This window comes from Macaca nemestrina, chromosome 15 (genome assembly GCF_043159975.1).
Source record: "Macaca nemestrina isolate mMacNem1 chromosome 15, mMacNem.hap1, whole genome shotgun sequence".
Lineage (NCBI taxonomy): Eukaryota > Metazoa > Chordata > Mammalia > Primates > Cercopithecidae > Macaca > Macaca nemestrina.
In genome coordinates, this window is record NC_092139.1 from 115,048,777 (window position 1) to 115,120,865 (window position 72,089).

General features: G+C 44.4%; 1 long non-coding RNA gene across 2 annotated transcripts; it reads left to right on the forward strand.

The window, feature by feature from the left end:
- The first annotated feature begins 780 nt into the window (after positions 1 to 780).
- On the forward strand, positions 781 to 32,211 carry LOC105489791 (uncharacterized). Of its 2 annotated transcripts, none has more exons than XR_011614463.1 (3): positions 781 to 852; positions 1,222 to 1,350; positions 31,020 to 32,211. It is a non-coding gene; the product is annotated as an uncharacterized lncRNA (long non-coding RNA). The 2 variants fall into 2 exon arrangements; XR_011614462.1 differs by lacking the exon at positions 31,020 to 32,211 and adding an exon at positions 16,989 to 17,217.
- The last annotated feature ends 39,878 nt before the right edge of the window (positions 32,212 to 72,089 follow it).

Genomic DNA, 72,089 nt, shown 5'->3' on the forward strand with positions numbered 1-72,089 from the left:
AGAATTCGCCTGTGTAATGTTAACTAAACCCTCTTAGGTTATTTGTCCTATTTTGCACATGAGGAAACTGAGGCTTGGAGTGGCTGGGTCACTTGCCCGACAGCCTCTGGGTGAAGAATGGGGTTTTACATCCAGGCTCTCTGTGGCCAGGGCCCACCTTCCTAACCCTTGGCCTGAAACTCAAAAGCTTCTGAGCCTTGCTTATGTCCTGGCAGACACGGAATGTGGCCGGGGCTGTGCACTGCACCAGGACAAACTGCAGGGGACTCGGGCCCCTAAACACGGGGCTTGGTGAAAATGTCCACAGGTTTTCATATTAGATAATGTTAAGAAAAAAATGCTAAGGAGTAGGGAAGGTATTGAATATTGAATTTATGTAAAGCTTCCAAATAAAACCCTTTCACAAATTTAAAATCAGAGACTGAGCCTACACTTGAGTTTTCTTTACATCGGCTTATACGTGAAAGGCCTGGGATAATTTCTGGGTTGATCTCCCCAAATTGAGGATAAGAAACTCTAGCAAGGGCTGAGAACAAATGGCTGGAGAGTATGGTGGCTGCTTTTCAGCCTGGTAAAACCTCTTTTCTCTCCGTAAACCAGAATTCAAATAATCCAGTTGCTCTGAATTGAACTCATTCTTCTAATCTAACAACCGTCTTTCTCTTTCGTTGACAAATATAATGTGAGAATTTTTTTGTGATAATGCAAATGGATTTTGAATCTAATTGAACTTTTTATATCAACTATTTCAAAATAATGATGACTTTTTCCTCACATCCACAGATGTTGCTCCCAGAACCTTAATGATCCTTCTTTAGGATTCAGATGATAACCCCCTGCTAAACACCATTGGTGAGTGGTTTCTGATTTAACTTTTCTAAAGGTGATGTTTTTGCTTCGAATCCACTAACTTTATCATTAAATGTCGCCGTATTTTCATGTGGTTCTTGCAATTTTCAAATAAGTTCATTTCAGTGCTCCAAAATGTCCCTGAAGTAAGCTGTTTTTGAAGTCGGTGACTATGCTTCAATAAATCTGCAAAGTGAGGCTTCTCCTGCATTTCAGGGCTTATACTCCAGCCTGGGCCCTCCCCTGGGTGGCTGCCACTCTGCAGGGGGGAGCAGTACTGGGGTTTTGACCCCATTTTCTTCTCAGAAAGCTGAAAATAGCTGGGAGTGCAGCAGCTGGTATTTACCAAGTTCCCTGATTTTATCATTTCAGCTCTACAGGCACATTTTGCATAGAACTTGAACTTGAGGCTTTCAGAATGCGTTTTCTCCTCCTCCCTGTCCTCACAGATGTGAGGTACTCAACGTTTCCATGATGCTTTCAGCGTGAGCATGGGCCACTGTGAGTATTTAATTCCCAAGAGTTTGCTTGGGTACTTTTTTGGCAACACAGATGATGTTTTTCATGCATTTCTCTCCAGGGATTTATTTCTGCAGGTTTGGGTGATCGCCCCTACCCCCTTGATCCTGGTGTTAGACATCTTGGCTTCCTTGTGGTCTTTTGTGTGGACCCCTCCAGTTCCCAGAGATGCTGTGGCCACTGGCATTTCAGCAGGCCTGGGTAGGCCTGGTCGACCTGGTCTCAGGACCTGCCCAGTGATGTTGAGAAACCCAGGCGGTTCCATAAGCCTTGGCATGGTGGGGACACTGACCTAGTGATATGGTTTGGATTTGTGTCCCCACCCAAATCTCGTGTAGAATTGGACGAGGGGCCTGATAGGAGGTGATCGGATCACGAGGGAATTTCCCTGTTGCTGTTCTCTTGAGAGTCGGTGAGTTCTCATGAGCTCTGGTTGTTTAAAAGTATATGGCACTTCCTCCTTCACTCTCTCTCCTGCTCTGCTATGTAAGACATGCCTGCGTCCCCTTTGCCTTCCGCCGTGATTGTAAGTTTCCTGAGGCCTCCCAGCCATGCTTCCTATTAAGCCTGCGGAACCGCAAGTCAATTAAACCTCTTTTCTTCATAAATTACCCAGTCTCAGGTAGTTCTTTATAGCAGCGTGAGAATGGACTGATACACCTAGTTTCTTGTTTCTCTGAAAAAGAAGGGACCAGCTAGGAAATTGCCCTCATCTCCTTTCCCCTGTATCTGTCAGCCTCTGTCATGAACCTATGTTCTGTTGGATGAACTGCCCAGGTACCTAAGGTCCACCTAAGGTCACCCGAGGTCAGCTAAGGTCCACTTGTGCCTGGACTTCCACACCTCTTGTCCCCTGCAGGGCATCTCTCCGGCTTCCTTCCCTTCTTACTGAGTCACCATCTTCGTTTCCTGCTGGGTCACGATCATCAGCCACAGATGGGCTATGCCAGCTCCCATTTTAGAAAGGGAACCTTCCTTGACCCTAAGGCACCTCCAGCCAATGCCTATTTTCCCACTTCCAGGCAGACACCAGACCCTGCGCCAAGTCACTCTTCTTCATCCCAGCCCCCCATACCCTGACCTTTATGCAATCGCTTCCTTCCTTATACAGCTTATTTTATTTTACAACATTTTATAGCTTTGCCACCTGGGTAGGTGTCCTTAAATAACGGCTTAGTTTTACATGTTCTAAATATTTATGTAAATGAAATGATACAGTACTGATGTTTGTGTTTGGCTTGTTTGACTCCACATGGCATTTTAAAGATTAAGCCATTCTATTGTGTGCAGCTGCAGTGCATCCGTTTTCATCGCTGTGTACCAAGATTTATTTATCGGTTTTGCTGCTAAAGAATGTTTGGTTGCTGGAGCTCTTGTGCAAATCTTTCTGCTGAATGTGTACCTCAGAGTGAAACTGTTGATCATAGCGTATGTGCGTCTTTCAGTGTCTCAATCGGAGCTCTTTGCTGTGGATTCAGTGTGTACGGTATTGGATGAGGGAGTCCCTTGCTCTGCCCTCCCATCAGTCCTTGTTATTTTAGCTCATTTGGTGGGTGTGCAGTGATTTCTCGTTGGGATTGTAATGTGCATTTCCCAGATGACTCTCAGGCACCACCGTCTACATTTACTGGCCAGTTGGAGACTTTCATTTGTGCTGTGCTTATTCAACTGCCGGATCCATTTTCCTACTGAATTTGCAGGAGTTTGTTATATGTTTAGATACGAGGCTGTTGTCAGTTATACGTGTTGCAAATATTTTCTGTCACTGCTGATCTCGCCTTTGGACTCTTTTAATGGTGTTTTGGATGAGCAGAAATACTTAATTTTTATGTGGCCAAATTCATCCACCTTTTCCTTTATGGTTATTGCATTCTGAATCTTGTTCAAAAATCTTTTCTCAACTGAAGGTCATGGAGAAGTTCTCTCATATCCCTTTAAAAGCTTTATGAAGTGTTTTGACTTTCACTTTTGGATCTCAGTCTGTCTGGAATTAATTTTTGTGTCCTATGAGAGGTAAGAGGTCAAGTTTCTTTTTTTTGCCGTATGGATAACCAACAGTCCCCAAACCATTTCCCCTTTCTGTTATTCTGCAGAGCCAGGCACTTCTAAATCCAGTGTCCGCACATAAATGGCCATTTCTGGCTCTTTATTCTCTCTCATTGCACCAAAAACCCACCTTTTTCTTTTCTTTTCTTTTTTGAGACAGGGTCTGTCTCGCTCTGTTGCATAGGCTGGAGTGCAGTGGCATGATCTTGGCTCACTGCAGGCTTAACCTCCTGGGCTTAAGTAATCCTCCTATCTCAGCCTCCTGAGAGTAGCTGGACCAGAGACATGTGCCACCATGCCTGTTTAGGTTTTTTATTTTATTTTTTATTTTGGAGAGACAGGGTCTCGCTATGTTGCCCAGGCTGGTCTCAAACTCTTGGGCTCAAGCAATCCTCCCTCTTCAGCCTCTCAAAGTGCTGGGATTACAGGTGGGTGTCATGGCACCTGGCCAGCCTTGTCTTAGCTACAGAAGCTTTGTAAGAAGTCTTGGTGTCTGGTGGAGCGAATTCTCTCAGGTTTTTCTGGCTTCTCAACAGTGTCTTTTCTATTCTTGCCTTTTGGATTTCTGCATAAATTTTAGAACTACCATGCCCAGTTCCACAGAAGTTCTTTCTGGGATTTTGATTGGTATTTTATAGAATCTATAAATGGAGCGAGCACTAACATCTGGGTAATATTGAGTCCTCCAATGAATGCAGATTTTCTCCCCATTTTTTAAGGGTTTCTTTAAAATTCCTCAATAATGTTTTATAGTTTTCTGAATAAAGACCTTTTACAGTTTGTTGGATGTACTTCTTCTTCAACTTTTCAGATGCTATTGTAACTTTGTTTCTGAGCTTTTCTCATTGAGGTACCATTTGTATACAATAAGTTACACAGAATTTGGAGTGCTGTTCAACGAGTTTTGATGTGCGTGTCCACGTCGGTAACAAGATCTCAATCAAGAAAATTCCCTGATTTCTCTTTCTGGGCAATTGTCCCATTTCTCATGTTGACACACTGCTGTTGGGATATTTGTCACTGTAGATTAGGTTTCCCTGTTTGAGAACTCTGTATAAATGAAATTATCTAGCATTTGTCCTTTGGTACCTGGCTTCTGTCGTTCCACATCATGTTTGTGAGGGATTCATCAGTGTCATTCTGTGCCTCTGTAGACATTCCTTTTTTATCACAGAATGGTATTTCATTGCATAAATTGGTTTTCTATCTATCCACCTGTTGATGGTTATTTGGGATACTTTTAGCTTTTGGCAAGTATGGGTGAAGCTGCTGTGAACATTCTGGGCAAATTCTTTGTGTGGATATGTATTTTCATCTTCTTGAGTAACTTTGAACCAAGTGGAATGTCTGGTTCAAAGAAGGGAGAAATGTTTTACTTTGTAAGGAAATGTAAAAGCGTTTTCCAAGTGGGTGACCATTGTATATCCCCCCAGAAGCCAGTGTCTGGAAGTCCTCATCGTCCACACCCCTCACATTTGCTGCTGTCAGCTATCTGAATTTTGGCCTTTCCAAGTGGGTATGAAGTAATGGTCACCGTGATTTTAGTAGGCATCTAAGGTAGCAAAGGATGCTGAGGGCCTCTCACATGCTTACTGGCCACATGTATACCTTCTTGTGTGATGTGTCTGGTCAGGTCTACTATTCCTTTTGAAGGCCACTTTATGAAGATACATTACACATACAATAATGCAGTCACTTTAAGTGTACAGTTTGATGAATTCTGACAAATGAGTGTAACCAGCACCACAGTCAAGATATAGAATATTTCTATCACCCCAGATTCTACCATGACCCTTTTCAGCCAGTCCCCAACCTTCTCCCCCAGCCCTATGCAACCAATGGTCTGCTTCCTGTCACTAGAGATTAGTTTGGTTTGTTCTAGACTTTTCTATAAATGGAGTCATAGTAGACATTCTGTGGGTCTGGATTTCTTCATTCAGTGTGGTGATTTCAGATTCATCATGTTGTTGTATGTTGTACATTTACTCATTTTGTAGTGAGTAGTATTCCATTGGACATTTATACCACAGTTTTATACATTCACCTGCTGGTGTCATTTGGATCGTATTCAGTATTTGGCTCTTATAAATACAGCTATAAATGTTTATGTATGACTTTAAAAAAGTCATCATTTATGTTAGATGAATACTAGGAGTAAAGTGCCTGAGTCATAGGGTAGGTGTATGACTAAGATTTAAGGAGTTTCAAGGTGACTGTAGCATTTTATGCTACTTTAAGTCCCATCGACTCCACATTCTCTCCATTTGGTATGACATTTTTGCCATTTTAGTGAGTGCAGAGTGGTATCTGAGTGTGGTTTCAGGACTGGAATGTTCTGTTTTCTAATAAGACCAGACAGCTTAAGGAACTAAAATTGACTTTGAAGAGCCTGGAAAGACACCTTGGAAAATTGTTTCAAACCTTACCAATGAGAAAGGAATGTCACTTCCTGATAAGCCCAGAAATCTCAGATATTTGGGGGACCTCAAGAAAAGAGGAATTTGCCAAATCTATAAGCATTACAGATGAAGCCTGTTGGCAAGTCCACGGCCTGGCTTCCTCACCGTCAGAGGCTTCTACCAGTTCAGTCTGAGATTCCTTATCAAAAGATCCAGCAAAGCAAACCTTGAAAGAGCCTGTATAATCAATCACTATTCTTGCTGCACATGTGTAGATATCCAGGCAAAGTTTAATGAAAATAAACTTATTTTGCAAACAGCCCAGTCTAACTGATTATCTTTGGTATAAATGGGTGTGACTTTAAAGAGAAAAACTATGTTTCAGAAGAAAACTTTAGCTGAAGCTCCAGCTGAGTTTGGATGAGGTTGGATGACTTGAAATAAACTTCAGAGAAAATGACATGACAGGTCATCAATGGACAACCTTCATGACATCCAAACTGCAAACTAGGAAAATCTGCCATCTCCTCGGAGCCTGCCTCACTCCAATTGAAGATGCTTCAAGTCCAGCATCTGGAAATCTTTTTGACTGGCTGGCCTCTGGATTTGGAAATGGAGTGTCCAAATATTATTCTTTGTTTTTATTTTATTTCCATAGAATCTAAACTCCCCTCATTAAAGGCCTGATGGCTCACACCCTCCAGCAGATCTCCTCTCAGCAGATGATTCAGCTGATCCTTAATTAACCAAAGACCAAGTGAGAAAATGGACTGCTAATGCTCACAGAAAAGAAGAGTGCCTCTTCTTTCCTTAAACAAAGGGTAGAAAGATTCTCTACCTCCTCAAAGTTTAGTCAGTCTTCTGAACCTTCTCCTAGGCCCATCTGTGTGCTTTCTTTGTAAAATAGTTTTAGCAGCCCCGGCGCAGAGACTCACGCCTGTAATCTCAGCACTTTGGGAGGCCAAGGTGGATGGATCATGAGGTCAGGAGATCGAGACCATCCTAGCTAACATGGTGAAACCCCGTCCCTACTAAAAATACAAAAAATTAGCTGGGCCTGGTGGCACACACCTATAGTCCCAGCTACTCGGGAGGCTGAGGCAGGAGAATCGCTTGAACCGGGAGGCAGAGGTTGCAGTGAGCCAAGACCGCACCATTGCACTCCGGCCCGGGCGACTGAGCGAGACTCCGTCTCAAAAAAATTAGCAAGAATCTAAGTCAGTTTAGCCAGAACCCTGCACCCTTGATATCTGGCCCACCTCACTGTCTGACTGGGTTCCTCATCCTCCACCATCCCCCAGGTGATGTCGGTCACCCTAGCCTGCGTTCAGCAAGGCAGAATCCCCCTGGGCCCCTGATGTTTTCTCTTAGTAACTTTCCATACACTGACCCCCCTGATCTTTGGTTAGGAATCTCCACATGCCTGTGCTGTATTTGGAGTGGAGCCCAATCTCTCCCCCTGCAAAATCCTATTGCCGTTGTCCCTAAATCCATCTCAATGGCCCTGAAAATGAAAAGTCTTTTATTATCATGCTTTCACAAGTATTCGTGCATAATTTTTTCTTTAACAGTCATTTTATCGTTTTTTTTTCTTTTTTTGAGACAAAATCTCATTCTGTCACTCAGGCTGGAGTACAGTGGTGTGATCTCAGCTCACTGCAATCTCCACCCCCCAAGTTCAAGCGATGCTCATGCCTCAGCCTCCTGAGTAGCTGGGATTACAGGCACCCACCACCACACCCAGTTTATTTTTGTATTTTTAGTAGAGATGGGGTTTCATCATGTTGGTCAGGCTGGTTTCAAATTCCTGACCTCAAGTGATCTGCCTGTCTCGGCCCCCCAAAGTGCTGGGATTACAGGCATGAGCCACCGCACCTAGTCAACAATCACTTTAGATATTATATATTACATTATTTAAAAGATGTGGCATGATTTTAATCACCAGAATTAAATATATTTTACCTAATAATGCTTAAAGTTACTGTATTTGTTCGCTTCTGCCACACACAGCAGAATTTAACTCATTTTACACATTGAACACCCTCCTCAACTCTCCTTTACTCTATTCTTGTTATCGTTGGCTGCTGTTTTACTTTCACCATTTTTAAGCACAAAATTATGGTAATTATACTGTCAATAGTTAAATTTATTGACTTACTTTTAACCATTTGTTTTGTTTTTATTTTTGCATGTGACCTCAGGTACATAGAATTGAGTTAATTATTATCCTTGGTTCCTGGCTGCTGCAGATTTCAGTTTGCTAAAATGGCCATGTCAATGTATACCCCACCCCAGGGGCTCCTCCACCCACACGTGGGGCCTATGTTCATTTCCCTTGCACCTGAGCACACCTGGTAATAACTGCCTCCACTGATGGTAAAATTAACATAACATTCATATATTTCTTTCTTTTTTTTTTTTTTTTTTTTTTGAGATGGAGTCTTGCTGTGTCACCCAGGCTGGAGTGCAGTGGTGCAATCTTGACTCACTGCAAGCTCCACCTCCCGGGTTCACACCATTCTCCTGCCTCAGCCTCCCGAGTAGCTGGGACTACAAGCTCCTGCCACCACGCCCAGCTAATGTTTTGTATTTTTAGTAGAGAAAGAGTTTCGCCGTGTTAGCCAGGATGGTCTCAATCTCCTGACCTCGTGATCTGCCCGCCTCGGCCTCCCAAAGTGCTGGGATTACAGGTGTGAGCCACTGTGCCCAGCGTAACATTCATCTATTTCTACATGAAATATTTTAGGACTATTTTCATTCAAGTAATGGCAGAAGTGTGCTGTGTATCCTCTGAGGCTGGGTCTTCAAAGGCACAGCAGCCCCTGTCTGTCTCACTCATGCTCTCAGTGCTCCTTGGGGGCAGCAGAGTCAACATGTGAGACTCCGCCACCCTACAGACACCATGCTGAAGAGCCACCTGGGGGAGGACACCTTGACACTGTCTGAGGAATCCTTGCTTTTCTAGATGAGGTCCCATACATTGAGGACTAGAGACAAACCATCCCCACTGTGTTCTGTCTGAATTATTGGACCGCAGAGTCCATGTGCGTTGCAAATCATTGTTTTCACCACTAAGTTGTGGGCTAAGTTGTTAGACAGCCACCAGCCCTGTGACAGTACCTGGAATGTTCTCATTAGTGGCCCATTCACAGCCCTTTGCTACTTAGTTATGTAATTAGTTATCTGTAAAGATGTAATACTCATCTGCATACCCACCTTTCAGAACCAAATCTAGGACCTTGATGTAACTGGCATCTGTGTGGTGCACACACCAATGACCCATCGTTCTCTGTCTCCCCATCCAAGGGAGCCATCATCCTGAGTCCATCCTCACCTGCTCACCTTTTTAGATGACTGCATTGCGTCGAAAGCTATTCATAATGGGTATATGCTTTTCTTTCAGTTGTGCTTAAATATATAAAAATGGTAATATGCTATATAAAATATTGTAGGACTTTTTCATTTTCATTTTCATTAAGATTCATCTATATTTCCATGTATCGTAGTTCATTTGTTTTGGCTGCTGTACAAGATCCCATGTCTGAATAGATCATAATTTAGGAATCGACTTTCCTATGGATAGGAATTTGAGTTGTTTCCAGTGTTTCCTATCCTGAACCTAGGAGTAGCCTCAGGCATTTCACCTATCACGCTATAACAAACTTTTTCTTGCATAGTACCCAGAAGTTGAATTTCTAGGTTCTGGGTTATAAACTATGTGAATATTCATTCCATATGTATACTTTCTTCATATGCATAGACTTGGTATTGCTTTTTTAAATAAATTTTATATATTGGAAATATCTCCCAATTTGTAAATCACCTTTTCACCTCTTTAATGGGTCTTTTGACGGACAGAGCCTTAGTCTTAATATAGTCAAATTTATCTTTCCTTTTATAAGCAAAGGTTTTTAAATTGTATAAGAAAGTATTCTTTACCCCTAGTTCTAAAAAAAAAAAATCACTTAACGTTTTTTGCTAAGAGTTTTAAGGATTTATTTTTGACATTTAAGCACTTAATCCATCTGGATTTGACTTTTGCATAATGTAGAATGCAGGGCTATGATTTGGCCTTTTTCTGAATGGGTAACCGTGTTTAAATAAGTCTATTTAAAGTTCCTTCCTGTTATTGATCTTACACGTCTTGTCTCTTATATTGTCAAAGTTCCATACTGGGGTGGGTCTGCTTCTAAGCTCTCTATTCTATTCAGTTGGTAAATGTGTGTATCTCTTGCACAGTATGAAAATGGCTGAATTACTATTGCTTTACATGATGCCTGATTTCTCTATGAGGGCAGGTCCTCCCAGTGCTTTTTCAAGAGTGTCCTGCTCATTCTTGGCCATTGACTCTTCCATGTAATGTTCAGAATCATCTTTAAAGTAATTACAAATACCCATGGGGAATATGATTGGAAGAGCATTTAATCTTTAAATCAAACTAGGAAGAGTTTACATCTTCACTGTAGTATGTTTCCTATCCATTCATTTTCCTTCCACTTATTTACTCCTCTTTAATAGCTCTTAATGAAGTGTATAACTTTCTCTGAAAAGCTCTGGAACATACCCTGTTATATCTACTAGTGAACACTTGATAGTTGGATACTCTTGTAAGTGACACCTCTTGACCTTGGGCATTTTGTATATTAATCTTATATTAGGCCATTTTGCTAACTATTTATTATTTTTGATAATTAGTGCATGGATTATTTTAGCATCTCTAACCATGCTATCTGTGAATGATGGCAGCTCTGTTTCCTCTTTCTAGTCCTTTGCATAATATATTTTTCCCATGTTAATGCATTAGCTAAGCATTCCATACAATGTTAAAGAAAACTATCAGTACCAGATATCCCTCCCTTTATTGATTCTAAATCATGTTTCCAACATTTCCCACTTTTACAATGTTGTTTATCCCAGATTTGTTATATTCTTTTGCAGGTTAAGAAAATTCTCTATTTCTAATTTACTAAGAGTCTTTACAATTTTATCGAATGAATTTTCTGTATCTATTGAGAAGATACACGTTTTATTTAATCTGTTAATTTAATGAATTAAATTTATAAATCCCTTATTAAACCATCTTTACTCATCTAGCATAAACCCAACTTGGTGGTAGTGTATTATATGTTTTATACGCTGGTGGGTTTGCTTTTCTAATATTTTATTTGGGGTTTAAAAAATATTATTCATCAGCAGACTAACTGTTCATTTTATTTTCTTGTAGTGTCCTCGTCTGGTTTTAGTATCACAGTTATGTTGACCTCATAGACTAGGTTAAAGAATGTTACCCCTTTTACTCAATTTTAATATAATTTGGGCCTATTTGTTTCATTTTTGTTCCTGTGGGAAGACTTTTTAATGCATCAATTTATTTAACAGTATAGGACTATTTATTTCCATTTATTATTTATTAAGCTTTCTATTCATTATTGAGTCAGTTCTGGTAAGTTACCATTTTTTAAGAATTGTACGGTGGCTTAAGCCTGTAATCCCAGCACTTTGGGAGGCCGAGGCGGGTGGATCACGAGGTCAGGAGATCGAGACTATCCTGGCTAACATGGTGAAACCCCGTCTCTACTAAAAATACAAAAAACTAGCCGGGCGTGGTGGCGGGCGCCTGTAGTCCCAGCTACTTGGGAGGCTGAGGCGGGAGAATGGCGTGAACCCGGGAGGCGGAGCTTGCAGTGAGCCGAGGTCACGCCACTGCACCCCAGCCTGGGAGACACAGTGAGACTCTGTCTCAAAAAAAAAAAAAAAAAAAAAAAAAAGAATTGTATATCCTCAAACGTATCAAAGCTATTGGCATATAGATACCGAGGGTACTCTTTTATCTTTTAAATCTCAATTTATCTGCATTTAATTCTCTCTTTTTATCATAATATAGTTTATTTGTGTCTTTTCTCTTGGGAAGTCATGTTGATGGTTTATTTTATTTCTCAAGAAGTGGCTGTGTGGGTGGATTTTCTCTATTGTATCTTCATGGTTTTAAATTTTATTTTATTGATTTACACTCTTAATTTTTTTCTTCTTTTTTAAATCTATTGTTATTTTTCTTACTTTAATATGACAACACAGTTCACTTTTGAAACTTTCCTCTTCTCCAGTATAAATATGGCTATAAAGTTGGCTGAAAGAATCATGCAATGATTGGTTATCATTCAATTATAGATATATTTAATCCTACTGTGGCTTCATCTTATATCCACGAGTTATTTGGCAGTGTATGTGGGTATTTTGTTAGCATCTATAAGAAAAAGTGTACAAAATAAATGGTTTACAGCTCAATAAATGATTACAAAGTGAACATATTCAAGTTACCACTAGGCAAGTGAAAATACAAAACATCAGCTGGGTGCGGTGGCTCACTCCTGTAATCCCAATCTTGGGAGGCCAAGGCAGGTGGATCACGAGGTCAGGAGATCGAGACCATCCTGGCTAACACAGTGAAACCCCGTCTCTACTAAAAATACAAAAAAATTAGCCAGGCGTGGTGGCGGGTGCCTGTAGTCCCAGCTACTCAAGAGGCTGAGGCAGGAATGGCATGAACCCGGGAGGTGGAGCTTACAGTGAACTGAGATCGCACCACTGCACTCCAGCCTGGGTGACAGAGTGAGACTCCATCTCAACAAAAAAAGAAAAGAAAATACAAAACATCAAGGCTAGCTATTACATCACCCTTACCTTCCCCCACAGGTACTTAATCTCTTTTCAAAAGGTAACAATTACCTGACTCTTAATCCCATACATTCGTCGTGACCAATTTTGAGCATTATAGAATGGAATCATGCAACACACATTCTCATAGATCTGGATTTTTGTATGTGTTGTCATGTATGTGAGATTCATCCTTGTGGCTGACTGGGACAAGAGTTTGTAAATTTTCACTCTGCGTCATTTTCTATCATAAGTGCACACCACAATGTTTTTCCTTCCATTCTACAGTCTATAGTCGATGAATATTTGGATTGCTCACATATATTTTGGTACACACATATATGTATTTTTATAGACTATATATTTAAAAACAGGAATTCTGGGGCATAGATCATAAATCAAGTGCCAACAAATGTGTGGACTGTTTCTACACACTCTATTCTGTTCCACTGATTTATTTATCTACCCTTACACTGGTATCCGGTTATCCTAATCACTATTGCTTACTGAGCATACTGGTAGTGTATGCACTACCAGTTTTCCAAAATAAGTCATTCTAAGTACACTCCCAGAAGCAATGGATAACAGTTCCAGTTCCTCCAAATCCTTGCAAACATTAATATGTTTTATCTTTTACAATTTTAACCATTGTGGTTGGTCTGGGATGTTATTGTAGTTTTCATGTGTATTTCTTTGATAAGTAATGGCATTGAATATTTTTTCTTAAGGTTTTTTTCCATATTTCCATTGGGTTATTTTCTTATTTGTCTGAAATAGCTTGTTTTTTGTTTTTTTTTGAGACACAGTTACTCTGTCACCCAGGCTGAAGTGCAGTGATGTAATCTCGGCTCACTGCAATCTCTGCCTCCAGGGTTCAAGCAATTCTCATGCCTCAGCCTCCAGAGTAGCTGGGATTACAGGCATGCACCACCACACCTGGCTAATTTTTTTTTTGTATTTTCAGTAGAGACGGCATTTCACCATGTTGCCCAGGCTGGTCTTAAACTCCTGGCCTCAAGTGATTCGTCCACCTTGGCCTCCCATAATGCTGGGTTCACTGGCGTGAGCCACCATGCCCAGCCTCAAAATAGTTCTTTATATAATACAGATATGGGCACTTTGTTGGGTATATGTACTGTAAATGCTGGCTTGTCCTTTCACTTTCTGAATTATATCTTTTGATGGCCAGAGCTTCCTAATTTTAATGTAGTTCAGTTATCTGGTGTTTTCCTTTTGTGATTGGTACTTTCTGTGTCTAGTTTAAGAAGACTTTGCCTGTCCCAAGGTCATGATGCTATTCTTCTACATTTTCCACTATAGACATTATTGCTTACCACTCAAATTTGGATTTACAGTAGACTTGCATGTGCAATAGACTTGCATACATGGCAAGATTTTTTCTATGTGACCGTTTAACAGCCTCTCTGCCACTGGTCCACAGGATCATAAATCAAGTGCCAACAAATGTGTGGGCTGTTTCTAGACTCTCTATTCTGTTCCACTGATCTATTTGTCCATCCTTATACTAATATCTAATTATCCTAATTACTACTGCTTTATAAGCAACTTCGATAATCAGTTGTTTAAGGCTGCCACCACTGTTCTTATTCAATATTGCTTTGGTTATTCTTGGTAAATTTTAAAACCTTAAGTCTCCCACCATTGTTCTTATTCAATATCGCCTTGGTTACCCTTGGTAAATTTTAAAACCTTTTATAAATGTCCTCAGAAAACTTGCGGAAACTTTTATAGAAACTGCATTGGAGCTATAGATGAAAGTGCCCAAAATGGATATCTTTATGATATTTAGTTTTTCAATTTATAAATATCGTATTCATGTATTCATGAATGAATATCATATTCCTATCATATGAATATGATATTGACATGCTGGTTAATTGTGAACAATAGTTTCTTCAAGGGAAAACATGTTTTGAAGCAGCTGCCAATTTCTGTGGTGTAAATACTATCACCAATTTTAAGTTAACAGCTTTTAAAGTAAATACTATGTGGTGTAAATACTCTGTGATGTAAATACTATCACCAATTTTAACAGTGTGGCTGTTACGGGACAGAGACTGGGGAAGAAACACACGTGCTTGGCTCTCGTGGGAAATTATGAACACAGAAGTAGATCCAGCCCTTCATTTATTTAGGTCTTTAATCTCTCTCAACAATGTTTCTTAATCTCTCTCAATATGTTTTTAAATCTCTGTCAATGTTTGACATTTAATTTTTTTTAATGTTAATGTTTTTTTAATCTCTCTCAATGTTTGTTTTATCTCTCTCAAAATGGTTTTTAATCTCTCCCAATTTAAAGTTTTTTTTTTTTTTTTAAGACGGAGTCTCGCTCTGTCACTCAGGCTGGAGTGCAGTGGCACAGTCTCGGTTCACCAAGCTCCGCCTCCCGGGTTTACGTCATTCTCCTGCCTCAGCCTCCCGAGTAGCTGGGGCTACAGGCGCCCACCACCACGCCTGGCTAATTTTTTGTATTTTTGGTAGAGACGGGGTTTAACTGTGTTAGGCAGGATGGTCTCAATCTGCTGACCTCGTGATCCACCCGCCTCAGCCTCCCAAAGTGCTGGGATTACAGGTGCGAACCACGGCACCCGGCCAACAATAATGTTTTTTAACCTCTCTCAATAATGTTTTATCCTTTGTCCTCAGTAATGTTTTGTCACTTCCTATGTAGAGAGCTCCATGTTTACCTGAGTTTTGGGATGCTCTTTCAAATGTTATTTTATGTGTTATTTTTAAATTTTATTTTCTAATTTGTGTGATATATACACGAGACCACCAATTACGGAAAGATAGACAAATACTTGATAAATGATTTATTGATATATTACAATACAGGAGAAAATAATATACGTTTCCAGACATTGGGACTATCCCAAAGAAAAATAGTTGATGTTTGTATAATGACTCGTTTCCAAAACCCTGCCAAATTCACTTGTTAATTCTAATACTGTATTTGTATTTTCTTTTGGATTCTTTAAGTATATAATCATTTGAAGTAATGACAGTTTTATTTCTTGCTTTCTAATTCTACATTCAGTTTCTTTTTTGCCCTTTTTTCTGGTTAAAACGTCAAGTAAAATACCGATCGCAAGTGGTAATAGGCATTCTTTTCTCCTTCTAGATCTCAAAAGTTTTTGATAAGTATGAGGCTTTTTGTTGTTTCTTTCCAGTAAATATTCTTTTACATATTAAATAACTGGCTTACTTCTATTTCTAGTCTTCTAAAATTGTTGTATTACTTTGGTGTTGAAATTTATCAAATACTTTGCTTTGTCTGCTGCATCATGTAATTTTTCCCTTTTATTCTGACTTGATAGAATGTTACAAGGAATAATTTTCTAATGTTAAATCCAACTAAACTTCCTGAAAGAACACCAACATGGCTATGATGTATTATCTCTATATACTGCTAGATTCATTTTGCTGATTTTTATTCAGTATATTTATGTTTATATTCATGAAATAAATTGTTCTATTTTTTTTCTTTTAAACATTTGTCAAGCTTGGCTATTAAGGTTATGCTGGCCTTATGAAATAAAGTGGGAAGTATCCCTTGGTCTAGCTTCATCAGTTTTACCATGATGGGCCTGGGATATGCTTTAGTAATTAGTTTCTCCTATGGCTTAATGTCTTTTGCCAATTCTGAAACTTGGTGGGAGTGGTTGTTGTCTTCAAAGATTGCATCTGCCAGCCTCTTTTTCACCTCAGCCTTTGGGACTGCAATTATACATATGGCAGACCTTCCCACTGTGGCCCACATGTGTCTTATAGTCTAATAATATTTTTCATATGTTCTCAATTTATTGGATATTTTATTCTAACCTGTATTCCACTTTATTTTCTTTTTCTTTTTTTTTGAGACAGAGTCTTGCTCTGTGCCCCAGGCTGGAGTGCAGTGGCGCAATCTCGGCTCACTGCAAGCTCCGCCTCCCAGGTTCATGCCATTCTCCTGCCTCAGCCTCCTGAGTAGCTGGGACTACAGGCGCCTGCCACCGCGCCCGGCTAATTTTTTGTATTTTTAATAGAGACGGGGTTTCACCATGGTCTTGATCTCCTAACCTTGTGATCCGCCCGCCTCAGCCTCCCAAAGTGCTGGGATTACAGGCGTGAGCCACCGTGCCCAGACGCTTTATTTTCCTTTAAGCTACGTCTAAATTGCTGACAAAATTTTTGAGTTTTTGAAAGTGTTTTGAAATCTTTATTTTCCTTTGTGTGTTCTAGAATTTTTATTTTAGTTTTTTAAAGTTTCCTGTTTCCTGCTAACATTATCTTTGTATCTTAATTTATTGAACCCAGTAAACAGTTATTTTATTGTTCTGACACATTCAATAATTACATTTCCCATGAGTCTGTTTCCATTGTTTTGTTTAACTAAATATTCAGTCAATGGCTGTTTATCTTTATTGAATGCTGGGCATTGTACTTGGAATATTGTAGAGGTCATTTGAGCCTCTGGATGATGCAGCCATTCTGCAGAGGCAATATTTTTTAATTTTACAGGCAACTTAGGTAAAGCAGATCTCTGAGATGAAGATGATTGAAAGTTGGCCCTGAGTCTTGGTGAGAGCTTTTCTCTTTTTAATTTTTTATTTATTTATTTTATCATACTTTAAGTCCTGGGTACATGTACACAATGTGCAGGTTTGTTACATATGTATACATGAGTCATGTTGGTGTGCTGCACCCATTAACTTGCCCTTTACATTAGGTATATCTCCTAATGCTATGCCTCCCCTTTCCCCCCTCTCCACAATAGGACCCGGTGTGTGTTCCCCTTCCTGTGTCCAAGTGACCTCATTGTTCAATTCCCACCTATGAGTGAGACCATGCGGTATTTGATTTTCTGTTCTTGCGATAGTTTGCTGAGAATGATGGTTTCCAGCTACGTCCATGTCCCTACAAAGGACATGAACTCATCCTTTTTAATGGCTGCATAGTATTCCATGGCCACATTATCTTAATCCAGTCTGTCACTGAGGGACATTTGGGTTGATTCCAAGTCTTTGCTATTGTGAATAGTGCCGCAATAAATGTACATGTGCATGTGTCTTTATAGCAGCATGACTTATAATCCTTTGGGTGTATACCCTGTAATGGGATGGCTGGGTTGAATGGTATTTCTAGTTCTAGATCCTTGAGGAATCGCCACACTGTTTTCCACAATAGTTGAACTAGTTTACAGTCCCACCAACAGTGTAAAAGTGTTCCTATTTCTCCACATCCTCTCCAGCACCTGTTGTTTCCTGAGTTTTTTAATGATTGCCATTCTAACTGATGTGAGATGATATCTCATTGTGGTTTTGATTTGCATTTCTCTGATGGCGAGTGATGATGAGCATTTTTTCATGTGTCTGTTGGCTGTATGAATGTCTTCTTTTGAAAAGTGTCTGTTCATATCCTTTGCCCAATTTTGATGGGGTTGTTTTTTTCTTGTAAATTTGATTGATTTCTTTATAGGTTCTAGGTATTAGCCCTTTGTCAGATGAGTAGATTGCAAAAATTTTCTCCCATTCTGTAGGTTGCCTGTTTACTCTGATGGTAATTTCCTTTGCTGTGCAGAAGCTCTTTAGTTTAATGAGATCCCATTTGTCAATTTTGGCTTTTGTTGCCATTGCTTTTGGTGTTTTAGACATGAAGTCCTTGCCCATGCCTATGTCCTGAATGATATTACCTAGGTTTTCTTCTAGGGTTTTTATGGTATTAGGTCTAACATTTAAGTCTCTAATCCATCTTGAATTAATTTTCATATAAGGGGTAAGGAAAGGATCCAGTTTCAGCTTTCTACTTATGGCTAGCCAATTTTCCCAGCACCATTTATTAAATAGGGAATCCTTTCCCCATTTCTTGTTTTTCTCAGGTTTGCCAAAGATCAGATGGCTGTAGATGTGTGGTATTATTTCTGAGGGCTCTGTTCTGTTCCATTGGTCTACATCTCTGTTTTGGTACCAGTACCATGCTGTTTTGGTTACTGTAGCCTTGTAGTATAGTTTGAAGTCAGGTAGCATGATGCCTCCAGCTTTGTTCTTTTGGCTTAGGATTGTCTTGGCAATGCAGGGTCTTTTTTGGTTCCATATGAACTTTAAAGCAGTTTTTTCCAATTCTGTGAAGTCATTGGTAGCTTAATGGGGATGGCATTGAATCTATAAATTACCTTGGGCAGTATGGCCATTTTCACAATATTGATTCTTCCTATCCATGAGCTTGGTATGTTCTTCCATTTGTTTGTGTCCTCTTTGATTTCACTGAGCAGTGGTTTGTAGTTCTCCTTGAAGAGGTCCTTTACATCCCTTGTAAGTTGGATTCCTAGGTATTTTATTCTCTTTGAAGTTATTGTGAATGGGAGTTCATTCATGATTTGGCTTTCTGTTTGTCTGTTGTTGATGTATAAGGATGCTTGTGATTTTTGCACATTGATTTTGTATCCTGAGACTTTGCTGAAGTTGCTTATCAGCTTAAGGAGATTTTGGGCTGAGACAATGGGGTTTTCTAAATATACAATCATGTCATCTGCAAAGAGGGACAATTTGACTTCTTCTTTTCCTAACTGAATACCCTTTATTTCTTTCTCTTGCCTGATTGCCCTAGCGAGAACTTCCAACACTATGTTGAATAGGAGTGGTGAGAGACGGCATCCCTGTCTTGTGCCAGTTTTCAAAGGGAATGCTTCCAGTTTTTGCCCATTCAGTATGATATTGGCTGTGGGTTTGTCATAAATAGCTCTTACTATTTTGAGATACGTTCCATCAATACTGAATTTATTGAGAGTTTTTAGCATGAAGGACTGTTGAATTTTGTCAAAGGCCTTTTCTGCATCTATTGAGATAATCATGTGTTTTTGTCTTTGGTTCTGTTTATATGCTGGATTACATTTATTGATTTGCATATGTTGAACCAGCCTTGCATCCCAGGGATGAAGCCCACTTGATCATGGTGGATAAGCTTTTTGATGTGCTGCTGGATTCGGTTTGCCAGTATTTTATTGAGGATTTTTGCATCGATGTTCATCAGGGATATTGGTCTAAAATTGTCTTTTTTTGTTGTATCTCTGCTAGGCTTTGGTATCAGGATGATGTTGGCCTCATAAAATGAGTTAGGGAGGATTCCCTCTTTTTCTATTGTTTGGAATAGTTTCAGAAGGAATAGTACCAGCTCCTCCTTGTACCTCTGGTAGAATTCGACTGTGAATCCGTCTGGTCCTGGACTTTTTTTGGTTGGTAGACTATTAATTATTGCCTCAATTTCAGAGCCTGCTATGGGTCTATTCAGGGATTTAACTTCTTCCTGGTTTAGTCTTGGGAGAGTGTAAGTGTCCAGGAAATTCTCCATTTCTTTTATGTTTTCTAGTTTATTTGCATAGAGGTGTTTATAGTATTCTCTGATGGTAGTTTGTATTTCTGTGGGGTTGGTGGTGATATCCCCTTTATCATTTTTTATTGTGTCTATTTGATTCTTCTTTCTTTTCTTCTTTATTAATCTTGCTAGCGGTCTATCAATTTTGTTGATCTTTTCAAAAAACCAGCTCCTGGATTCATTGATTTTTTGGAGGGTTTTTTGTGTCTCTATCTCCTTCAGTTCTGCTCTGTTCTTAGTTATTTCTTGCCTTCTGCTAGCTTTTGAATGTGTTTGCTCTTGCTTCTCTAGTTCTTTTAATTGTGATGCTAGGGTGTCAATTTTAGATCTTTCCTGCTTTCTCTTGTGGGCATTTAGTGCTATAAATTTCCCTCCACACACTGCTTTAAATGTGTCCCAGAGATTCTGGTATGTTGTATCTTTGTTCTCATTGGTTTCAAAGAACATCTTTATTTCTGCCTTCATTTCGTTATGTACCCAGTAGTCATTCAGGAGCAGGTTGTTCAGTTTCCATGTAGTTGAGCGGTTTTGATTGAGTTTCTTAGTCCTGAGTTCTAGTTTAATTGCACTGTGGTCTGAGAGACAGTTTGTTATAATTTCTGTTCTTGTACATTTGCTGAGGAGTGCTTTACTTCCAACTATGTGGTCAATTTTGGAATAAGTGCGATGTGGTGCTGAGAAGAATGTATATTGTGTTGATTTGGGGTGGAGAGTTCTGTAGATGTCTATTAGGTCCACTTGGTGCAGAGTTGAGTTCAATTCCTGGATATCCTTGTTGACTTTCTGTCTCGTTGATCTGTCTAATGTTGACAGTGGGGTGTTGAAGTCTCCCATTATTATTGTATGGGAGTCTAAGTCTCTTTGTAAGTCTCTAAGGACTTTCTTTATGAATCTGGGTGCTCCTGTATTGGGTGCATATATATTTAGGATAGTTACCTCTTCCTGATGAATTGATCCCTTTACCATCTTTTGACTTTTTTGATCTTTGATGGTTTAAAGTCTGTTTTATCAGAGACTAGGATTGCAACCCCTGCTTTTTTTTGTTCTCCATTTGCTTGGTGGATCTTCCTCATCCCTTTATTTTGAGCCTATGTGTGTCTCTGCATGTGAGATGGTTCTCCTGAATACAGCAAACTGATGAGTCTTGACTCTTTATCCAGTTTGCCAGTCTGTGTCTTTTAATTGGACCATTTAGTCCATTTGCATTTAAGGTTAATATTGTTATGTGTGAACTTGATCCTGTCATTATGATATTAGCTGGTTATTTTGCTCGTTAGTTGATGCAGTTTCTTCCTAGCATCGATGGACTTTACTAGCTTTGTGAAGGCTTTACTTGTACCCCAGAACATAGAATATCGGAGTTTTCTGCTGAAATCCTCAATGTTTATCAAGTCTCTCATTTTGACAAGCCATGAACTCCAATTTTGTTCCCAGAGCTCTATGGGTTTGTAAAATGTCTATTCAGTCTCTCAGCCTTTTAGCCACAGCTAGCAAATCAGCAAATACCTTGAAGGGAAAAAACATTGCCAAATGTTGGGTTCTGCTCTCTGTTTCTCTCTAGAAATTATCCCTAGAGTTTTAACCACCCAAGTCCTGACAGTCTCTATAGTTTCTGATATTTTCCAATAGATTACTTTTATATTTCCCCAAGCTGTTATCTTTATCAGTGGAAGGAATGGTCTAAAGCAAATTAGTCCTCTATAAATGGAAATGAAATTTTTTTTCCAATATTAAAGATACAATTTAATGTGATAAATCTGTATAGTCATGTAACCACCAACACTATCAGATAGTTCCATCACCCCAAAATTCTCCTCACATACATTGCAATTAACCCCATCCACTCAACCCCAGCGTCTGACCACCACTGGCCTACTTTCTGTCACAATAGTTTTGCTTTTACTAGATTTGTGTTTCATTGTTTTGTGGTTCATGTTTGCTGATGTTTATTGATTTTCTTGTTTTTATTACAAAGAATAAGCTCTCGAATATATTCACCAACTCTATGCCTTTTCTATCTTCTACACCACTTGTTTCTGCATGTATCTTTTTTATTTAACATTTTTTTTCTGCTCTTGTAACATTGTTTTTTATGGTTTTCTATGTGTTTTCATTAAAAGTCAGAAATAGATTGTTAGCAAGAATGGCTATAACAATGGCCTTGTCTGTATCCTTGCCCTTGGGTAGTCCCTTCCCACACTGACTCTGGGCTTTGCCATGTGACTTGCCTTGGCCCACAAGTTAATAAGAAACATGACACAGAGACTTGAAAGCGCTTCTGTACTGGGACTTGCTCTTTGTTGCTGCACTTGGAACCCTGAGACCATCATAAGAATAAACCCAAGCTGACCTGCTAGAGAAAGAACACATGAAGAAGATCTAATGTGCCCCAGCCAACAACCTGCCCACCACCGGATATGTAGATAAGGCGATTTTAGATCAGCTATCTAGATAAGGTGATTCTAGATCAGCTATCCTGCCCACCAGCTGACAACAGACACATGAAAGAACCAACAGAAACCAGCCACACCAACCCAGATCAAAGGAATGACCCAACCGTCCCGCAGAGTTCAACACAGTGGTTGCTTTAAACCACTAAGTTTTGGGGTGGTTTGTTATACACCCAAAGCTGACAAATATAATTGCTATATTTATGTCATTTTCTGTTTTAGATAATAAAGTAATTCCTGCTTATGCATTTTCCCTTGAGGATTGTTCTGGCCGAATGCCATAAGCTTGGGTACATAGCGTTCAACATAGACTATAATTGAAATATTGGCTTCTTTCTTTTTTTCTCCTTCTCCTCTTTGCTAATAGTTAAGAGAACATTTATATTCCATCTTTCTAAAATTGTCTTATTATTTTCTGGCTTTATGACATTGTAGCTTTCAAAAGTAATTTGAACAATTTCTGCTTTTTATAAGAGATTGCTGGTTTTTATGGTTTAAGAGTTCATCAAATTTTATAAATGCTTCAACAGCTCTGGAAAAGAAGAGATATTCTCTACACGATTCATATTTCAGTATGTCTCCAATCAACCTTTCCCAGCATGCACATTACATAGGGACAGGGGACGGTTTCACACTGCTGTGTCCTAGCACACAAACATTGCCTGGCACATAGTAGGCACTCCATTAGTATTTATTTGTGGAGTGAATGCATAAAGTATCCTAATTAATGACAATTAGATCCTATATTGCCTTAATATGAGTCATTATTTATGATCTATCATGATGATTTATCTTACTAACATGCTACAAAGGGAAGTAATTGTGTAAATAATTTTGCTACCATTGTGCTATTGCCAATCTCTCCATGTCTTATCTAATAATCTTTCAACTACTTCTGTCATACATAATGATCTGTTGTTCGCAAAGTTTTCTATGTCTGTGAGTTTAGCATTTATCTCTATAAAATCATAAGCTCTACTTTGTGATGCGTCTTGTCATGAATTCTTCTTTGACATTAATATTGGAATGACTGTGAAACTTTTGCCTGATCTATTATTGCCCCTCAATGGCAGAAATGGGTAGGTGACCACAGATACCATTCTCTCTTTCATCCTTGGTGAAAAACAAAAACACTTTTATGTAAGGCATCAGAGTGCCCAGCTCAATAACTCCATCTACCCTGAAGCAGGGATAGTCATGTGGCTTTCTGGCCAAGGAGACAGGAGAAAGTGTTGAATGGGACCGAGGGAAGGGAATCCACTGGCAGGGGTCACTGTGTTCCCTTCTTTCCCCTGCTGCCCTCCAGTTCCCACAGTCATCATGGACTCCAGGGCCCTCTGAGGGTGAAGGCTAAGGGATCAGTAAGTGACTGTGAAGCCAGGACAGAGAAGCAGGCATATCGTCTCCAGCAGCATCATGGAGATGCCATACCATTTCCAGAGGGCTGACATCTGAACTTATGTTACATGAAACATCAAACCCTTATGTTACTCTCTCTATGTATATATATGTAAATTATGTATATAATGTACAAGATTTTTTTCCTTCAGAATTTCAAAAATTACTCTATAGAGAATTCTAATTCTCAGAATAAAACCTGTTCTGCCACCACTTTATCATTATTGCGCTCTTAATGTGTTTCATCTGTTGCTTGATTGGCATATATCTCCAAATGATATCTAAAGAAGGTTACACAGGACAGGAATTGTGTGTGTGTGATTGTGTCTGTAGGTGGGGGGTGATTTTTTGCCTGATCCCTTCACACTTTAAAAGATCAATCAATCGAATCCAGTCAAACCTGATTTCCAAATTACTGGATTATAAAGGTTTTATCTTCAAACCTTGGCAGAAGCAGTGGACACCGTTCTTCCTGCCCCTTCCTTCTCTGTAAGCATGCTTTTTTTGTAAATAGGTCACAAAATAGAGTCACAGGAAGAATTGTTAGGACTACAGGCCTAAGAAGATCTCTCTAAAAAAGCACCTGTGAGTATGACTCCCTCAAGCTGGAAGGCTGGGAGGAGGATTAGGACATAGGGGATCCCTCCCTTGTTAGGACTTTCTTTCTTAACTCTACCTCAAGCTCACATGGAAGCCAGCATCTTGGTAACCAGTGAGGTTCCAGAGGTGCATGCAGAGCAGTTAGCATTGGGTGCAGTGGGTCTCATGAGGTATCCAAGGTTCTTGTGCAGGCATAGACTTGTGGTCTTGCATATGTCAGTATTTTGTGAGAAAAATCATTCATTCGAGGACAGGACAGGCCTCTCTGCAGCCAGCAGAGGCAGCAGCCTTGGGCTCAGTGCTAGAGTGTTTTTCATGGACAGGGGATGCTGAGACTTCCGGGATCAGGGATCCCTCCTTTATTTCCCAGCCTTCCCAAGTCCATGTCCAATCCTACCTGTCTGTCGTGACCAAGGGACAGGAGAGTTTGCAAAGGTAAAGCAGAAAAAAGAAAGGAACATGTGAGATGCAGCTGATGTCATGAAAGCTAACAAGACCCTTAGAGAGAGAGGCAACCCATGGAAGGGCAAAGCCTAGGAATGGTTTCAGGGCTGCAGGTGGTGACAGCTTTGTTGGTTTCTCTTTGACCTCTGAAGACTCTAAGTCTATCTCCCACAGCCACATGAACTGGAGAAACCTTAGGCTCCCACCAGGTTCAAGAAAATCAGACAGCAACTTGACCCACTGAAGTCTTCTCCCCTGAAGCCTCTACAGGGAGCATGGCTCTGCTGATTCCTTGGTTTCTGACTTCTGGCCTCCAGAATTGTGAGAGAATAAACTGTTGCTTTAAGCCACCATGTTCATGGTTAGTTGTTACAGCACATTTAGGAAACTAATTCAGGGACTTCATGCATTGGTGGGAATGTATTAATAAAAGTGAATTCAAATTGTTCAAAGCTGGGGTAATTTGTGCTGTCATCTGGTAATGTTTGTGGAATTATCTCTGATCAGCTATAATAGGAATTAGAATACAGGGTTCATTTGGGGCTTGGCAGGCAGTATGGCCTTGGGGCTATACTAAGTCATACTCTCCCTTTGACCCATTTTAGCAACAGTGGAGCACAGTAGCAAGATTGTGGGTGCTGGAGCAGGGTCACCTGGTATAAACCCAACTTTCTGCAAAAACAGGCAGTGACAGAACCTTAGGCAAGTTAATCAATCATCTGTGTTTCAGTTCCATAAAGTTGGATGGTAGTATTTACCTTGTAATTCAAACAAAACACATGAAAAACTTATAAGAATGTCACAGCATTATAATTATGATCATTGTCATCATCAACATCATCACTATCATTATCATCATCACTATCATCGTCATGGTACTATTAGTACCATCACCATCATCACTACCATCATAATCACTATCATCACCATCATCATCATTGCCATCATCACCATCGCCATCCCCATCATCATCATCATTGCCATCATCACCATCACCATCATCATCACTATTGCCATCCCCATCATCATCATCATTGCCATCATCGCCATCACCACCATCATCATCATCATTATTGCCATCATCATCACCACCATCAGGACCTAAGTTGTTGACAACGTTAGACTTTACCTGAGCCCTGAGCTCCTGGAAAACAATGAGTATTAGGAAATCATCTCACCCTTTTGTGTTCCAGGAAACTGCTTATGACAAAGAAGATCCCCTCCCCACATGATTCAGATAAGACTCATGGATGCTCCCTTCTTTACCCAAGACAAGGCCAGACACACCCTCCAAATTCTCATTCTGCACCTCTTAATGATGACCTGAACTGTTATCCCATTGATCAATCAGAACAAAGAGACTTGTTAACTGACTCGATTAAACTTTAGTTCAGCTCCTCTCCCTCCCCTCAGGACCCAGAACGTTGACCCTCCTTCAGCCTGAGCCAGCAAACAGCCCCTCCTAAATAGCCCCTCCCCATAATTAAATGACTGCAAGGAAAGACTTTCCCCAACTGATTAACCCTGAGCTCACCACCCACTCCCCCACACGCAATTATTTTTTGGCCTTGTCTGGTTCTCCCCATAAAAGAAAGTTTCTTTCCAACAGAACTTTGAGATGCCTGCAGCTGTTACTGTCAGATTGTTCCCCTTACTGCAATAGCTCCCCCCTTCCTTTTATCACAATAATCCTTTTGAATGAAGTCTCTCCTTATTTAAATACACATTTGTTTTCATTTGACACTCTATTTTAGTGCTGCCTGTATGAGAAATGAGGAAGTATTGGGTCATGGTCTAAAGAACTCCTCAGATTCACAGAGGTTTCTGGACTGGGCAATGGCTACATAGTCTTGGCTTTTAAGTCCCTGAGAGTTCAAAAGAAGGATATCTTCATCCATTCAGGCTGCTATAACAAACCACCATACGCTGGGTGGCTTGTAAACAACAGAAATTTATTTCTCACAGTTCTGGAGGCTGGAAGTTCAAGGTCAGAGTGCCAGCATGGTTGGATTCTGTGAGGGCCTCTTCTAGGCTGAAGACTGCCACCGTCTCACTGTGTCCTCACATGGTGGGAGGGGCACAGTAGCTCTTTGGAGTCACTTTTATAAGGGCATTAATCCCATTCATGAGGGCTCCACCCTCACAACCTCATCACTTCCCAAAGGCCCTGAATCCTAGTACCATCAGGTCTCCATTTTCTCATTGCTCCAGCTCCCTTCTCAGTAGGCTCAGTTATCAAGGATTTGAGGGACAAGAAGTGGGGGCTACCCTGCTCCAGCTCTCAGAGACACCTGCCCTGGGGACCACCATTCATCCTCCAGCTATCTTTTCTTGCACACGCTGCCCTGATGAGACCCTGAGCAGCGCAAGACTGGCTCTAAGGTCTTGAAATTCCTAGGCCCTTGGCTTATTACCATAAAAACCAATTAACACACCTGATAAAGTTGCTGGCAGAGGTGGTCCCATTATCTTTGGGCATTAGATGTAGCCAAAGACAAATCTAAGGCCAAAAGAATTTTTGTTCATTTTGTCATAGCTTCTCTCTTCTCCTGAGGTTTTTACCAAGTATTTTTTATCCTTAGAGTTTACGATTTTCACTGGATATATCTCATTTCAAATTTAATGTGGGTAAGCCATTTCCACCTGATAGATGAGCTGTTTCCTCAAGGCAGGAAACTCATCTTCCCTCTCTTCCTTGTTTGCTTCAATTCTATGTCTTTAGGTGTTTCAACCAGACACAAATAGACACATATTGGCTCTCCATCCTTTGTCTGCTGCATCTCAGGTGTTCTTTTGTCTCTTGAACCAGTCCATTTTTTCCCCTTCCAACACTAATCTGCTGCCCAGGAATTGGTTTGTGAGCGGCCATGTTTTATGTCAAGATATTTATTACTGTCATCATTTGTAGATGAAGCAAGTTGGGAATGGAGAAGTTAGGAACATTGCCTGTCTTAGGCATTTTCTGCTGCTATAACAAAGTACAACAAAATAGGTAATTTATAAACAATGGAGGTTCATTTGGCTCACAGCTCTGGAGGTTGTGAAGTCAAAGAGCATGGTTCTGGCATCTGATTGGGGTCATCCATAGAGAAGCATCATATGATGAGTTAGTGTGAGAGACGGAGAGAAAATGGGAGCTGCACACATCCCCTATCAGGAGCCCACTCCTGTGAAAATCAACCAGCTCCTGCAATAACCCACTCCTGCAATAATGACAATAATCCATTAATCATCTTTTCTCAACACTATTATGATGGCAATTAAATTTCAACATGAGTTTTGGAGGGTACATTCAACCCATAGCATTGCTCAGAATTAATTGGCTTATCCAAGCAGAGTCAAGATGCTCAAAGGAAACCATCAAATTCTCTCAAGATGGAGAGAACTGGCATTGCTCCCCGTTCTCTCTGGTTTTCCATCCACTCTTGAACTAATGACAAACCCAAAACACCATGTCATCTCTTGGTCCAGTGGGAAAATAACCCCCAGAAGTCCACTGTAAATGCCTTGGCCTTTTCTGCTGAAGAACCTCCCATGGGACTGCAAAGACCGGATTAGGAGGAGCAGAGGGACACTGAGATGACTCTGTCTGTTGTGTATATTGTCCAAGCACATCCAAGGTAATTAATAGGACCCTCTTGCCTCTCGCTTCTCCCAGCACACATATTCTAAAATGTCCTTCCAAACACTAAATACACCAGACGGTGGCAAAAACAAAAACACCACACAAGTGATAGCTTATAGACGCAACCTGTTTTTCTTTCCCAGGCAGAAGCTTGTCCACACTTCAGCGCTTTTACAGCCTTTATTAAGAGAAGCGAGAACTCAGTCTATTTGATTTATAATTGAAAATCATAAACTATAGCATTCACCTGCTGTTCCCATGCGCTGGTGAAATGATACAAGGCTATTTCATCACTCAGCCTCGTAATTGGCATGAACCAACATCAGTATGCACCGTGGCGTTCCCAGAGGCCCACTAACAAGTTGATACAACTGCACAGGCTGGAGAGCAGAAATTTAGTAAATATTATTTCGTGCTGATTTGTTCTCTAACTCCTGCTTCATGAAGAGTCACCAGGACGCACAAGGGCACTTCATTAGTAAGGTAGGGGAAGAGCGGGCCTGGGTCCAGTGTGCACATGTTCTCAGACAACAATTTTTTGCTTGTCCAAACTTTAGTCAGGCTCTTGAATCACCCCCCACCACCCAACCCCAGCTGTGCACTTCCTTGAAAAATTCAGGTTTATCAAGACTCCCCCCACGTTTGGTATCTGAACACCCTCACTATCTGACCCAGTTCCTCCAGGTGATGTCTGGTCACCCTGGCCTGTCCTCAGCAAGAATCCTGTTAGGTCACTTTAGCCAGAATCCCCTGACCCCTGATGTTTCCTCCTAGTATTTTTCCGTCCATTCCCTCCCACCCTGCTCCTTGGCTGTAAGTGCTCACTTCCCTGTGCTGTATTTGAAGTTAAGCCCGATCCCTTTCCCACTGCAAAATCCCATTTCAATGGTCCCTATAGCTATCTCAGTGGTTCTGAATGCTTTATCAAATGGCATTGAATATTTTTTCTAATTTTCAACACCCCTCAGGAGCCCTTTCCTCTGCTGGAGGGAGGCAGGCAACAACTCTACCCTTGGCCATACATTGACTTCAGCCTAGAGCAGGTCTAGGTGCTGCCTCATACACCATCATACACCACCATCACTGGGCCTGAAAGGAACCAACTAGGGCTTATAAGGCTAGAGAAGACATGGTCTTGACCTTAAAAGAGCTCTCCTTTGGGATCTGAGGACATGGCCAGCCTGGCAGGGCTGTCCTGCTGAGCACCTTTCTGCCTCATCCACAGTCTCTTCTGGACCAGAAGAGACTGAGTCACCTCTAGGGACACTGAGGTGACTCAGACAGAGACCCTGCTGTCCCCTTAGGGCTCCTAATTGGGGTATGGAGAGCACGCTGGGGGGAATGCATCACAGGGACACAAGAAGCTTAAAAAGTAGCCCAAAGATTTGGCAGGGTGGAGTCAGACTACTTTTGGCCTTGTCTCTCCAGAATCTCCATTAGGGGTGTCATGACCATTATCAGCTGCCGAAACCCAACCACAATGAGTTTATGAGAGGGCAGCAGGCCCCCCTGAGGCTGGGATACAGGGTGGTGAGGTAAACTCCAGGGAGCCCTTCTGGTATTGTCAGGTGAAAGTAGAGGCTGGGAAGCTGCTTAGAAACTGGGGTGGCCTCTTTGTGCTGCTGGTCACAAATGTTCATTCATCCCGCATTAATACAATAGAATCTTTTGAATCATGTTTTTAACCAGCAAAAAGAAGCATGAAGCCAAGAAGTATTGTGTATATGTATGAGCCAGGCATTTTTATAACATTATATCATGTTTTAAATTTTTTTAATTTTAAAAATTAGCATGCATTTATTGCATTTGCTTTTGAGGTCTTTGTCAAAAATCCTTTGCCTAGGCCAATGTCCAGAAGAGCTTTTTCTAGGTTTTCTTCCAGACTTTTGATGGGTTTTGGTCTTAGATTTAAGTCTTTACTCCATCTTGAGTTTTTATACATGGTGAGAGATAGGGCTTCAGTTTCATTCTTCTACATGTGACTATCCAGTTTTCCCAGCACCATTTATTGAACAGGGTGTCCTTTCTCCAATATTTGTTTTTGTCTGGTTTGTCAAAGATCAGTTGGTTGTAGATATTTGGATTTATTTCTGGGTTCTCTATTCTGTTCCCATTGGTCTATGGTATTTTTATATCAGTACCATGCTGTTTTGGTTACTGCAGCCTTGTAATATAATTTGAAGTTGGGTAATATGATGCCTCCAGATTTGTTCTTTTTCCTCAGGATGCTTTGGCTATTCACAACCTTTTTTGGTTGTGTAGGGATTTTAGGATTGTTTTTTCTAATTCTGTGAAAAATGACATTGGCATTTTGATAGGAACTGCATTGAATATGTTGATGGTTTTCAGCAGTATCGTCATTTTCATGATATTGGTTCTTCCAACCCATGAGCATAGGATGTTTTTCCATTTGTTTGTGTCATCTATAATTTCTTTCAGCCGTGTTTTGTGGTTCTCCTTGTAGAGCGCTTTCACCTCCTTGGTAAAAGTATATTCCTAGGTGTTTTTTTTTTTTTTTTTTTTTTTTTTTGTAGCTATTGTAAACGGGATTGAGTTCCTGATTTAATTCTCAGCTTGATTGTTGTTCATATATAGCAGTGCTACTGATTTGTGTACATTAATTTTGTAACCTGAGAGTTTACTGAATTCATTTATCATACCTAGGAGAACTAAAACGCTTCTGCACGGCAAAAGAAATAATCAACAGAGTAAACAGACAACATATAGAATGAGAGAAAATATTTGCAAACTGTACCTCCAGTGAAGTACTAATGTCCAGAATCTACAGGGAACCCAGGGAAATTAACAAGAAACAAATAATCCCAATAAAAATGGGCAAATGACATGAACAGACATTTTCTCAAAGAAGATATACAAATGGCCAACAAACACGAAAAAATACTTAACGTCACTCATCATTAGCGAAATGCAAATTAAAACAGCAATGAGATACCACTTTACTCCAACCAGAATGGCCATTATTGAAAAGTCAAAAGACAATTGTATGAGCCAGGTTCTCTAGAGGGACAGAACGAATAGGATCTATTTATATATGAAAGAAAGTTTATTAGGGAGAATTGGCTCACACAATTACAAGGCGAAGCCCCACAATAGGCCATCTGCAAGCTGAGGAAGAGAGAGGCCAACAGTTGTTCAATCTGAGTCCAAAAGCCTCAAAACCAGGAAGCTGACAGTGCCGTCTTCAGTCTGCTGGATGAAGGTCTCAGAGCCCCCAGGGAAGCCACTGGTACAAATCCCAGAGTCCAAAGGCCAAAGAATCTGGATCCTGATGTCCAGGGGCAGGAGGAGAAGGTGGAAGCATCCAGCACGGGAGAAGGAAGCCAGGATACCCAGCAAGCAAGGTCATGCCACAATCCTCCACCTCCTTTCCCCAAGCTGTGCTAGCAGCCAAGTGGATGGTGCCCTCCCACATTGAGGATGGGTCTTCCTCTCCCAGTCCACTGACTCAAGTGTCAATCTCCTCTACCAACACCCTCACAGACACACTCGGAAGCAATAGTTTACCAGTCACCTAGGCATCCCTCAATCCAATCAAACTGACAACTAATATTAACCATCACAACAATAGATGTTGGTATGGATATGAGTGAAAAGGGAACACTTATACACTGCTGGTGGGAATGTAAATTAATACAACCACTATGGAAAACAGTATGGTGGTTTCTCAAAAAACCTGAAAGTAGATCTACCATTCAATTCAGCAATCCCGTTACTGGGTATCCGCTCAAAGGAAAAGAAGTCAGTATGTAAAAAAGACATCTACACAAGCATGTTTATCACAGCACAATTCACAATTGCATATATAGAATCAACCTAAGTGCCCTTCAACCAATGAGTGGATAAATGTGAGATATATAAATAGATAGATAGATATGGTATATTTAATGTATATATAAATATGATATATATTTATTTATATGGTCCTTATGCAATGCTTTAAGTATATATACACTACTCAGTCAAAAAAAAAAAAAAAAAAAAAAGAACAAAATAATGTCTTTTGCAGCAACTTGGATGGAATTGGAGGCCATTGTCCTAAGTGAAGTAACTCAGCTACAGAAAATCAAATAACGCATGTTCTCACTTATAAGTGGGAGCTAAGCTTTTGCTATTCCATGGCATGCAGTGTTATTATGGACATTGGAGACTCAGAAGGGGGGAAGGTGGGAAAGGGGTAAGGGATGATCATTACCTTTTGGATACAATGTACACTATTAGGATGACAGGTACACAAAAACCCCAGATTTCACCACTATACAGTTCATCCAGGTAACCAACAATCATTTGTACCCCTAAGCTATTGAAATAAAACAAATATTTTAAAAAGTTGTAGTAGGAGCCCATAGAACACTTATTTAATAATTCTAATAAATAATTTATAGTAAAAATTTTAAAACATTAACATGCAGTAAAATGACTATTTTTGGTTTACAGTTCCATGAGATTTAACACACATAGATTCATGTAACTGCCACTATAATCAAGGTAGAGAACAATCTTATCACCCTCAAATTATTCCCTGAAGCTTCCCCCAACCCCTGTCACCTGGAAACCACTGAGCTATTCTTTGCCTTTCTCATTTAGCCTTTCTAGGGATGATGTAAGTGGAATCACACAGTGAGCCTGTCTTCTTTCCCATAGCCTAACCCCCTTGAAATGTATCCATGTTGTTGCATCTATAAATATTCATTTTTTTTTTTTTATTGCCACATAGACGGCATCACATGGAGGCAGTACAGTCTGTTCATTTACGTGCTAGAGGACCCTTGGGTTCTCTCCATTTTTTCATGATTATGAATAAAGCCGTAAACATACATGTGCAGAGCTTTCATTTCTCCGTAGTAAATATCTAAGAATTGGGATTGGATTGCTGGGTCACATGGTAAGTACATGTTTAATTTTATAAGAAATTGCCAAACTGTTTTCCAGAATAGCTCTGTGTACTCTTTTTCATTCAACAATATATGACACATCAGCAATATATGTGTGTTCCAGTAGTTCCACATCCTCACCAGCTCTTGATATTGTCAGATTTTTTATTTTACCTTGTACAATAAGTGTGTAGAGACATCTCATGGTGATTTTAATTTGCATTTTTCCAATGGCTAATAATGTTGAGTATCTTTTCATGTTCCTTTTTGCCATCTGTATGTCTTAACTTGATGAAGCATCTGTTCAAATCTTATGCTTATTTTTATCTCCATTGAGTTGTTTGTTTCTAGCTGTTGAATTTGAGAGGTTTTTAAAAAACATATTCGGAATAGAGGTCTTTTTATCAAATATGTGATTTGCAAATACTCTCTCCTAGTCTGGAATTTGTCTTTTTATCCTTTTAACAAGGCCTTTTACAGAGCAAAATTTTTTGTTTTGATAAGGTCTTATTTATCTTTTCCTTTTATAAGCCATATTTTTGGTGTTTCTTGCCTTACAGGTCATAAATATTTACTCCTATAATTTTTCTTCTAAAAAGTTTATAATTGCACTTTTACATTTAGATCTATAACTCTCTTTGAACTAATTTTTGTCTGAATTGTAAAGTTTAAATCCAGGTTCTTTTTTACATGCAAATGCCCAATTGTTCCAGCACCATTTGTTGAAAAGATAATCCTTTCTCTAGTGAACCTTTGTTGGGAGTCAATTGTACATATTGATGTGGGCCTGTTTCTGTCTTTTCGATTCTGTTCCTTTGATTCATAGATCTATCCCTTTGCCATATCACATTGTCTTGATTACTATTGTTTAAAATAAGTTAAAATTAGGTAGTATAGTTTTTCCAATTGATTCCACTCTTTAAAAGTTGTTTTGGCTATTGTAGTTCCTTTGGTTTTTCTTACACATTTTAGAATTGGTTTATGTCTCCAAAAAACAAAAACCCAGCCTGGATTTTTGTTGAAACCCCATTAAATCTATAGGTCCATATGGGAAGAATTTTTATCTCAGCTATATCGAGGCTTCCTATCCATGAATATAGTATCTCTCCATTTATGTAGGTCTTTGATTTCTTAATCCATGTTATTTCTAGCATACTAATTCTGTACATATTTATTAGGTTTACAGCCCAGTATTCCACTTTGTATGAAACTATTTTTAGTAGTGTTATTTCTATTAATTTGGGTTTCCAAATGCTAATTGCTAATATGTAAAAATATAATTTTTTTGTATATTGACCTTTTATCTTGCATCTGTGCTAAATTCATTTATTGAAGCAACTTTTTAAAAGATTCCTTAAGATTTTCTATATACATAATAGCATCATATGTGAATAGTGACAATTTTATTTCTTCCTTTTCAATGTGTATGCTCTTTCTTTCTTCTCTTTCTTTTGCTTTAATGCACTGCCTAGAACTTCTAGTAGTTGATGTTAAATAGAAGTGATGAAAATGTACATCCTTTGTCTTATTCCTAATCTTAGGAAGAATGCATTGAGATTTTCATTAATTATGATGTTAACTGAAGGTTTTTGGAAGATATCCTTTATCAGGTGAAGAAAATTTCTGACATTTCCTATTCCTAGTTTGTTGACAGTTTTTGTCATGAAAGGAGTTGAATTTTGTCAAATATTTTCTGCAAAAATTTAGTTAATCATATGGTTTTTCTTTTTATTCTTTTAATATGGTGAATTATATTGATTGATTTAGTGGATAGGACTAAAGGTTCAGTCTTCCACATTTTTCCAGGATTTCTGCCTATTTGTTCTATTGACTACTAACAAGGATGTGTTGAAATCTCCAAATAAAATTACGAATTTGTTCATTTCTCCTTTTAGTTCTATCAGTTTTTGCTTCATATATTTTGAAGCTCTATTTTTAGGTACAAACCAATTTAGGGTTATTATATCTTCTTGATTGGTAATTTAGCCCTTTTATTATTCCGAAATGCCCCTCTTTGTCTCTGATCTTTTTTTTTTTTCTTCTGTAGTCAACACATGGTATTAGCATAACCATTTCAGGTTTCCTTTGATTAGTGTGTACATTATATATCTCCATCCTTTTACTTTTAACTTACCCATATTATTATACTCAAAGTAGAATTTTTAAACACCATATCATTGTGTCTTTTATCTATTTTGATTATCTTTTAAAATATAATTAATTATACTATTTTATTTTCTAATGTGTCAATTTTTACAGTATTATAAGCTATATTTCAAATGCCATAAAATTAACTAATTTAAGGTATACAGTTGCTTGCCTTTCAGTATATTCACAGAATTGTGTAATCATCACCACAGTCTAATTTTAGAACATTTTAAACACCTCAAAAAGAGGCTCCATACTCATTACCAGCCATTCAACTTTTCCCCTGAATCGGCCCCGGGCACCCACTAATTTACTTTGTGTCCCTATGAATTTGCCTATTCTGGACATTTCACATAAATGAAATCACAATATATGTGGTTTTTATGACTTACTTCCAATTTATTTTAATCTGTCTTGTATGTGTATTTAGACTATTTACCTTTTTTTGTTGTTTGATTGCATTATTTTAATATTTTAGTATATTATTTTATCTGTTTAGTCATATACTATACCTTTTGTGTAGATTTGTTTTAGTGATTGTGATAGGAATTATAATGTACATACTTAACTTTTCATAGTTAAGTATGAATTAACATTTTGCCACTTCAAGTGGAATATAGAAACCTGACCATCATATAGTTTCTTTACCACTTCTTTTATGTGGTAGCATTTATGTGTATCATGTTTACAATCATTGAAAATCTCAATCTTACAATTTTTCCTTTCAGTAGTCATACTTATTTTAAAGAACTTAAGAGGAAAATAGTGTCTCATTATATTTACCTAGACAGTCACCATTTCCTTTGCTCTTCCTTCATTCCCAATGTTCCAAATATCTGTCTGGTATAATTTTTCTTACTTCTGAAAAGCTTGCTTCAGCATTTATATTAAAGCAGGTCTACTGGCCACAAGTTCTCTTAAACTTTCTTCATCTGTCTCTTTCACTCCTGAAAGATATTGTTGCGGAATCTAGAATTCTGGGTCAATAGTTATTTTTCTCAGTACTTAAAAATGTTATGTCACTTAGTTCCTTCTAGTCTTCCTGATTTCTCATGAGAGATCTGCAGTCATTTGAATGATTACTTCCTTACATTCTATTTAGTGTCTTTCTCTGGATACTTTTTTTTTTTTTTTTTTTGCTTTTGCTTTTGGTTTTCAGCAGTTTGATTATTATTTTTCTGGTGGAGAATTTCTTTGAGCTTAACTTGTTCTTGAATCTGTAAGTTTATGTCTTTCCCCAAATTTGGGAAGTTTTAAATCAGTATTTTTTTTCAAGTATTTTTTATTTTCCTGTATCTTGTTCTTACTTCTCTGGGACTCTAATACATAAATGTTAGAACTTTGTTTTTCTTACACAGGGCTCTGGGGTTCCACACATTTTCTTAATGTTTTCTTTCTGATTCAGAATTGATACTTTATATTAACTTATCTTCCAGTTTCCTACCTCTTTCTTTGTCATCTCCAATCTGCTATGGAGTTCATTTGAATATTTAAAATTTAAGTTATTATATTCTTTGTCCTAAGATTTTTATTTTATTCTTCATTATAACTTATTTTTCCTTGTGAAGATTTTCTTCCTTTCCGTTTGTTTCCAAGTGTTTGCCCTTACTTCATAGAGCATGGTTTTGATAGCTACTTTAAAGTGTTTTTCTAGTAATTTCAACATAAGTGTCATCTTGATGCTGGTGTCTATGATAAACTTTTACCTTACAAGCTATCTTTGTCCTGGTTCTTTGTATACTAATTAATTTTGGATTATATCTTGAAATTTTAAAATACTATATTATAGTTGGTGATTTTGTTTAGTAGATAATCAACCTGGTTATGTTCAGAGCATAGGTCTGACATTTTTTCTGTGTTTGAAAAGTTTTTAAAGCCTTTGCAGTGCTATCAAGATTTTCCAGTGTGTAAGCCATCAAGTGGCTAATCTCAGACTTGGGCAATGGTCTAATCCACAGTTCAGCTCTCAAAGTCCCTGGGTTGTTATTTAAGGTCAGATCCATTCATGCACAACTTGAAGGTGAACTCAAGAGTTTATACATAGTTTTATAGGACAGCTCCTTGGTCTCCTTCCTCTTCATGTTGTCTCCAACACTTTTTGGTTCCCTGGGGCTCCCTTTTGCAGTCCTTGAGTCAAAAACCTGAGGCTAGCATTTTTCTGCTCTGTTATTATTTTCCAAAACCACATTGTGTCTAGGTCAAACAGCAGAATGAGAGAGGAAAAAGAGGAACAGGGAACTTATTCTATTGCTCCTAGTACCACCTCTAGTCATAGGAAAATATTGCCTTTCTTAAGTGTTTGGGGTTTCTTTCCAGCCTCCACTTCTTTTGCACTCTAGAAAGATTGCCTGGGTAGCTGGGGCAAGAGAAAATGAATAAAAGGGGGGAAAAATAATGAATTTTTGCCTCTGTCACTGGACCTTTGGTGTATACTTTCCCATTCCTCTGGCCAGAAATCAAAGGTTCTTCTTTAAGCTCTTTTTCTCTGTAACTAGTGCATTCTTTGATATTTTATGCTGACTTCAAGTCCAGTATGGGCAATAGCAGAGGAAAATAAAATGGGGGCCTCACCACCAGTTTGGTACTCCTTCAAATTCTTCTCTACTTCGCCAATCTGCCTGCTGTTTTTTCCTTTCCAGGGCCCTCGTGGAGCTACTCCATGCATCCCATCCAGGATTTGCTTTCTGCTATGGTTTGAATGATGGTGGCCTCTCCAAAATTCATGTTGAAACTTAATCCCCCATGCAACAGAATTAAGAAGGGGAACATTTAGGAGGTGATTAGCTCGTGAGGATGGTGCTCTCTTGAATGGGATTTATGCCTCTAAAAAGCAACCAATTATATTTGGGGACCTCAACACTGTGCCTTTGCAGATTTGCCCCTTCTGTCTAAACTTCTTTTTCCAATTTAGAAAGTTGCTGAAATCACTGTCTTGTTTCAAGTCTTAGGCCAGTAGCCACCTCCTCTCTCTCTCTCTGACCCCAGTTTCCTGGGTTCAGCCGTGCACTTGCCACATCATTTTGGGAACATTTCTCATTCTAGTCTGTGCCCTTCACTGGACTGGGAAGCTCCCAGGAAAAGGCCTGGGTTGGTCATCAGTATGGATTCAGCTCCCAGCATAGGTCTGCCCTGCTAGGATTCTCAGTGCCCAGCAAAGGGTCCCAGGTGCTTTGTAACTAAAAGGCAGGAGCCCGGATTTCCATACTTCTAGGAAAACAGAGAAATGCATTTGTTTTCCTGACAGGGAGTTCTGTCCACCTCTACACAGCACTGGTTTGCTGCTCATGAAGAGTGTGTGCCTTCAGGGCCTGGGGAGCCCCCACTCCTGGGTACAGGATTTGCACCAGATTTCCAGACAATCTCTAACAGGTGGAGGTGGAGGCTCAACCTGCCTCTGAGGACTCTTTAATATTTCTGATCCCCGGTCTTTCTCCTGGAGCCCTCTGCTCCTATGTCCCACCAGGCTGTCCCCAAAAGGGCTCAGCTCCAAGGCATGTCTCCTAATGGGGCTGCCTCCTCTGCCCAGGCCATTGTTTTTGTAAGACTCCATCTTTTATCCATTCAAAGCAAGAAAACAAATCCTGCCCGGTACCAGATCCTGAGCACTACGGATCCCAGGTGCAGAGAGATGGGCCCCACGTGCTCCTGCACCTTAAGCCCATTTGGTCTGGTTCCTACTGGCAGGGCCTCCTTCTCCACCCGAAGCATGGCCTATCCAAAGGGAGCGATTATGTGCTTGCTCGTGAATTCCAAGCAGGCAGCAAGCTTTGTGATCCACAAATGGGGTTTTTCTGGGTCACAGCTCAGAAAGAATAAAGGAATCTGATGCAGTTACAGAGAGAAGTGGCTGGGTTCCGAGGGTCAGATGCCGGCCTGATGCGAGAGCAAAGCCTGGGGCTCCATACACATCTGTTGTGCTGCTGATAAGGAGGCCATGCCTGGGAGGGATGAAGGCTGCATCCCAGCTCGGCCCACCGCCACTAAGTGGTTGTGTGACCTTGAGCCCTCCACCTCTCTGAGCCCCAGCTCTCATCCATAAATGATGACAGACCCTGCCCCACTGTTGCTGTGTCAGGAGAGGACACACCAAAAGGAGCGCCTGGGGTCAGCATCCATCTCACCAGTACTTCACAGTCTAGTAGCCAGTTATAATTCCATGGCCCCCGGGTGCTGTAGGAAGCTTGGGCAGCAACATGCAGGAAACACTGGCTACCTTCCTCATTGGTCCACTTCACCCATAGGGAAACTGAGGTCCAGCCAGGACACAGATCAGGGGTTTTGGAAGGAGACTTGAACTCAGCTCAGGGCTCACCCTAAACCACGTAGGTGGTTCCTCTGGTCCTCAGATGAAGGGCCTGGACTTTTCTCTTTCTGGAAGCTTTTGAGCATTTAACTCGGGGCAAGGCACACTGTGATCTTTACAGAAAGTCCAAACCCCTCTGCCTTACAAAGACTTTATCCTGCCCCTCCTCGTTCCTCTCCATTGTTCCCCATCATCCTCCCACAGTAATAGAAAAATTATTCATCAGACACTTGTTTAAAATGGCAAGACAAGTTTTGTTTGAGACTACTGCCACAGAGAGGAGAGATTGGGCTCAACTCTGAATTCAGCAAGGACAGGATGGAAAATGACCCAGAGGGACTTGAGTGGGTATCAAGGGTAGAAAATTATTGCTACACTGGTGCAGTAGGATTCTTGCTAGAGGTGATCAGATATCAAGGAGAAGGAAAGAGGAGCTGGGGTAGATACCAAGCATGTAAGGATGCTCAGCAAACTGGCTTCGCAGGACTCTGCTGAAATGGGGCTCAGCAGGCCAAGGCCAAGTGTAGAAGAGGCTCAGAGAAGCCAGAAAAAGTTTGATCAAGCAAAGAGTCTTTGTTGACAACCACCTCTCTCACCATCTCTGTCACCCACAGGATCCAGTGACCTTGAACCAGAGCCAAAGATATTTAATTCCTTGTTTGCAGCAGTTATCGTGCTTGCTTGTGTCTTCCCAAAACTCTTTGGCATCTTGACTTCTGATACCTCTTTCTCTCCTGGGTCCCAGTTTGCTTCTCTTTAAAATGAAGAATGAGACTGGATTCCATGATTCTGGGGGCTTCTGTGCTTTGAGCAAAATGTGCCTGGCTGGGGATGCGTGGGTTGGGGGTTACATCATGTCGCTGGAGGTGTTGGTCAGGGTTCTCCAAATAAGCAGAACCAATAGGATACCCAGAAAGAGGTTGATTATAAGGAGCTGGGCTCGTGTGATTATGGAGGCTGAGAAGTCCCACCGCCTAATGTCTGCAAGCTGAAGACCCAGGAGAGCCAGTGGTGTAAGTTCAAGTCTGAGTCCAAAGGCAGAGAACCCGGAGAGCTGATGGCATAAGTTCCAGTCCAAGGGCAAAAGACTGATGCCCCAGCCTGAGCAGTCGGCCAGAGGAACAAATCTCTGCTAACCTTTCTGTTCTACTTGGGCCTCCAGAGTTGGATGACGTACAGGGCCATCTGCTTTACCGAGCCCGCCAGTCTCCAAAGTGAATCTCCTCCAGAAACACCCTCATAGATATACCCAGCAGACATGTTTAACCAAGTATCTGGGCACCCTGGGGCCCAGTCAAATTGCCACACAAAAGTACCATCCCAACGGCTGAGCTGGGACATTCCGAGTCAGGCCTTAAAAGGCAAGCTGGCAAGGTGACAGCAAGCCCTCAGGAAAGGGCTTAGCAGCAGAGGCAAGACCAAGTCAAAGGGAGCTGGTGGAAAACACCTGACAACTGAGCGGCAAGAGGAAGGGCAGGAACAGACAAACCAGCTACCAGGACAAGGGGAGGGCCGGACTTCCCTTAGCGACCTCTTTGCTGGCAGAGAGTTCTCAGCAGGAGCTGGGTCACCCTTGGAGCTGACTTGGCCCTCCCCACTCAGGCCCTGCCCCACCCTCCTGGCTCCTGGCTGCCTCCCCTAGCAGATAAACAAGAGTTGACCATGGGCCAGGACTGGACTGACCATGGCTGGGTCTCCATGCCCAGCCCCAGCCCTGCCCCAAGTAGGCCCTGAGGGAAGCCTGCTGAATGAAAGAGCAGCTGCAATTGTGAAAATAGTTATCCTTCAGAGAACAATATGGGAACTCAATCGATCAATTAGTCATTGAGAAAGAAACATTCATGAGAATTAATTGAAAAGCATCTTTAGGGGGTAAGCAGTAGTCTATCATCATTGGCTTTTCATGCCTCACTGAGCGGTTGGTCTGAGAGCTGGAGAAGCAGCCACAAGCCCCACAGGCTGGGGAGGCAGGGTGTCTGGGGCCCACTGATCCGACCTCCCTCCTGCTGCCTTTCTCCCCTGAGGGGAGAGGTTCTGCTGGGTAGGTGTAGCGTCCTCATTTCCAGATGGTGAGCAGGGGCTCTGAGCAGCAGCTGAGTATCTCACAAAAGCTCACCCAGCTGATGCTGGTGGCGAATTCAATTGAACAGGCTCTCCCGGACTGTGGCACCCAACTTCACCCATGTTCATGCCTTTCTCAGAACCAGACCCCTGAGCCTGCAGTGGTGTGTCAGCACGAAGATGAAGGTCATTCATGTCCTGACGTTCTCATTCCCCAAGCCCCCAGAAGCCTCACCCCATCCTCACCTGGGATCACATCAGGCCCAGGGCATGCAGCCAGGGCTGTGGGAGTATTTCTCTCCTCTCGACACTGCAGAACTTCATGCATTCTCCCCCATCCTCCACCACTGCCATTCTGTTTATGCATCCATTCATGTCACAAACACGTACTTATGCCACCCACTAATGGCTTCTTTTCAAAAGAGTGGGTACAAGTGTCAGGGCAGGATGAGAAGGCATGAGGGATCACAGCACAGCTTCATTCATGTATTCATTTGCTCAGCATGCATTGCCTGTGCTTCTATGGTGAGGTGGGCCCAGAATAGGATTGAGGACACACTGTGTGCAAAACAGGCAAGTCCCTGTGTTAACAGAGCTGACACTTAGAAGCAGGACCAAACAGAAGTAAGTGCACAAATGATTTAAACAAGGTCATCTCATGGACTACTAAGTATGAGGAGGGAAAATAAAACAAGTTCATTGAAATGTACAAATGAAATGAATAGTACTAATAGCTAATGTTAAGTGAGGACTTACGATGACGCGTTCAGCCCTATGGAAGCACTTCACATGCTTAATATCCTCCTCTCCACTGTGCAGAGGAAAAAGTGAGGCACGGGCATGTTAAGGAAATTTCATAGGCTTCACAGTTAACATGAGTCAGCACAGCTGCAAATCCAGGCATTTCATTTTAGAGCTATGCTGTACAGACATAATAAGCCACAAATGTGAGCCATGAAGGCAACTTTAAATTTTATAGTAGCCATATGTTTAAAAGTATTTTAAAAAGTGAAATCAATTTTTAAATTAATTTATGTTAATTGACAACTAAAATTTATATATATTTATGGTGTATAAGGAGATGTTTTGATATATGTATACACTGTGGAATGAATAAGTCAAGCTAATTAACTCATCTATCACTGCGTATGTTTATTTTTGTTGTGAGAACTTTTAAAACCTACTCTGATAAATCTTCAAGAATACAATTCCTTATTGTTAACTATAGTCACCATGCTGTACAATGGGTCTCCAGATTTATTCCTCCTGTTTAAAACTTTGTACCCTTTGAGTGAAATTAATTTTTAATAATATAGATCATTTAACTGAATAGATCAAAAACATTATTTCAATAAGTAACCAGTAAAAACAAAATATTGAGGCATTTTACTTTCTTTTCAAAATAAGTCTTTGAAATCTGGAATGTAGTTGGCACTGACAGTTCATCTCCGTGCAGACCAGCCACACTTCATGTGCTCAGTGGCCACATGGGGTTCATGGCTGTCACATTGGACAACATGGATCTAGAGCTGGGGGAAACAGGAATGGGGGTCATACATGCCGGTGTGGAAGCGGGAGAGGATGATCAGGATGGGCGACATTTTACGTGAGTCCTGAACATTGTGGAAAAGCTGCCTTAAGAGTCACTGTGGGAAGAAATGTATTGGCAAAAGAAATGAGAAGGGCATCAGCCTTGAGCTGGGAACAATCTTGGTATATTTCAGGAGCAGGAAAAACAGCACTGGACCTGAGTGCATTGCCCAGGATGTGTCAGGAGCCAGGTGGGAGGCCCCAAAGTGAGTATGTAGAAGAGCAGATGAAGGACACGTCCTTGGGCACTCCCAATACTCAAGTGCCTGTTGAAGCAGAAAGGTCCAGAACAGGAAGGGATAATTCAGAACAGGAAGTTTGACACAGGACAGGAAGTGGGACATAGGAAATGAAGGGGGATACAGAACATGAAGTGGGGCATACTCAGAACAGGAAGTGGAACACAGAACAGGAAGTGGAGCATACAACAAAAAGTGGAACATAGAACAGGAAGTGGGACATGCTTGGAAGAGGAATGGAACATAGAATAGGAAGTGGGACATACTCAGAACAGGAAGTGGAACATAGGAAGTAGGACACACTCAGAACAGGAAGTGCAACACCCTAGGGAGATTGAAGTTGAACAGAATAAATTGTGTCACAGGAGCCACATACAGACTTAATCTGAAAGACAAGGTAGTGGTCTACACTGCAAGTAAGACTGGGCATTTGGGGCAGGCAGGTCTGGGTTATGAGGATGCAGAGGTGGGCAAATGCATATGTAAGACCTTCAGCTTTTCCCTGGTTTCAACTTTCTTGGCATTTCTGGCTTACAGGAAGGCAGGGACCATTCACTGTGTGAAAAATTTCCCTCCACTCTCAACCTGCATAAACAAGATTAATCCAACCAGAAAGCTACAAGGAGAGCAGCACCTCCTATTTGGGAATCATCTGGCTAGAATTACCTTTCTTTATAACTGATGGGGAGGAAAGTGGAACAAAAGGAGGCCTTGGAGGAAAAACTATTGCGCCCATCCAAGATTGATGGGTGGCCTTGCAGTGGCCCGGCGTGCCATTTCTGCTCACTGTGCCACTTAATAATCATGAAGTCTGTTGTTGGTTACCTTAGAAACCACCATGTCACTTCAGCCTTTCCAAGGGAGGGGGCAAAAAGTCTGCTGTAAGTTTGACTGGAGTTGTCACTTTTTCCAAGCTTATTTAAATAAGGAGGTACTACAAGGGAGTAACTGCTCCCTGATTCAAGGGAGGGATCACCACACATTCGTTTGCAATCAGAGTTCTGTAATCTGCACAACCTTTTGGCCTCAGAGCACTGCCAGGTACAGCCTCCAGATCTCATTAGTAAGAACAGCCATAGGAAGGTAGGCTCAGTGACCTTCATTAGGGCAGAAGTGTTCTTCTACCTGGTGACCTGGGTCTGGAACTGCTAAACAGCCCTCTGAATTCCTGATGAGGATTCATGAGACTCATCTGTCTTCACTGCAGAACTCTGTTTGGGCAATAGTCACACAGCCCTTGCGAGAAAGAGGCACAAAGAGTGTGGTTTAGGAGAAGGTTACAGAACAAGGGTTCAGAAGGGGGCCTGTGGGTCAGCCACTCAGTCTACGGATCTTTGTGGAGCATCTGCTGTGTGTCAATGACTGTTCTAGAACCAGGGATACCATAATGATTAAGCCAGACCAAATCCCGGAGCCCACAGATTGAATGTTTTAGTGGCAGGTCCACCTGTCTTCTTTGCCACTTTCCATGTACCTTGAAGAAATAAAATTCTCCTAGTCCCTAGGAATCAGATTCCTCAACTGTGAAGAGGAAGCAATGATAACACAGATGGCTCTTCCTCCAACTCAGTGGTGTGTCAACACAGTAAAGTACTGGGCAACTTACTCACAATTGCCAAGAGGTGGGAGCAACCCACATGCCTATCAACAGACAAATGGATAAAATGTAGTATACGCATGCACTGGAATATTATTTGGCCATAAAAAGGAATAAAATTCTGACACATGCCACAGCATGGACAAGCCACTTATGCTTCTCTATCCCTCCCTTGTCCCAAATTACTCACCAATGTTTTCAAGATTCTACCAAGACCCAGGATGCCTGCTGAGTGCTAAGGATGTAGGAGAGAGCAAAACAGCTAAAGCCTCTGGCCTCTCAGAGCTTCACCTGGAAGAGGGTCATGCTGCCAGCAGATGCCCACGCAGATGTGAGGTTTCACAAAGGCTCGAGAAGGAAATGTGAAAAAGTGGTGAGATAATCCCTAAACAGCAGGGGCCCCTAGGCTTGGAGGCACAGAAAAGGTGGAAGGAGGGGAAGGCTGACGAGAGGAAACCTGTTGAAAGTGAAGACAGATATGAGGCCTGGAATGGTGAGCACAGAAAAATGCATCCCCTTGAAGACAGTGTGTATTAGTCTGTTCTCACACTGCTAATAATGACATGCCCGAGATTGGGTAATTTATAAAGGAAAGAGGTTTCATGGACTCTCAGTTTCGTGTGGCTAGAGAGGCCTCAAAATCATGGCAGAAGGCTAAGGAGGAGCAAAGGCATGTCTTACATGGTGGCAGGCAAGACAGCTTGTGCAGGGGAACTGCCCTTTATAAAACCATCAGATCTCGTGAGACTTATTCACTCTCATGAGAACAGCACAGAAAAACTTGCCCCTGTGATTCAGTTACCTCTTACCAGTTCCCTTCCATGACATGTGGGGATTATGGGAGCTACAATTCAAGATGAGATTTTGGTGCGGACGCAGCCAAACCATATCACTGTGGCAAATAAGAAAGACTACACATCAATGAGTGTTCCACTTTAGAGGCTGAGAAGGAAGAGAGTAAGCACAAGAAGGGAAAAAGAAAAATAATAAAGAAGGAAGGAAATAGTAAAGATAGCAAGCTCAAATCAATAAATAGGAAACAAAATTAATGAATGATCTAGACAAGATCATTACCCCAATTTTACAATGAGAAAAACAAGATGGGGAATGATTAGAGGAAAATGTATAGCCTCAAATGCTGAAGAAAAAAAGAAAGATGGAAAATAAATGAACTAAATATTCTACTTTTGATGGCGAACAAAGAACAGAATGGACCGAAGAGGGTAGAAGAAAGGAAATAAACAAGATGATGAGCTCACATTGATAAACAGAAAGCAAGTTCAAAATGAAAAGGGTCAACAAGGGCTGGGTGCAGTGGCTCATGCCTATAATCCCAGGACTTTGGGAGGCCAAGGCAGGCAGAATACAAAAATTAGCTGAGTGTGGTGGCAGTTGCCTGTAATCCCAGCTACACAGGAGGCTGAGGCAGGAGAATCACTTGAACCCGGGAAGTGGCGGTTGCAGCAAGCCGAGACTACGCCACTGCACTCCAGCCTGGGTGACAGAGTGAAACTCCATCTCAAAAAATAAAATAAAAAAAGAAAACGGTCAACAAAACTAAAAGCTGGTTCTTTAGAAAGCCTAATCATGTAGGCAAACGTCCTAGAAGTTGTCTCAGACAGAGAAAAAAACAGGGAGGGAGAGAAGGGTACCGTAGGATGTGTGTCTCATGATATTTGGACACATGAACTGGAACAACCACTTTGCAGATGAGGTCATTAATAGCAAAAGTGAAGATATAGTAGTTTCCCTTTAGCCACCGTCAAACCTCCCACAGTTTCAGTTATCCTCATTCAACCATGGTCCAAAAATAATGAAAAATTCCAGAAATAAATAATTTGTAAGTTTTTGATTGCATGCTGTTGGGAGCAGCATGATGAAATCTCAAGCCGCCATTCCATCCTCTCCAGTTCTGCCTGGAATCATCCCTTTGTCCAGCATATCCACGCTGTCTACACTCTTCACCCATTTAGTCACTTAGGAGCTGCCTTGTTTATTTTATTAGATGGAAAAACCCCATGATGTCTATAGAGCTTGGCACTATCTGCGATTTCAGACATCCTCTAGGGGTCTTGGTACATGTTCCCCATGGATAAAGGAGGCCTATTGAATCTGTTTTTTTTATAACCTAGAAGTCGCTCCTTTAGATGCAGATACAAAAAAATAATCGACATATGCTCCAGGACAGTGGTTGATTATCATAGAATAAAGCAGACCAAATTAAAAGTTCACCAAAAAGAGAATGAATGAAAAAAGTGTGGCCTATGCACACAATGGAACTCTCTACAGCAGTTAAAATGAATGAACTATAAAAGCATGTATCCAGCTCAGGATCAATTCAAGATAAATATCTGCAACCTGAAGAAAATACGATCAGTTGTTTACGAATGTGACATGTGCAGCAAAAATATAACATGATACAAGTTCAGAATGGGATGACCTTAAAGAAGAAGAAAAATGGGAGTTGGGAGAACCAAATGGGTGTCACTCTGTTCATAATGATCATTTTCATTTAAAAACAGCAACAAACCTTCTTTACAGAAAAGATCTGAAGCAAAAATCTGTTAGACTAACAAAGAAAGGAGGGAAGGTACCTGAGAGGGCTCTGTATTACCCTCCGTGCTTTTCTCTCTGTTTAGAATATTCATATTAAAAAATTGAAAGCATTCTATAAAAAGCAAATGTATAAAAATAGATAATTCTGTAAAAAAAAGAACATATATAAAATCTCTTTAGATGTATGCAATATATATGGGTTATCAATATAACATTTCAGTAATTGAAATAAGATGATATTGGCTCACGGGTGTGTAACAGACAATTCACCAGAGGTAGGTCATGAGTTCCAAAGCACGGCCACGCATGTGCGGAAAGTTGATCTGCGGTCCGGGTGTCAATCAGGGGAAAGCTGGCTATCAAAAAATCATGGTGAAAACAAGCGAAGCGAAATGATATCCTTATATCACACCATATGCAAATACGAATGTCAGAGGATTAAAGTCAGCCAGGGACCAAAACTTTAGAAGAAAATAGAGGAAACCATCTTTGTATTCTCATGGTGAGAACATGTCCATTAGACAATGCACAATCAGCACAACACCTGGGGGAAAGTGCTGATCACACAAAGAGATTATACTTTACAATTCTAAGAAGAAAAAGGCACCAGAAATAAACTCGAAATGTGCCACAGACTAGCAAAAGGTGTTTTCATTGAAACTATCATATGACTGGTATCCAGAATATGTAAAGATCTCCTATAATTCAATAAGAAAAGGCAAAGTACCCAATAGCAAGAACACAGAGCACAGAGATGATTTAAGGAAGATGAAAGTTCAATGGTCAATGAAATTACAAATGGAGTTCCACCTTTTTTGGGGGGGTGGATGGGGGTGGTGGATGGAGTCTCACTTTGTCAGCCAGGCTGAAGTGCAATGGTGCAATCTCGGCTCACTGCAACCTCCGCCTCCCGGGTTCAAGCAATTCTCCAGCCTCAGTCTCCTGAGTAGCTGGGATTATAGGCACCTGCCACCAGGGCTGGCTAATTTTATTTTATTTTTTTTCAGTAGAGACGGTGTTTCACCATACTGGTCAGGCTGGTCTTGAACTCCTGATCTTAGGTGATCCTCCCGCCTCAGCCTCCCAAAGTGCTGGGAATACAGGCATGAGCCACCACACCCAGTCGGAGTCCCGCTTTTCTAAGTGACCAAGGAAATGGAGACTAAACCACAGTGAACAGCATTGTAAACATCCCCAGTTCTAGCCACACAGAGGATTGGTAAGGATGTGCAAAACAGAACACGGGTGGCAGCCAGCAGCGGATAAACTGCCACAACATCTCTGCTAAAAACTTTGCCAGTATCCTCAGAGGATGCTCTGCAGGTGAGACACTCCATTCCCAGGCAGGCACCTAAAGGAACATGCCATCTGCCCCAGTGACACCACGCAAACGTCCACCACAGCACTGAAAATGTCAGTCCACAAGAAATAGGTAGATAACATTCTATGGAGTGATTTGAAAAAAATACAACGAATTAGTAATGATGAATTTTAGATCTCAAAAATACTAGTAAAAAAATTAAAAGCCACTAAGGTATAATGCTATATCTGTACATTTTAAAAACTTAAAACAGCATTATGATTGCTAGACATATATGTGTGTGTGTACATATATATATATGTAATAAAAATACATGATGTTGATTGCAAAAAAAAAAAGTCACACCAACTTCATGATAGTGACAGATTCTGGGGAGAGACAGAGAGGGTCAGCCACAGAAGAAATCCTGGAGAGGTCTTCAGTTTTATCTGAAGCCCTGGATTTGTTTTATAAAAGAGAGATAACTGAAAGAAACTTCCAGAATGTTAATAGTTGCTCATGCTACTTGGTAGGTGCATGGGCCTCAGTCATGCTATTTATTCTCTGTTTCTTCTGTATTTTGAAGAGAGAGAGAGGAAAGGTCTATAAGGCAATATGAACTAAAACAGTTTGATGCTAAGGCAAGGATATAATAAATAAGAAAGGCCACGGGCAGACACTTCCACACATTAGGATTCAGGAGCTGGTACAGTGGCATTTCCATTTAGAGAGGGCCATAAAGGGCTGCAGAATCGTCCACCTCTGGGGCAGATCTCCAGCTTGACTCCTACCTCACCTCATTTGCCAATTAAGGAGGTAAGTGCCTTATGGGGTGAAGACAGAAACCACGGCAGGACTGGGGGGAAATGGAGATCGATGTTTTTCTGACCTCGGGACAGGAGGCCGTTCCCACGCATAACATCCAAGGGAAGCACCATAAAGGGGGCGATTGATGGATTTTACTATTCACCACATAAAAATAAAAATGTTATTCTTGCAAAAACACTAGAAACAACATGTAAATGCAAATGATGAATTTTACAAGAGGGAAAGAGAGAGCTGACCTGAGCCCAGGTGGTTAGGCAGAGGGATCTTTGAACACAAAGGTGGGGCCCTTCAGGTGGAAGAGGGGAGCTCCTGGGGTCACATAGAGTTGGCCCTTGCCCAGGTCCAAGGCAGTGCCTTCCTCCTTCCGTCCTGCCCCAGGGCCCCGCTGCAGACCGGTAACTGCCCTTCCTCTGAACGTTGGCCGATCGAGAACACCCGGCAGGTTAACGAAATGATGCAGGAATGGTGAAATCTCAGAGCAAGTTCCTAGGTGTCAGAGTTCCTAAGCGTTCTCTCCTCAAATGCCCTTTCTGCTGCGCTGTGGGCATTTACACTCAGAAGGAAGTCTAAACACCAAGATGTGTTTGTGAAAAATCTAAATTTCCCCTCCCTGGAGCACGTGGGTGTGCATTACAACTTCACTCCAGCAGCCACCTTGTCCTGCACAGGTCCGTGGCAGGCTGTGAGACGGCGACCAGAGAAGCAGTCAGCACTCATGGCCCCTGCCCTTTCAGAGTTTACGCTTGCTTGGAAGTCTCCAGAATGGGGATAAGCACAAGACATTTATGCTGGGCTTCATCCGGGAAGCACTGGTGGAGAGAAGAGAAAGCAGCCCACACAGCAAGGTTCAGGAGAAGACTCCCATGAAGGACAATGGGGGTTCAACCCCATCCAGCAGAGAGCACGGAGCCAGCCTCGGAGGTGTCCCCGCCGTGGGACACTGGGATCTGAGCTACCCCAGGGCATAGCCCGCCAATGTTCCCAGCCTCCCCCGGGCAGAGCCAGCCCAGGCCAAGTGGTCTAGGTAGGCAGCCCAAAAAGGGGACACAGGTGAGGTTGGGACAGCAGCTTCTAGGGGGATAGGTGGACGGCAGGATCAATAAAACACACAGCAAGCACCATGATGGGGTGGGGACCGAGGGGTGACAAGGCGGAGGATGGAGTCTCAGATGAGCCTTGAGGCACCAGAAGTCTGTGAGTGACAGGAGGGAGACTTTCAGGCGACTGCTGGGGATGAAGGACTGAGCCAGGAGTAAAAGGCAAGCGGGGCACGGGGAAGGAGGGGGAGTGCGCATCCGGGTGGAGCGGTAGAACGGAGGTTTTCTGGGGTTTGCGGACAGATGCACTTCATCGCTCTCCTCTGTGCCCTTAGACTTGGCCGGTTGTTGTGGGTGTCCGCCCAGTAGTGGGGCAGCCATTTCCATGCGGGGGAGGACAGAGATTTTACCTTGTTCTTGGCTGTCTTGCTCCGAGTGTGGGGGGCTGCCTCCCTGGCAGGCAGCAGATCTTCAATAGAGCAGTGCCCATGGGGTTAGGGGGATGCCAGGGGGACAGGCTGGTGACCTACATGAGGCAGTGCATCGTGGAGGGGAAGACGCACCCCTCGAGGGTGGGCTCCGCTGCCCCTGCCCCGCCCTAGCATGGCAGCAACCAGATGGGCCTACGTGGAGTAGGCAGGCTGGGCCCGAGGACGGAGCAGGTGGCTCCTGGAGCACTTAGGCGCCGCATGAATATAAATTCTCTGCATTTCTTAATAACTGGAAGTAAAAGTTTGTGTAAACTCAATTGTCAGAGCACTAATAATCCGATTTCTCTCGGCAGGGTCAGTCCTCTGGGCTCCATCTATAAAATAAATGTTTGTCATCCTCCGGTAAGCGCTTCTTAGGGATAAATAAATAATCAGGGAGCTAATCGAGTGTGCACCTTGCCACACATTTACGTATTTTCTTCTTTGCACATCAATAACCCCATTGGAATTGGATTTATAAATTCAAATTATTTCTCCAAATCTTTTTTTCCAATGGCAAGGCCAGCCCTGCCGCAGGAAACACAGATCCTGCGTTTTGCTAATATCCATGTCCTGTTGCACGCATCTCCTTGCCTGGAGAACAACTTCCATTCTCATTTTTCCTACCTGGGCAGAAGCCTGGGTGGGTGGGAACTCACATCTGTAGAACGCAGAGGGCACCTACTACATTGATAGTAGGAAGGTTGGTGGGTTCTATTTCTCCCAGGGCAGCTTCAATCCTACCACTGGGAGACCTTCCCTGACCACCTGCCCAGAGCCCCCATCCTTCCCTGTATTCCTGCCTGTGGGCAGGTGGAGTCAGTGGTTGGGAGTGCCACCAGCATTCACTCCTGGCCCTGGATGCTGGGACAGTCACTATGGCTCCCAGGCATCCATTGGGCTTCCCCTGCAGCGACAACTGACTTCGTCTGGCACCTGCTCTGTCCTCCTCCCCTGCTGGGTGACACACTGCAGGCAGGCAGGGGCCACATTTGCCCTGCTCTCTACCCACCCTGTGCCTGGTGCAGGGGGTGACCCAGAGCAGACCCCCTAAAACACTACTGAGTGAGCCAATGGCCACCGCCACCTCCCAGCCTCCCTCCTCCCCACCTTCCTGCTCCCATCAGCAGAAGAACAATCTGTTAAACTTTCTGAAATGCCAATCTGACCAAGCCACTCACAACCTCCAGGCCTGTGAAGGGAGGGGCTGCTGTGAAGGTCTCTGACATGCCCTGGAGACATTTTCCCCACTGTCTTGGTAATTAACATTGTGCCCCTCATTACTTATGCAAATTTCTGCAGAAGGTTTGAATTTCCTCCCAGAAAATGGGTTTTTCTTCACTCTTTGCATCGTCAGGCCGCAAATTTTGGAAACTTTTATGCTCTGCTTCCTCTCGATTGCTTTGGTGCTTAGAAATTTTTCCACCGGATACCCTAAATCATCTCTCTCAAGGTCAAAGTTCCACAGATCTCTAGGACGGGGCCAAAATGCCACCATTCTCTTTGTATAACAAGAGTGACCTTTACTCCAGTTCCCAAAAACTTTCTCATCTCCATCTGAGACCACCTCAGCCTGGACTGCATTGTCCATATCACCATCAGCATTTTGGTTAAAGCCGTTCAACAAGTTTCTAGGAAGTTCCAACCTTTCCCACATTTTCCTGCCTTCTTCTGAACCCTCCAAACTGTTCCAACTTCTGCCTGTTACCCAGTTCCAAAGTCACTTCCACATTTTCGGGTATCCTCATAGAAGCACCCCGCTCACTGTGGTACCAATTTACTGTATTAGTCCATTCTCACGTTGCTATGAAGAGACTGGGTAATTTACAAAGTAAAGGGGTTTGATTGACTCGCAGTTCTGCAGGGCTGGGGAGGCCTCAGGAAACTTAAAATCATGGTGAATGGGGAAGCAAATGTATTCTTCACATGGCAGCAGAGGAGAGAAGTGCAGAGCCCCTTATAAAGCCAACAGATGTCATGAGAACTCACTCTCAGGAGAACAGCATGAGGTTAACTGCCCCCATGATTCAGTTGCCTCCCACTGGGTCCCTCCCATGGCATGTGGGGATTAGAGAACTACCATTCAAGATGAGATTTGGGTGGAGACAGAGCCAAACCATATCAATCACAGCCCTGCAAGGCCTTACCTGTTTATCTCTGGACTCTGCTTCCCTTGGCAGTGATGTTACTGCCCATGGCAGCCCTGTTTGGGAGGACATAGCCTGCACAGGGCCTGGCTTGGCAGGTGCTGGCCACGTGGAGTGGTCCCTGCTGTGGGCATCATGGAACTTTTCACAACCTCCTCTGTGGTTCACCCTCACTCGGGAGGCTGGCGACGGGTGTCACCACTCTCTGGTTCAAGCAGAGGAGGGAGGCTCAGAAGGGACAAATAACAATCCCAAAGACCCCAGCTGGTACACGGCAGAACCAGGCCCTAAAGACAGGTGGTCTGAGGCTGAGCTGAGCTCTTCTGACCACGCCAGGCCGTGTCCATCCCAGGTACCCACCATTTCTGCAGCCACCCCCAGGATGATCCTGTGGGAGAGGCTCTGGGAGACCTCTGGATTCCCACTGGGAAGACCTGTGCAGCTTGGGCACAGATGGCCTGCACTGTGGCCCTTGCCCCTTTCCCTCCGTGCCTGCCACAGGTCCTCAGCACCCCAGTTCCATGGACTTCCCAGGCTGCCTACACCCTTTGAGCCCCCTGCCCATCCCCCAACATGGGAGGTGGCGAGAGTGGCACCGCTCTCATGTGCTGCCCCCAAAGAACACGGCATGGCATCTGTGCCCACAGCCAGGGAAGGCACTGGCGGGACATGAATGTACCATTTCACTGCACGGCCTCTTTTCCCAATGAAGTAAATAAATAAATAAAGGCCGCTGCTCCCCACCGGCCTTTTCCTGCCGCTGAAATGGATGATTGTCTTTGCCCTGTGCCCAATATCTGTGCTTATTGCAAAGCATATATCTGCAGCGGTGGATTTTTAAACTAGTCAGCATGCCCAGCGCCCTCAGGAAGCATCTTTCTTCCCTTTGAACGGCCTGGCTTTCCTGGCAGGGGTCTGCTGGGCCTTTTTATATGCTGCAGGGGCATTTTTCTTCCCTGAAATGAGGGCCTGGCCGGCGCATCTCCGGGAGCTGCCAAGGCTGTTGGAGAGAGCACTTCTGGGCAGATCCGCCATCCTCGGGCACATCCTCCAGTTTGCACCTCCAGCCGAGGCTACACAGACATGGGGTGGAGTCCCCAACCTGGGCGGTGGGTTCCCCTGCTGGGGTCTGCAGGGCTGTGGGAGTCAGCTGCCTGTGGGGGACAGGAGGGTAAGAGCACTCCAGTCCCTGCAGAGGGAGAGGTGAGAGACATGGGGGAAGGCGGCCCCAACCGCTACCATCGCCTCTAAAGCAGTGGAGGAATTTGGGGCTTCTGTGCCATCTCCCATGGCAGCAGCTTTATCTCTGCAGCAGGCCCCGTGAATTGCGTGCCCAGATCGAGGTCAAAGCAAGTTCCTGGTTCGTTAGGGAAACAGAGCACTCAGCCAATGAGGTACCACAGCACATCTGACAGAGGCAGGTGATTCCTGGAGGTTCTTGATTCTGTTCACCAGAACCAGGGCCCCGATGGCAGAGGCCTCCCAGGAGGTCCACATCGTGCAAAACACGAACTCAGGTCCTTTCATCTCATCCATCGACAGCCCAGAACAGAATTGATTTTGCCCATTGTACAAAGGATGAAACCCAAATTCAGAGAAATTGACTGTCCCGCCCGTGCCTGCCCAGCTGGGAGGAGTCTGAGCTGGCTTCCATTCACACGTGTCTCACTGAGAACAGCAACCCACACCCTGACTGAAGGGCTGGTCCAAGCCTGCTTGTTGGATGTTTGCTCTCCCTCTCCCTGTCCACCCTTCCCTTCGCGGACAGAAGCCGGAGTTTAGAGAGGGTCCCCAGGGACACACAGCCAGGCAAGGAGGGAGCTCACCCCAACTGCTGCCTTCTGTCCAGGGCCTTGCCTCCCCCAACCCCACAGCCAGCCACCTTCATGCAGCCAGGACTGCAGGTGACGCTCTAAACACATGATTAGCATTTATTATGGCTTCATTTCATAGACACAGGACAATGAACAGAGTCATAAACAGGGAGAACAACAATTGAATCAGGAAAATATGGCACTTTTAAGAATAGTTTATGAGTTGAACAAAAGGAAAACTCTAGTCTTGCACTCTGGGATATTGAGCAGTGCTCCTAGGGCTCTTTGGACTGTAAAGCATTATTGAACTGTTCCTGCAATGCAAAGTGTACAAGATGGTCATAATTAAGAACAATTGATTCAATATTTTTGCCAAACCTCAGGGTAAGAATATAAACTAGTCATAATGGAAAAATGCCAGATCCGAGGTGACCTGAGCCAAGATGATCATTGCAAGAATACAGGAACCATTGCAGTGGAGGTGACACACACAACCATCACAGCTGAGATGACACACACAGCATGAAGTGACCATACTCACACAACCATCACAATGCAGGTGACACACACACCATGGAGTGATGGCACTCACACAACCATCACAATGGGGGTGACACTCACCATGGAGTGACGGCACTCACATGACCATCACAGCAGAGGTGATGCACACAGCATGAAGTGTCAATGCTCACACAACCGTCACAGCAGAGGTGACACACACACTGTGGAGTGACAATACTCACACAACCATCACAATGGGGGTGACACACTTACCATGGAGTGACAATACTCACACAACCATCACAGTGGAGGAGTGATGGCACGTGCACAACCATCACAGTATGGGTGACACACACAGCATGAAGTGACAATACTCACACGACCGTCACAGCAGAGGTGATACACACACCGTGGAGTGACGGCACTCACACAACCATCACAGCGGAGGTGACGCACACAGCATGAAGTGTCAATGCTCACACAACTGTCACAGCAGAGGTGACACACACACCACGGAGTGACAGCACTCACACAACTATCACAGCCGAGGAGTGATGGCATGTGCACAACCATCACAGCAGAGGTGATGCACACACCATGGAGTGACGGCACTCACACAGCGTGAAGTGACAATACACAACCATCACAGTGGGGGTGACACACTCACCATGGAGTGACAATACTCACACAACCATCACAGTGGAGGAGTGATGGCACGTGCACAACCATCACAGTATGGGTGACACGCACAGCATGAAGTGTCAATGCTCACACAACCATCACAGCAGAGGTGACACACACACCACGGAGTGACAGCACTCACACAACCATCACAGCCGAGGAGTGATGGCACGGGCACAACCATCACAGCAGAGGTGATGCACACACCATGGAGTGACGGCACTCACACAGCGTGAAGTGACAATACACAACCATCACAGTGGGGGTGACACACTCACCATGGAGTGACAATACTCACACAACCATCACAGTGGAGGAGTGATGGCACGTGCACAACCATCACAGTATGGGTGACACGCACAGCATGAAGTGTCAATGCTCACACAACCATCACAGCAGAGGTGACACACACACCACGGAGTGACAGCACTCACACAACCATCACAGCCGAGGAGTGATGGCACGGGCACAACCATCACAGCAGAGGTGACACACACACCGTGGAGTGACGGCACTCACATAACCATCACAGTATGGGTGACACGCACAGCATGAAGTGTCAATGCTCACACAACTGTCACAGCAGAGGTGACACACACACCATGGAGTGACAGCACTCACACAACCATCACAGCCGAGGAGTGATGGCACGTGCACAACCATCACAGCAGAGGTGATGCACACACCATGGAGTGACGGCACTCACACAACCATCACAGCAGAGGTGATGCACACACCATGGAGTGACGGCACTCACACAACCATCACAGCGGAGGTGACGCACACAGAGCATTAGGAGACCTCCAGGTACTGGTCGCTGAGCTCACAGCTGATGATCTAATGAAGAGCAAAGCAGACACAGGTCGCCGCCCGGGTTGTTTTGCCACCTCGAGAGAGGCAGACTCTAACCACAAAAGCCACACCTGTGATTCAAAGACACCGTGTCAGGTTGCTCCCATGAGCACCGTCAGGGGTGGCTGCTGTGGGGCAGGCGCCGGGTAGTGTGCCTGCAGAGCTAGTGTCAGCTGTGTCTGGGTTCAGTTCAGTGGCGAGCAGATTCCAACCAGGCTGTGGAAACCACCACACAACATGGTGCCTGGAAACAGAAGGGTGCGTTCAGCCGAGGGGCATCTGCCCTGCAGCTCCCCAGACACCCAGGAGCTGACTCGCTGGGAAGTCACATTGGGGCTCAGAACTCGCTGTGGGGCTAAACCTCACGCCTGCCTTTCACAGGATGACAAGGCCGCCTCCACCCACTCACCCACTGTCCCTCACAGGGCCACCACAGAGCAAGATGACTGTGCCTTAGGCCCTCTGTCCACTGGCCAGGGCCAGCGCGGGCGGGCGTGTGGCTGCAGGGGGCAAGCTTCTTAGGACACCAAGTGCCGAGAAAATGTCTCACTGATGCCTGAAGGCTGTTAGGAAAGAGGCTCTCTAGAGTCCCAGAGGAAGCTAGGAGAACGAAGCCTCCCGGAGGAAACACAGGAAGCCGCTGTGGTGGGAGCCAGCCGTGGGCCAGGCCGCAGTGTGCTGAGACAACAACCGGCTCCTGTGGTGAGGGGTGGATGGTTGTGCAGTCGTCACCAATAGCCCTGGTGCAATTGCTCCCACCATGGCCGATTCCCAGCTACACATGTCACATCAACTGTTGCAGGATTCCGGGATATTTAACAACAGGCTCTCTGGAGAGGTACAGCCGGTCCCAGCATGACACCCTCTCAGGACTCTGTCTTCTGAGGAAACCTTGTCCACAGAAATCTACAGCTGTAACGGAACTCCAGAGACGGTCCCTCCGCATGGCAGGGATCCGGTCACTGCAGTCAGCTTGCTGCAGGCCTACGGGAGTTCTGAGCCCCAACGTGTCCACTCCACCCATAGGAATCAAGCCTTCCTCCAAATGCTTGGTTCAGCCCATTGCACAGGGAGTGCCTGATACGTTCAAGATCTGTGCTCAGCCAGAAAGCTACACACTCAAGCTGAACTCATGCTCCCAGGAGCCCCCAGAGGCTGGGACATGCCCTCCCCACAGTCGGGGGGACAGGAGAAAGTGCATCCGTGCTGGAACGTCAAGCACCATGTGGCATGGGGAGGGGAAAAGGGGGCCAGGGGATGCAGGGCTTGGCCCTGGCGCAGATCTTGGATAATGGTCAGGCACCCGGCGGGGAGGACAAAGCAGAAGGGGCATTTCTACGTGAATGAGAAGCTGAGCGGGCAAAGATACGATGGGGGTCCCAGCAAATGGGAATTAAGCTGTAGATTCACGTGCAGAGCCTCAAACAGGCATGTGGGCACGTGGGTGGCCTCGCACGCTGGAGACCCCTCAGTGCCAGAAGAGGCAACTTCCACTGGCAGAGCCCTGCTGTGAGCTGCGCGTCAGGCCTTGCAGTTGCACACACCATCCCACACACCCTCAGGGTTTACCGAGACATCCTCCAGGTGTCCCCAGAAAAGGCCCAGGAGACCAGGAGGTGGAGTTTTCAGGGGACAGGGCCAGGGCTCGTGGGCCTGTGGAGCCCCTGGGAAGCCCTGAGGAGGATGTGGGGGCTGCGAGTGGAAAGCTTCTGTAGGAGCACAAATCTTTGCCGAGCTCAGTGGAGCTGGGCCATGGATGTCACCTGTGATGTCACCTGTGGGTGGGTGTGTTCCCTGACACAGCCAGCCGCTCTCACAGCTGTCGCCTCGACCCAAAGTCCCTCCAGTTCCCCGCCTGCTGCCAGGCCGAGCCTCAAGGACTCTCGGGGAACCCGGCGTCATGGGCAGAAGGCACGTAACCATAACCTCTCGATGCATCATGGATTCCGAACGCACGTCAATTGATTGAGCAAGTAACTGCCATGGCCACAAAGTACCAGAGGAGGATGGGAACGTGCCCAGATTTTCTGAAATAGATGTAAATTTTGCAGGTGGCCAAAGCAGGCAGCCGTGGGGCTATGACAGGAAAGGCCACACTCGTCACCAAGACCCCGCTGGCCTCACGTTCTGTTGTCGAAAGACACCTGCCTGCTTTGCGACTCCATCTCCACTGAAACGGCCCTGCAGGCATTTGCAGGGATCGGTCCTTTTCCCTTGAGCACCTACTTTATTCCTCTCCCCAGAATCATGAGGCGCAGCCCTGATCAATCTTGCCACTTACGCCAACCCACTGGTATCGTCACTTTTCAATCTCTTTAACATACATGCAGGAAGAAAGACAGCCAGTGTGGAACACAGTTCAGCAAGGCCAAAGAGGAGCAGTGGCCTCATCCCAGGACGTGCTGGGCAGGCACCACAGTGCCGGCGTCCCCACATCCAGGACAAAGCTGAGTGCAAGTGTCACCGTGAGGTGGCCTGTGTGATCCTGGCCCACTGACCCCCTCAGGTGAAAGAGAGCGGGAGACGCCTCTCAGCCGGGACTCAGACCACCAGCACGCAGCACCCAGTACCCACAGGTAAGCATGTGCACCTGAGTAGAGAGGAGACCTTGGTATAGAGGGGACAGTGATGTGACAGCCACCAAGTCCATGCTCTGACCCCCCCCCAGCAGCAGGGGTGCCAGCCTCATTGTGGAGTATTGCAGCATGTGGGGAAATGATTTTATTTTCCTCATCACTGCTACCAGCTGGGCGCTAATGAGCGCCCAGTTCTGGTTCCATTGGTGACATTTCAGTTCACACATCACTGTCATTTGGGGTGGATAAGTCCAAGCCACTTAAACCTCAGGCTCACATTGATTAGAAACTTCCCTCCAGTCCCAGTTTCAGGCTTCTGCTCTTTCCCGGACCATCAGGAGAAACGGCAACGGGAGAAGCAAAGAGAAGGCGTGGAGCCGAGAGGAGAAGGGAGGCCGTGCTCGTCAGGAAGGTTGGGAGCTTCCTGGAGGAGGGACACTCCCCCTTTTTCTTGGCTTTGAACTCTTGGTGATCTGTTACCCACGATGAGGGCACAATCTCCATGAGGGCAGGGGTGTGTCCCAGAGGGGTCTCAACAATGAATGGGGAAGCCCTGGACCCCACAGTCCTGCCCTGGGCCAAGGCGCTCATGGCCCTTCCTCTGCCCTCAGGACCACCCCCCCAGCATGTGCCCTTCACAAATGCGGTGCACTCCCCTTCATGTCTAGGCATCACCCCATCCCCTGCCATCTGGCCCACTGGCATGGCTATTGCAGTAAGCCTTCTGGAAAACTCTTCATTCGCCTCCCACTGCTTTGGATAAATGGCCAATGCCTCAATGGAGACAGACTCAGGGTTCCTGGTGGTCAAAGCACTAAGCCCCTCACACCCCGCCTGCCTCTGCCTGCACCTGCCACCCCCTGGCCCCGTGCAGCCATTCCTGGCGACACCCTCTCCCTGGGTCTTCATCTGTCCACCTGGTGTCTGCTCTCTGAGATGCCCCCCAACTTTTCATCAAGCTCCTGCTCCAACTTCAAGAGCTGCTGGCCCCCACTGCTCTGGGTTTGAGACCCCCAACCCCCTCCCACATACGCACACGCAAAGCCCCGTGCCCTGCACTGTCTCCTGCCTAGAGGGCGGGTGCAGAGCTGGGGGCTGTCTGCTGGATGTTCTGAGGCACCAGGGAGTTTGGGGCAAGTGAAAGACACTCATTCCGTGTTAATGAAATGAAGGAGTCAGTGAACAGAAAGCTGCACAGCGGAGGCTGCATCTTCTCCTGGCCGGGACGCCCTCCCTCGGCTGCCTGCCTCCTTGGAGCTCCAGCCCTTGGTGCCGGCAGCCCTGGCTGGCACCTCCTCAACACCTTCTCACTCATTCTTGGTTCTCTCTGCACACACACCACTCCTCCAACGCGTTCATGTCCATCCTGTGCCTCCCCACAGACAGAAGCTTCCCTACATCCCAGACTCCTGAGCCCCAAGTCAGCACAGAGCAGGTGCTCAGGGGATACCTGCTGCATGCGTGGAACAGGAAGGCCTGTCCTCAAGCCTGCATGGAATGTGATGCAGGCCTGGCTCCCCCACCCTCTGTAGGAACAGGGGTGTGCAATAGTGGGACCAGGGCAACCGGAGCATTTGACGTGGGACGCAGAGACCAGGTGTGTGTCTGGTCTCCTAGAGCTGGGTGGGAATGGGGGATGACTGGGGAAACTGAGGCCCACCGCAGGCTCCCCTCACCCCCTGGTTATGGAGGAGCAAATCTGGCTCAAAATGCTATCCTCTGACACCCAGTCCAGCCCTCTGTCCTGTTTCTGAAGCAGGTGAACGACCTTCAGGCTGCGGTTCCCACTGCACCCACCCCAGTCCCGGCCACAACAATGGGATACAAGGAAGCCTCCTGCAGGCATCTGGGCTCTGACCCAACCAGAGACCAGGCCACGGCAGTCAAGGGTGAAGACGGCCCCACAGAGGCCCTGGAGCAGCGTGGACTGGACTCATCACCTTCTTTCTTATGCCTCGTCCTGGGGCCAGAGTGGCCGGCATTGTTTGGTGTGATTTAACTTTCTCAGGGGCACCGGGCAGGGAACCCCTGGGAGAGTGATAAAGACCCAGTTTCCACCCTCGGAGAGCTTGCCTGCTAATAGAACCCCAGCAGCCAGGCCACCAGCAGCCCAGTCCTCTGCGGGACTTCAGACTTTTGTCACCCCGGGCTTTATACCCCAGACTCCCCTGGACAAAGCCCACCTGCTGTCCGGGTCGTGGCTACCTAGCAGCAGGGGAGCACGTGTACTAAACACCAGCAGAGCCAGGATGCCAGTCCCCTGAACGGACTTTGTTCAGTGCCCCCACCATACTGGAACCCTTTAGGGAAAGAAGAGAGGGAGCTCCCTGGAGGCTGTGGTTCTGTGGGCCTCTGCGATCCTAATCAACGCGACCAGTCCTGTTTGGAAGTCTCATCTAAAATCTTAGCGCCTATTTTGGAGGAATGGCAGAGAGTGACCCAGGAAGGGTCACATCCTATCTGGATCCTAAGACACACACAGACGGGGAGGACCAGAGTGCTCGAGGGGCCGGGGGCTGCTTACAGAGGGGTCTTAGATTCATCCTGAACCCGTCCCTCACAGCACAGGGTCGGCCAGTGGAGGAAGAGGCTCTGAAATCACAGTAAATGAAGTTAGCCACCTGCAAAATGGACTCCCCAAACACACACGTGCATGCACACACACAATGTGGAACACTTCGACATGTGATAGAGATGGGAGGGACCTCAGTAGCCCCAGGCCAACCCCAGAACCTTCTCGGCACCTGCTGTCTGGTCTTGACATGTCCACCTGAGGGTGGGCTTCCAGCCTGGGCAGCCTGGGCTTCCCGTTGCACCCCTTGGCCACTCTGGGTTGCTGGTGAACCTCAGCCTCCGCATGCAACCCTGCCTGTGAGTGAGTGGCGAGCCCAGCTCTGGAGCGTGGCTGTGGTTCATCCCAGGTGCCGGGCTCTGAGTTGCAAACCATGGAATGTGGAGTTAGGTCCGAGAGGGCGGTGGTCTCCCTGACCAGCCCCTGCCCTGCGGCCCAGGGACTGTCCTCTCTCAGGAGGAAGGTGTGCATGGCCCCGGAGCTCATCAGGGAAAATCTTTTTCTTCCAGCATCTTTGCCTTTTTTCCCTTTGGGGTACCCAGCCACCGGCAGAGTCCATCCGCAGGGAAGCAGCTGAGGCTCCTCGCGCTGGATGTAGAACCAAGATGACAGAAAGGCCGGACACCGAAAACCCATCTACATAGTAATTGAAATATTTTTCCAATTTTTTTTTTTTTTTTGAGTTGTTGGAGTTCTGATTCCAGCCTGCAGAAAGGAATGGCAGATTCTCATTTTCACTTGGCTCATCCCTGATTTGTACCACTGGGGGTTTTAATTTACAAGTCAAAGTTAATAAATGGAGTACGCACTCAATGATTTCAAGCGCCTCCCGACCTCCTTCCCAGCCTGCGAGACCCCGTGGCTCATCTCCTGGCGCTGGGGGGAGACTCAGTGGACTTCGAAGCTTAGTCTGCAAGGACCTCTCCCCATAACCCAAGGTTGTCATCCCTGCCCCTGAGAGCCCCTGCAGGGAGCCCGTGGCCTCTCCCTGTCTCCTCACAGATGGTTTTGGGTAAAATAAATAAAACATGGATGGATTAGTTAAGAATAGAAGAGGAGGAACCTGGTTCAAGATGTTATCAACAGTAACAACCACCAGGGCTCTGAGTGCCATCCATCAGTAAGCATGTCCAGTGCTCCATGGCCATTAAAAGAGCCCCCTGGGAGGGAAGGCACCTCAGTTCCAGCCTAGTGAGGTTGCTGCAGCCACAGAGCTCCACGAGGCTGAAGCCCATGTCTGCCCAGAGCCAGCCTCCATTTCCCAGCCCTTCTCTCCTCGAGGCATTTTCCAATCCTCTCTCATTCCCTGCTGTGAACCCCAAATATCTGAGACAGGTCTCAGTCAATTTAGAAAGTTTATTTTGCCAAAGGACGCCTGCCCATGACACAGCCTCAGGAAATCCTGATGACATGTGCCCAACGTGGTCAGGGCACAGCTTGGTTTTATGCATTTTAGGGAGACATGAGACATCAATTTATGTGAGATGTACATTGCTTCTGTCCAGACAGGTGGGATGACTGAAAGCGGGGAGGGGCTTCCAGGTCATAGGTAGATAAGGGACAAATGGTTGCAATCTTTTGAGTTGCTGATGAGCCTCTCCAAAGGAGGCAGTCAGATAGGCATTCATCTCAGTGAGCAGAGGGAGGACTTTGAGTTCTGTCTGTCCTTTGTCTATAAGGAAATTTCTCGTGAGGGAGGTTTTTTTTTTGTTTTTTTTTGTTTTTTTTTGTTTTAATCTCAGTAGCTATCTGTTTTAGGAATACAATGGGAGGCAAGTTTGCTCTAAGCAGTTCCCAGCTTGACTTTTCCCTTTGGCTTAGTTATTTTAGGGTCCCAAGATTTATTTTCCATTCACACTGCACAAATCAATTCTGTAAGAGCCCAGGTGTCAAGGAGAGGACGAAGAAACAGAATCAGGAAGGAGAGAAGCCACCAGCCCCTTGCATGGATCCCCTCCTACATTCTTTTTAAAATTTTCATTCATTCAAATCAATTCCTCCATATCTGCGGAGCTCCTGTGTTCCAGGCACCCTTTCAGGCACCAAGGAATGACTCAACGTAGGAGGGCAGGGGCCCTGCCCTTGGGGAGCTGAAGCCTCAGTGAGAAGATACACAAGGCAGCACACACAGGTGTGTGGCACCTGGCAGGACGAGCTGGCCTGGGCAGCTCCCACCCCCGACAACCCCCACTACAAATGCAAAGAAAAACTGAGTAAAGTATACTTTTTCTTTTTTTTTTTTTTAGAAGGAGTTATACTCTTGTCACCCAGGCTGGAGTACAGCGGCTCCATCTTGGCTCTCTGCAACCTCCACCTCCCAGGTTCAAGAGATTCTCCTGCCCCACCCTCCCAGGTAGCTGGGATTACAGGCGCCTACCACCAGGACTGGCTAATTTTTGTGTTTTCAATAGAGACAGGGTTTCATCATCTTGGCCAGGCTGGTCTTGAACTCCAGACCTCAGGTGATCCATCCACCTCGGCTTCCCAAAGTGCTGGGATTATAGGTGTGAGCCACTGCGCCTGGGTAAAGTACATTTTTTTTTTTTAATTATAGACACAATCAGGATCAAAAGAAAGAAAAGGAGCCATGTGCCTGAAATAGAGTAGGAGTTCAGGGCCAGAGCAGCCAGGGGCATCTGACCCGACGTCAGCCTTAATGACGAGGGTCTGGGGCTTTTGCGCCCATACTGAGCAGAAGGCATGGCCCTAAGTCAGGACAGGACACTGAGACTGAGACCCCTGCATAAAGCAGGACCTAAGGCATGCCACCCCACCCTGGAAAGGGCACAAGAAACTGCTCATCAAGTAGGAACTGACAAGAGAGGCTGTGTCTACCCCTGGCTATGGATGAAAAAAAAAAGAAAAAGTACGTCAGGAAATTTAAACACATTAGCCTTGGCTGTATACAGGTATGAGGTCTGAACTTACTAGATCAACATGGAATAAAAGTTCTCCAATGAACAAAGGCCCCAGATGTGTGAAAATCATGGCTCCCTTGACAGAAGAAAGGAGAAAAAATATACACATGAGCAGAGGTCTACCCACCCCCAGAGTCCATGAGACTGGCAGTTAAAAACTAAAACAACTCACAGGGAACATAAATTTACAATAAAAACTTTAAATCACATAAGGAAATAGCACACCATGAGCGAGTGCTAGAGGATCCCACAAAAATGCAAGTTTGTGCCTGTTTTAGTCAGTTTTCACCAGGACACTGTATTGGTTCATTTTTTTAAAGGAAACAGGTTTAATTGACTCACAGTTCAGCATGGCTGGGGAGGCCTCAGGAAACTTGCAATCATGGCAGAAGGGGCAGCAAACATGTCCTTCTTCACATGGTGACAGGAAGAAGTGCAGAACCATGAAGGGGAAAGCCCCTTATAAAATCATCAGGTCTCGTGAGAACTCACTCACAATCACAAGGTAGCCGCCCCCATGATTCAATTACCTCCCACCAGGCCCCTCGCATGACACATGGGCATTAGGGGAAATGCAATTCAAGATGAGATTTGGGTGGGGACACAACCAAACCGTATCAGACAGGTTGTGTTACACACAAGCTCAGAATCCCAATGGCTTCCAAAAACAAAGATTTTTGCCCCAGAAACATTATCTAGTAGGTGTAGCAGGTGCATATTGGCTTTGGTTCTGCTCCCTCCATCTTCTGCATCCTAAAATCCATTTCTGAATAAACAGCCCCTATTTGGAACGTATTCTCATGGAAGAGGGAACCCGTACCATAAACCACCTGTGAAATGCCTCTTAAGCTACTGCTCAAATGTGGCACTTCTGCTTACATCCCGCTGGCAAAAGTTACCCCAAAACTGATGTCATTGGGGAAGAAAGTCTATTGTCTCAGAGGAAGCACTGCACATCCCGAGGCCACAGCAAGGCTGTATACCTTCCTTACGGAAAAGGCAAGGAGTCATTGGGAACAAAATTACAACCCACCACGGCACCCTAGGGACCTGAGATACAAGAATTCTGTAAAACTCTCACATTATTATATTTAAAATAGAGAGCTAAAGATTAGAAACTATTAGGAAATAACAAGATTCTAAAAAGAAAACATAGGTTTGAAATAGAATTAGGTTTGAAATAGCCAAATAGAATTTTCTTTTTCCTTTTTTGAGACTCAGTCTCACTTGTCCTCCAGGCTGAAGTGCAGTGATGTGATCTCAGCTCACTGGAGCCTTGACTTCCTGGGTGCAGGGCTCAGGTACCACCTCTGCCCCCCGAGTAGCTGGGACTACAGGTGCGTCACCACGCCTGGCTAATTGTTCATATTTTTTAGTAAAGATGGAGTTTCATCATGTTTCCCAGGCTGGTCTCAAATTCCTGGGCTCAGATTCATCAGGCAATCTACCTGCCTCAGCCTTCCAGAGTGCTGGGATTACAGGTGTGAGCCACCGTGCCTGGCCAAAATTTCTTAGAAGGAAAAATATAATGACTGAAATTAAAAAGCCAGCTAATCATTTAAATGTACACTGAAGCAGCTGAAGAGATAATGGGTGAACTGGAGATAGAATGGAGGAGATCGCCTAAAATGCAGCACAGAAGGCAGAGGATTTACAAATATAATCGAGAGTTCAAGAAAGCTGAGAATAGACTCACATAATCCTGAACATAGGTCAAGTTTGAATTCCAGATGGCAAGAATAAAGAGAATGAGGCAGAGAGTAATGGCTAAGTGATTTCCAGAATTGAAGAAAGGCCTGAGTTCTCCAGCTGAAGATGCTCACTGAGTCCTAAATAGGATCATTAAATAGAAATGCACACCTGGGCCCAACGTGGGGCAACAAAAAGGCAAACCAAGCATTTTTAAAGCAAACAGAGGAAATACAAATTACCTACAATAAAGAGAGAGGGGAGGAAGGAAGAATAGGAAGAGGAGAAGAAGAAATGGAAGGACGAGGAGGAAGAAGAGAAAAAGGAAGAGGAGGAGGAGGAAGTGGAGGATGAAGAGGAGGAGGAGGGGGCGGAAGAAGGAGAGAAGGAGATGAGGAGGAAGAAACGGAAGAGGAGGGGGCGGAGGAAGAGGAGGAGGAAGAGGAAGAAACAGAAGAGGAGGAGGAGGAAGAAAGGAGGAGGGGAAGAAAGGAGGAGGATGAAGAGGAGGAGGAGGAGGAAGAAAAGAGGAGGGGATGGAAGAAGAGGAAGAGGAGGAGGACTGACAAAAGTGACAATAACTGGCTGAAAGACAGCTGTGTAATATCCTCAGACTTCTGAAGGAAAATAAGGAAGGCTGGAATCCTCTGCCAAACTAAAACCAGTGGACACCCTTTAAGTCTAATGCAAGAGATTCAAAGACAAAAGGGAGCACAAGTTATGACAAGATGGTTCTGTTGAATGGATAAAAATGTGGGCAGCCAGCCAGGCACGGTGGCTCAGGCCTGTAATCCCAGCACTCTGGGACACCGAGGCCGGCAGATCACCAGAGGTCAAGAGTTCAAGACCAGCCTGACCAACATGGTGAAACCCCATCTCTACCAAAAATACAAAAATTAGCCGAGTGTGGTGGCGGGCACCTGTAATCCCGGCTACTTGGGCGGCTGAGGCAGGAGAATCGCTTGAACCTGGAAGGTGGAGGTTGCAGTGAGCCAAGATCGCACCACTGCACTCCAGCCTGGGCTACAGAGTGAGACTCTGTCTCAAAAATAAAATAATATAAAATCAAATAAAATAAAATGTGGGCAGGCTAATATATCTGTGAGTCCAGGAACAGCTTTTCTCCTAGCACTGGAACCATGAAGGCAAAATCGCTCCCTATTTTAGTGGCTGCCATTACTAACAACGTGCTGAACAGAAGTCTGTGTATAAAAAGAGTATTTATCGCACGCATCCTCAAACATGTATCAGGAAATACCAATTTATAACAAAAAGTAAATGAGGGTACTATGGTGAAATGTATTATTTAACCCCGGAGCAGCGCGCCTCTTCTGCAAGTTAGATTTTGGAGGTGGGGGCCGCGGCTCATCCCCGTGATTCCGAGGGGGGCGCTGCGGCTCATCCGCGTAATTCCAGCACGTTGGGAGGTTATTGCCTTTGGAGCTAAAACCCCGGTTACCAAGGACTCGGCAGACCCTTCCCTCCTGCTGTTCCCTGGGTCAAGGTCATTTTCCCCAGGGTTTTAGGATCATTTCCTAAGAGGCCCAGGAGATTGGATTGAAAATGTAAAAAAAAAAAAAAAATTTATAGCACATGTCCTCAAACATGTATCAGGAAATATTAATTTATAACAAAATTAAACAAGGTTACTATGATGAAATTTACTGTTTAATCCCTGAGCAGCACACAGTCGTCTACAAGTTAAACTTTGGAGGCCAGGCGTGGTAGCCCATACCTGTAATTCCAGCAGTTTGGGAGGCTGAGGCAGGCGGATCGCCTGAGGCTAGGAGTTTGGGACCAGGCTAGACGACATGGCACAAAACCCCTTCTCTACATAAAAAAAAATTCAAAAGTTAGCTGGATGTGGTAGTAGTGCACCTGTAGTCCCAACTACTCCAGAGGCTGAAGTGGGAGGATCACTTGAGCCTGGGAGGCACAGACCACGGTTAGCCGAGGTCCCACCACTGCACTCCAGCCTGGGAGGTAGAGCCAGACCCTGTCTCAAAACAAAAACGAAAAAGTTAGACTTTGGGGTAATAAAGACAGTGCATGCCAATCACAACTGCATGGAGGAATAGAACACTGCTGTCAAGAGTGGATGGAAAGGAAGAGAAGCCCTGCCCTGCTCCGGGTGAGCATCCTTGACAGTTCTGCAGCAGCTCTGCGGATGGGAGATGCAGCGGTGACTCACCAGGGACCCCACGTGTCGCTGTCCAGTAGAAGATAAGCCTGGACTTCTGAAATTGTTTTCCCAACAGCAAAGGTCACTGGAGATGAGTGGTGCATTTTCTCTACTCTGTGAAACATACACTCTAATCGGGAAGCGAAGTGTAGAGATGCTCATCTTGTGTTTGTGAATTCAATTCTGTTTGCTGCAGAGAGGGGGAGCCAGGGAGAGCGGGGGAGCCAGGGAGAGCGGGGGGGGGGGAGCCGGGGAGAGCGTGGTGGGGAGCCGGGGAGAGCGGGGGGGGGGAGAGCCGGGGAGAGCGGGGGGGGGGGGAGCCGGGGAGAGCGGGGGGGGGAGCCGGGGAGAGCGCGGGGGGGGGAGCCGGGGAGAGCGGGGGGGGGGGAGCCGGGGAGAGCGGGCGGGGGGGAGCCGGGGAGAGCGGGGTGGGGGGGAGCCGGGGAGAGCGGGGTGGGGGGGAGCCGGGGAGAGCGGGGTGGGGGGGAGCCGGGGAGAGCGGGGTGGGGGGGAGCCGGGGAGAGCGGGGTGGGGGGGAGCCGGGGAGAGCGGGGTGGGGGGGAGCCGGGGAGAGCGGGGTGGGGGGGAGCCAGGGAGAGGGGCGGAGCCAGGGAGAGAAAAGCCTCATCCACCGTGCACGTTTGGAGTGCATGCCACAGAACGTGGCACAGGCAAGCCTGAGCTGGCTAAGGCCACCAGCAAGAGCCCTGGGCTCTCCAGTGTCCCCTGACCAGTGACTCAGCAGGGGGACAAATGCCTTCATGGAGGAAGCACGCCACAGCTTCCTCAACATCCAGGAGGAGACAGAAAAAAATTTGAGAGTCTTAGCAAACCACTCACCAACCCAGGTCAGAGCGACTGTTGAACCGTCCGCAGAGTTATTGACATAAAGCCTCATGTACTGCTCTTTATGGGCCATTTAAGGGAATTTCAGGGATAATTTTGATTACGAGCAATTTTCACCTCTTAGGTGACTTTAGAACCAAACTCTATACAAGATACAACTCCACTGTAAACAAGTAATTACCGACCAGGATGACACATCTGGTGACAACAGGATGTTGGAGGCAGAGAAGAAACATAAAGAGGGGTGATTATCTCTGTTTGGGGCTTTCAAGGGAGACTTCAGACAGAAGATGAGGTCTGAATAGAGTTTGAAAACTGAAAAGAAGCTTTTTAGGTAATGAAATGGAGGAGAACGTATTGCAGGCCAAAGACAGTTTTGAAAGCACAAACAGGAAGCCGCGAGGGGCGGCCAGGACCAGAGGTGGCTTGGTATTTATGGAACATTAAGTGTGCGCAGAGCCGCGGGAGAGGAGGGCAGGCAGAGCCCCATGCAGCCACGCCAAGGGGCTCATACAGCTCCCCAGAGGCATGCAGAGAAACAGAAGGCTTCTGATGGAGCAAGGGGGTGACCAGATTTTCATTCCTTAAACATTTTTATGGCCGCCTGGTAAAGAAAATTATTGAAAGGGCAAGACTTGGAGCAGAAATACACGTTAGCAGCTTTGATGGTCTAGGGAGACATGCTGGGCTCCAAAGTGCAGCTGCGGTGGTAGGGATGGTCAGGGAGCAGCGCAGTGCATGCACCAGTGACCTTGGGGAGCGGCCAGACTCCAGTGCACAGGAAGGAGGACCTGGGGCCAAGGCTTTACGTCCTGGGGGCAGAGGGGGCCCCTCACCAGCTTGGGCAGCCTGAACTCTCCGCTTCCTTAGCTATCACAAAAACAAAGCTGGGTTTTTTTTTTTGTTTGTTTTTTTAATTGTCTTTTTTTTCCTAGCTCCTCCAGGCCTGGGTCCGCACCTATTACACCCCCCTCTCCATGCTGAGAAGTAAGAAGACAACCTGGTGATCCTAGAAGTGGCCAACATGCCCCTGCTGAGTGAATGCAGAAGCAGATGTGCGAGGAAGGACAGGGAGGGATGCTCTGGATTTCTTGACTGGGAAGCGCATCCTCACCAGACGTCCCTGGCAGCAGGCTGGCAGACAGTGCCAGTCCAGCCCACAGTGGCTCTGAGCCCACACTTCACAAGACCAGGGAGTACTTTGGGAGCATGGCCAGCCCCCTCCAAGGAGGCACCAAAGGAAGTAGGAAATGAAAACCCCAAATGGACAGAACTCCGAGCAGCACAGCTCACGGTCCCCTTGCTGTTTAAAAAGGCCTGAGCAGATCCTCCTTTGCAGGCAACTAAGACCCTTGACTAACCCCAGGGGCTTACAGGATACCCACAAGGTAAGGCGATTACTAAATAAAGTGAAAGTTAAAACTTCAGGCTAGAGATGCGCAAGCCATCTGCAGGAGAGCTGAGTGACGTGGTTTGGCTGTGTCCCCAACCAAATCTCATCTTGAATTGTGGTTCCCATAATCCCCACATGTCATGGGAGGGAGCTGGTGGGAGGTCATTGAATCATGGGGGTGATTTCCCCCATGCTGTTCTCGTGATAATGAGTAAGTCTCATGAGATCTGATGATTTTATAAATGCCTGGCATTTCTGCTGCTGGCACTCATTCTCCCTTCTGCCGCCCTGTGAAGAGGTGCCTTCCGCCATGATTGTAAGTTTCCTGAGGCCTCCCCAGCCATGTAGAATTGTGAGTCAATTAAACCTCTTTTCTTTACAAATTGCCCAGTCTTGGGTATTTCTTCATAGTAGAGTCAGAACAGACTAATACGCCAAGGCTATGGGAACAGCTGAAATATTTCAGGGTTGGGAAGACATGTGCCACCTGGAGAAGGCTGCCAAGAATGGATTGTGCCTATCAAACTGCTCCAAGAAGCCCA